General features: G+C 41.3%; 2 protein-coding genes, 2 long non-coding RNA genes and 1 other non-coding gene across 5 annotated transcripts; 4 read left to right on the forward strand and 1 right to left on the reverse strand.

The window, feature by feature from the left end:
• Positions 1 to 3,798: 3,798 nt before the first annotated feature.
• Positions 3,799 to 8,927, forward strand: LOC122668523. The gene is made up of 2 exons (XM_043865075.1): positions 3,799 to 5,060; positions 8,564 to 8,927. Exons 1-2 carry the CDS (start codon positions 3,799 to 3,801, stop codon positions 8,925 to 8,927), a joined length of 1,626 nt encoding a protein of 541 aa, XP_043721010.1.
• Positions 8,928 to 9,462: 535 nt separating this feature from the next.
• LOC122669733 lies at positions 9,463 to 9,944 on the reverse strand. The gene is made up of 3 exons (XR_006334072.1): positions 9,879 to 9,944; positions 9,758 to 9,804; positions 9,463 to 9,650 (listed from the first exon to the last, which is right to left on the reverse strand). It is a non-coding gene; the product is annotated as an uncharacterized LOC122669733 (long non-coding RNA).
• A 79-nt stretch (positions 9,945 to 10,023) lies between these two features.
• Positions 10,024 to 33,159, forward strand: LOC122667103. The gene is made up of 4 exons (XR_006333757.1): positions 10,024 to 10,126; positions 13,908 to 13,910; positions 20,394 to 20,404; positions 33,150 to 33,159. It is a non-coding gene; the product is annotated as an uncharacterized LOC122667103 (long non-coding RNA).
• A 15,081-nt stretch (positions 33,160 to 48,240) lies between these two features.
• Positions 48,241 to 52,811, forward strand: LOC122669910 (translationally-controlled tumor protein homolog). Its single transcript, XM_043866816.1, has 5 exons — positions 48,241 to 48,283; positions 51,507 to 51,580; positions 52,154 to 52,282; positions 52,369 to 52,526; positions 52,652 to 52,811. The coding sequence occupies exons 1-5, from the start codon at positions 48,256 to 48,258 to the stop codon at positions 52,767 to 52,769; spliced, it is 507 nt and encodes a 168-aa protein (XP_043722751.1). The 5' UTR covers positions 48,241 to 48,255; the 3' UTR covers positions 52,770 to 52,811.
• On the forward strand, positions 50,489 to 50,590 carry LOC122670162. The gene has a single exon (XR_006334139.1). It is a non-coding gene; the product is annotated as a small nucleolar RNA snoR99 (small nucleolar RNA).
• Positions 52,812 to 64,152: the final 11,341 nt, after the last annotated feature.

The following is a 64,152-nucleotide window of genomic DNA, read 5'->3' on the forward strand; positions in this document are numbered from 1 at the left end:
ATCTGTTGCCCTCTCTCTGATCTCTCTCGCCCTCAATTGATCTCTCTCATTGATCCCTATCACCTACAAATTCCCCTCTCATCTCTCTCACCCTCGTCCTTAATATCTCACTGATATCTCTCGCCCTCACCGTATCAATCTACTGTTGGTCAGTGTCTTGCTCTCAGTTTCTCTATTATTTCAATCTTTCTGTTATCCATCTCTCTTTGATTGTGGGTTTTCAACAACTTTTTGAGGATAATAGCTAATAGAAAACAAAGGAGGCTCTAGGAATTGCTTCATCGAGGGGGACAATCAGCTACTTAGGGTATTGCTTTTGCAGGTAAAATTGCTTTTGCATACTGTTCATTGAGCAATATACTGTCATTCTCTTTCATTATTTGGGGGCTTTTGCATGTAAAACCCCAATGTATTGCCTTGGCTGGAATAGGTAGAGGGACTCCCTGAATCCCTCTTTGTTATGTTTTACCTGAATGAAGTGCTTTAATTTTGTGAGCTTTGTCCTTTTTAGTTGTTTTTCAATGACGAGAATGATTATGTTTTAATTTCCGCCCTCACTTCCCCTGCTTTATCACATTCTAGGTTGTCTCAAGTTTTGGGTTTCTGAATCAATACTTTGAGCCTTATTTATGCGTTCATACTTTAGTAGTCTTATTTCTAAATTTCATTAGGATACATTGATTTTGATCCTGTGATTGGAAAGAAAGTGCTATGAATAAAATTTGGAATAATAGAATATGGGGTAGTAGCTACACTATGATATTACCAAAGACAATATTATTGAGGAATGTAGATGGTTCTTGGCTTATTGCCAATCTATTGGTTTTTATCTTCTTCTCAAGTCTGAGGGCCACCCAGTTCGTGATCATCTAGTCATTGCTCGCCTTGTAGAGATCAAGAGTTGTTGGAGAAGGTCCTCATATTCTTCCTAATCTATAATGTGAATAATTCTTTTTAAGTGAGAGTCAGCATCTTGTCCAAGATATTATTTATTAAGTAGCTTATCGTGTTAGGACTGAAAGTTCAGTCAACCTTATCATTCCTAATTATTGATTGTGTTTGAGAAATTGTATAAACTGTTGTCCAGTGATTCATTTTCATTTCGGAATGCATTAATGCTAAAAATATTTTAAGCAGCCATTTATTTTCCATTTAATAGCATGGGGCTTCTTATGGGATGCCAGTTTGATACCGTATTTCTAGAGAATTTTCTTGGCAGTGAATGTAGAAAGTTAAGTACAAACAAATTCATAAGAAGTGGAGTTGAATTTTGTTTTGTTTTTTTTTTTAAATTGAAGCTTTGTAGTAGTTTTAATTAAATATTTAATATGTATTGGTTAATATAAAGTGATTCAGGTGAAATCGAATGACTTACATTGATATCGGATTATCAACAAGGGGGGCTATTATCTTTTGTAAATAAAAGTGGAAGATGGAGAGGGAGGCAGGCATATCTTGGAGGTGCTTACATCTCATAACACTGCCAATGATGCTTCCCCTATGAATGATTTATTACAGTGAAAGCCTAGACAAGTGAATAAAATGGCTGATGATATTTCATTTAGGAGAAAGTCTCCCTTCACCATTTGGGAAGTGTTCAGCCACCATCCTAAGGTCTTAAAACATAGTAGGGTACCTCATACATACCAATATGGATTTTGACTTGTGTATGTGATGTATTTCCACACTGTTGATGTAGAGTGAGGTAATACTGGTTTGTTTATGTGCTTAAAGAAACAAAGCGCAAAAAGTGGGATTTTTTTAGGAGAGAGAAGCTCTGGCAATTTTGAAAGGGGGGATTTTGGAAGCTGATCTTGGTGATGGCCGGAGGTCCGGCCATTGGCCTTCTTCCTCTTCTTTGCTCGGGTGGGAAGGAAGATGGGGGAGGTATTGAAGGATCGTGTGAGGGGGGTGGCTCGGGGAGTGGGGACTGGCCAGCTCTTGGTGGTGCGGCTGGTGTTGCTGGTCTGGAGAAGGAGGCTGCTTTGGGAGGTTTGGGGCTGCAAGGAGAAAGCTCGGCTGGAGTGTTAAAGAAGGGAGGGGGGGTTCCATGGTCTGTCCTTTTTTCCTCCTCGTCTTCTTCATTGCTTGGTGATGGTTTAAAGCTTTCTTTTGTGCAGCCTGAGGAGATTAATGGAGTTTTGGCTGCTAAATGCTCGGATTCTATTATCAAGGAGGGTCTTGACAAGTGGAGGAACACTCTTATGGGGCATTTTATTGGTGGCAGGCCAAGTTTCACGTTTGCTCGAGACATGTTGCTAAAGCAGTGGAAGGTTTCAGGCCATATTGATGTAAATTTACTGGATAGTGGTTTCTTCATTTTCCGTTTTAGTCTTGAGGAAGATAAAATTAAAGTTCTTGAAGGGGGTCCTTGGTATGTGCAGAGGAGGCCTATGATTCTTCGTCCATGGAGTTCGAATGTGTGCTTGGAAAGGGTTGATCTATGTTCAGTCCCCGTTTGGGTATCTCTTCCCAATCTTCCTTTTCATTATTGGTCTTCTCAAGCCTTGAGTTCGATTGGGAGTGTTGTAGGACAACCAATTGTTACTGATAAAATGACAAGATCCATGAAAGGCTGTCTTATGCTCGGTTATGCGTAGAAGTTTCTGCTGAAAAGGAGCTTCCTTTATCAGTTCCAGTTTATGGAGATGATGGGTTTGCTTTTAACCAAAAGGTCGTTTATGATTGGAAGCCGCCTCGTTGTAAGCACTGTAAAGTGTTTGGTCATTTTTTTGATAATTGCAAGTTGGGGAGTGGTGGTCAATCTCAGAAAAACTCCAAGCTGAGGAAGGAATGGCGGGTGAAGGGAGCTGTAGGGGATGTTGAAGGTGCCTTGGCCGGTGATGGTGCTGAAGTGCAGGTGGTGAATGAAGGTGCAGCTTCTAAGTAGCCGGAGATACTTGCTGGATTTGGTGATGCAACCTTAGAGGAAGATTCCTTATTTAGAGGTAAGGATAAAGGTAGAGAAGATCTCTTTTCGGTGGGGAGGGATTCCAGATCTGGAAAGAAGGGATTCAAATCTCCTGCGTTAAAGATTGGGGAGCAGTCTAAGGCTAAGGGGCTGGCTCACTCCAATGCTTTTGCCTTGTTGGAAGATCTTACGGGGGAGGTTCACTATGACCCGGATGATATGATGCTGGATTCAGAATCGTGTGCAATCTTATTAGGCAATGAGTTATTTGAAGGAGCAGATGTGGAGGAAGATGATTTAGTTCCCCAACCTTTAGCTATGATTCCAAATGTGGATGGAGAGGATCATGGGGAGCACTCACTTTCTAAAGATGGGATTTCTTTTTTGAATATTGATGCAAAGTCTGATTTGGTGGAGAGGGATTCTAGTGCGTTAGCCTTGAATGTGAAGGCGGATGAGGTTAATGCCATATCTGTTGTTGGTGAGGTGGCAGCCATAAACTCATTAGTGGTAACTGATCCGATTCCTTTAGTGGATGTGGCAGGAGTAATTAGGGAAGGCGACAATAGAGTCGAATATCCCTTGAAGCTAGGGGAGAAAGTGGTTATTCCTTTCAAGCCCTCGGCAAACTTTGAAAGACTAAAGAAGCAAGCTGCGGAGATTCGGTCATCTCAAGGGCAATCTGGGAAAGGTATGGCTCATTCGAATTCTAGTTCTATTTCTGTTTTGGGCGGAGCCACGGGGAGGGGACCTAAGTTCCAGGCCCAGCGGGTTCTCATAAACCCGAAAGAGTCAGGTGATGCCAAGGGAGATGGACCCAGTAAAGGGGAGGCTGACGGATCTAACCTTCATTCTAAATGAAGTGCTTAGTTTGGAATGTCAGAGGCATGAATGCCTCAACTAAACGGCTGGGGATTAAGAAGGTGTGCAAAGACCATCAGGCTAAATTGGTTTGTTTACTAGAAACAAAAGTTAAGGTGGATAATTGTGGTGCTATTTTTGAAAATTTTATTTCAGATTGGAAGTATGTACACAATGGTGAGGTTGATAATACAATTCGGATTTGGTTGGGCTGGGATCCGAGCTTTTTAAATGTTGAAGAAATTCAGAAAACTAAGCAGTTTATTCATGCCAAGGTGTCGATTTTGGGAACTGCTGTCTCCTTCCTTTGCACCGTAGTGTATGCTCATAATACGGTGGCAGGCCGGAAGGATTTGTGGGAGGATGTTGGAAGACTTGCTAGTGCTATTGCCACTCCATGGGCTGTCTTAGGGGATTTCAATGTGATTCGAAATCATAATGAGAAAATTGGTGGAGACCCTGTTCGGTTTGAGGCTATTGATGATTTTAACACTTTTATTGAGGACTCTGGGCTGATTGACTTGAAGTGGAAAGGGGAAGCAATGACTTGGAATAACAGGCAAAGTGGAGATGCTAGAATTTGCTGTAAGCTAGACAGGGTGATGGTAAACTTGGCTTGGATGGATGTCTTCAGAACTTCAAAGGCTGTCTTTCACCCTCCTGGTCTCTCTGACCACTCTCCTGTAGTGGTGGCTGTGTTATATGAGGCTAATTTTGGCCCTAAACCTTTCAGGTTTTTTGAATCTTGGATTGGCAGAGATGGGTTTGATGATATGGTTCGGAAGGGCTGGGAGCAGCCTGTTAGTTTGCAACTCAACCCCATTCTTAGGTTTGCTGCCCAGTTAAGGAATGTTAAAAAAGAGCTGAAAAAGTGGAATAAAGAGTGCATTGGAGATGTTTTTGTTGCGGTAAAGGCTGCACAAGCTGAGTTGCACCAATCTCAATGCAATCTTAGGGACCACCCTGATGATCCGAATCTAGTTTCTTTGGAGACTCAAGCTAAGGTGAAATTATGGGAAGCCTTGGCCTTTGAAGAAAAGTTTTTGAAGGAGAAGTCTAGGGTGAAACATATTCAGCTGGGGGATGGTAATAATAGTTTCTTTCATAAATCCATGCTTTGTAGGCAGAATAGGAGGCATATTCTCGAGATTATAGGGGAAGGAGGTGACATTGTTAAGGATCCTAGCCGAATTAAAGATGAAGCTGTCTCTTTTTACAAGAAGTTGTTTGGATCTGATTTGGTGGATGGTGGTTGTTTTCCTAACTCAGTCCCCTTGCAGAATGGCTTGTCCCTCTCTCAACAGGGAAGTCTTATTGGTAGGGTGTCCAATAAGGAGATTATGGAGGTTGTGTTTGCTATGAAAAATTCCAAAGCTCCAGGACCGGATGGGTTTGGGGCTGCTTTCTTCAAACATTCTTGGGATGTGGTTGGGGAAGATTTGACTTTGGCAGTGAAATGGTTCTTCAGTAAGTCTTGCCTCCCTAGTTCGATTAATGCTACTTTTATTAGTCTTATTCCTAAGACGGGGGATGTCTCTTCCTTTGCTGGTTATAGGCCCATAGCCCTTTGCAATCTTTTTTATAAGATCATTACAAAAATCTTATCTAATAGATTACAAGGTGTGGTTGGGCAGGTGGGAGTGATTCCCAGTCTGCATTTATCAAAGGAAGGTCTATTGTGGACAACATCCTTGTCTGTCATGATGTGGTCCGAGGGATTGAGCAGAAAGGTACTAGCCCTACAGCAGTTTTGAAGATTGACCTTCATAAAGCTTATGACTCCCTTAGTAGGAAATTCTTGTTTGAGATGATGGAAAGAATGGGTTTCCCTCAGAAGTTCATTGGTTGGGTGAAGGCTTGTGTTGACACTCCCTGTTTTTCAATTCTTTTAAATGGGAGTCCGGCTGGCTATTTCAAATGGGGAAGGGGAATTCAGCAAGGGGACCCTATTTCTCCTTATTTGTTCACTACTGCTATGGAGGGGTTTTCAGCCTTGATGAGGAAGTTGGAGGTTGAGAGTAGAATCAGTCTTCTCCTCAGATGCAAGAGCTCCCACCTCTCTCACCTTATCTTTGCAGATGATTTGATGATCTTTGTGAAGGCTACTACGGATTCTATTTCGGCCAGCCTGGGGGCCTTGGATGAGTTTCATACCTACTTTGGGTTGAAGCTCAACAGGGCTAAGTCCTCTATTATTTTAGGGGGCCTTACCCATACGGCCAGACTGCAACTTTTGGAATTAATGAATTTTGTGGATACCAAGTTACCTATTCAGTACCTAGGTGTTCCACTCATCTCTCAGAAGCTAGCTTTTGCAGATTGCTCCTCTATTTTGGATCGGGTGCGGAGTAGGCTTGATGGTTGGAAAGCTCGTCTTTTATCTTTTGCAGGGCGGTTACAACTCTTGAGCTCTGTTCTTCAAGGTTGCTACATTTATTGGTCAGGAATTTTTGGCCTGCCTGGTGCTCTCAAGAGAAAGTTGGAATCCATCTTCTCCAATTTCCTTTGGTTTGGCCCGTCTCTTGATCGTAAGGTACATTATATTTCTTGGGACAGGATTTGCAAACCTAAGACTGAAGGGGGCCTTGGTATTAGGAGAATTTTAGATATGAATACGGCGGGTATTCTTAAGCAAATTTGGTGGATTGCCTCTAAAAAGGACAGTCTTTGGGTTAGGTGGGTTTATGCCCGCTATCTAAAAAATGACTCTATTTGGACTGTTAAGATTCCCCAAAACTGCTCTTGGGTTTGGCGAAAAGTTCTCAAGTTTAGAGATTTGGTTGAGCCTCACATCCATCATATTATTGGGAATGGCCAATCTACTAGACTTTGGTTGGATAATTGGCATCCTAAAGGGGTATTGATTAAAAGGTTTGGGGATCGGGTTTGGTATGATGCTGGTTCTACCCGGCTTGCCTTGGTATCGGACTTTATTAGAGGTGGTATGTGGCATTTGCCCCCCCAGGGCTCTTTTGATTTGATTACAATTTATAGGGATCTCCCTAGTATCCCCATTGTGAATGGGGAGGAGGATCTTATTGTTTGGAAGGAAAATCCTAATGGCCTCTTTACTACTAAGTCGGCTTGGGAATTTGTGAGAAGCAGTGCTACTAAGGTGGTTTGGCATAGCCTTGTTTAGTTTCCTAGTTTTCTACCTAGGCATTCTTGTACTACCTGGAGATGTCTTATGGGTGGGCTTCCAACTAAGGACCAACTTATTAGAAGGAATATTGGAGTTGGGCAGAATTGCGTCTTTTGTTGGGGGGGTTTGGAAAGCCATGCCCATCTATTTTTTGATTGTCCCTTTTCTAAGACCATTTGGGATAGGGTTAGTTCTAAGTGCTCTCAAAGTGCTAAAGGCCCTGCTGGCCTTTTTGATGTGGTTAATTGGCTCTCTCGTGTGGTTTGTGCTAATAACAAGTTAGATGTTATCCCCAAGTTGGCTTTCTGTGCGACGGTTTATCATGTTTGGTGGGAGAGAAATCAACGCCTCTTTAGTAATCAATCAAGGTCTTATGATAAAATCCTTCAAGATATCAACTTTGATGTGGTCACTAAAGGCTCTCATTGTCCGATTTTGGTTGACCATACCCCCAGAAATCAGTGGGGGATCCAAGTGCGGTGGGCTGTCTCGGCCCCCAAAGCTTGTTCTTGGCCGAAACCCCCCACTCACTTGGTCACGCTCCATTGTGATGGGTCCTTGAGAGGAGATAGAGCTGCTTATGGTGGTCTTATCTGTAATACCATAGGAGATCCAATCCAGGCTTATGTTGGTAAAGGTGTGGAGGCTTCGGTTCTTAGCATGGAGTTGTTAGCCATTCACAGGGGGGTGGCACTGTGTTTAGAAAGGAATCTTCGACATGTTTCTATTAGATCTGATTCAAAGTTGGCAGTGGAGATTCTCACAGGTGTGTTCAGTTGTCCTTGGAATGTTTATGTTTTGAAAAGCCAGATCATCTCTAGTCTGAACCAGTTGACTCGCTATGAAGTGAGACATGTTTGGAGGGAATTGAACCAGTCGGGAGATTTTATTGCTTCCATTATTTGTGGGGATGGGGAAACTATTTTGTACCCTCCTGAGTTTCATGACGACCTGTTGCGGCTGATCCTTGATGATGCTTATGGTAAGGTCCAGTTTAGGCCTCTGTGATTGGGTTGGGTGTCTTTTCCTTGTAGTTACAAGGGGTTTGTCCTTGGAGGTTTGGGGCCTTTTCCTCCTCCTTAGGTCTGTCTAAGGGGTGGAGAAGGCTGCCTTCTTTTGTATCTTTCTTTTCTTCTTCTATACACACACAACTTACCTATCGGAAAAAAAAAGCGCAAAAAGTGGATAACTGTGTGGTGTCTAGGGGATTGGTTTTCCATTCCCTTATTTTTGTAGTGTGTCCTTGTTGAATCAGAACTTTTATTGGTCCAGAAAGTGGATGCTTCTTAAGCATCTCTAACTCAATGTTTAAGTGAGTTAGTTTCTTTCTGCTATTTTAGGTGACCCCTTCTTCCAAAAATATATATATTTTATTGTAATATCTCCTATGTGACACTCAATCTAGGTGAAGATTGTACCTGTCCATGCATCTCCTGACTGAAGTCTATCTTCATTTATGTCCCACAAATTTTTTATGCATGGCAATGATTTTCTTCAATTTTCATTTTAGAAGACAAAGTACTAGGGAGAAATATGTCAAAAATTATGAAATCAACTCCACTTCCATTTTTCTTTTTTCCCCTGAATCTGTGAATATATAATTAGCTTTGTCACTGTGGATTAATGGTGATTAGATTATGTACTTATAGTTCTAATACAAAGGATGTGTTGTTCCATGTTAGCATAGAAGAATCAAAGGGTTTAGATTATGATCTCAACTTGATGCTGGATCTTTTTAATGGTCCAAAGCTGACACATTGGTACATTAGTCTTACTCCAGAATCTCTCTCAGTTGCTTATGAAATGGAGAGTACTTTTAACTATCAATTTTTCTCTTCAAAGAGAAAGGTCAAAGGTGTGACAAGTGACTGCAGCTTGGTGTTTCTTTTCAGTTTAGACACCAAAGAATACAATAATGCAAGATACTATGATGGGTGCTCCCTAGGAGCACCAATCAACTCCAAATCCATCAAGGTGATCCCTAAGGTGCCAACAGAACAGCAACACAGGTAAGGACATGCAATCAGTTACAGTAGCAGGGGTATAAAACAGAAAAGCAGTTTAGAAACTTAGAACAGGACTGAGTTATGTTGACACAGTTCTGAACCAAATTAGAACTCAATACTGATGAGAAGGAGACAGAACTGTACGGACTCTTGCAAGGGTGGAAACATGCTGTGAAGACTAATATTCACCTCAAAGAAGTGTGGTGCTACAACAGAAATCTTTGTTCTCCTTTTTATCCAAGTGACAAAATGTGTTGACCCTAGAACTTACTTAAACACTATTTCACTTTAGCTGAAGAAACTACAAACTTCTCTTGCGTTAGTTTCAAATGGTGTAGTAACAAAACCAAAACCTTCTATAATATGGTTTTGGGTTTGTCTAGGACTAGTTTCAATAGCAATTGTACTATTCCATATCCCAGTGATGTACATATTTCGCTTTAATTAATATAAGGTTTTATCTTCATCAAAAAACAAAAAAACATATTTTACTCATTTGCCTTCGAAAGTTAACTAACCAAAATTTATCGGAAGAAAAGATATTAAAGAGGAACAAAACCATTTAATTTCTGCAAGGGGCAAAAAAAGACCCTTCGGTAGTAAGAGATGCTTAAAACCATTACTTGTGTTTCTCATTGTTGTTGGACCGCCGATATGGCACGAAAGGATGGTCCTTCGAAGCAATTTTCCTCCTTTTTTTCTCAATAAAGGATTCAAGCTTGCCTGTCTCCTGCAAATCAAACATGGCAATTATGAGGAAACCACAGTAATGAACCAATTCCACAAAATAGTTTTCAAAATCCCCCCTCCCCAATGTTTTGAAGGATTTGAACATACTTTGAGATTGTTGTATTTCTCGACGAGTCTCCACTCCCGAATTTTCGCTGCAAAACCACAAACTCAGTCAGACTGTCCATAAGTTGTCTGTAAGAAGAGAGACTAAGTTGGCAAACATTACATTTCTTAAGATAATATGGGCGTTTTCCTTGCTTTGCTGTTTCTCTCTCTTTTTTCTTATGTTCAGTTTGTCTTATGGAAATTATTGTTTCAATTTTTGTTGTTAATTAGATGAATACTGAGTGCTGAAATTATGTGTCAACATTTTTTTTTTTGTTTTACCAGTTACGTGTGAAAACTATGTTTAGGAGTTGGATTGAAAGATCAAAGGATCCATCCTTTAGATTGTCTGCACTATACATGCAGGAGGTCGACAAATTTCTAGATTATGCATTTTCTAATGTAACATGTGGGACTCAGATCTTATGCCCATGTGTAAAGTGCCTAAATCAACTTTGGGGAAATCGGACTGAAGTGACTGAACATCTAGTCTATGATGGATTTTTAAGGAACTATACAATTTGGAATAACCATGGGGAAGCATCATCTTCCCACACCCCTCTCCATGAAACTCCAGTGGAACTTGAGGCATCAGATATCCATGATGTTACACATAACATGCTAAATGAGATGTTGGGAAGAAATGCAAATGAAAGGATTGAGGATGGTGGCATAGGTGTGCATACAGAGGGGGCAAGTATAGCAATGAAGAAATATGAACGGTTGATGGAAGATGCAAATTTACCATTGTATCCAGGAAACGAAAGGTTTACAAAACTATCTTTCATTCTTCAGCTTTATCATATTAAATGTCTCTGTAAGTTGAGTGATAAAGCATTCTCATTGTTGCTTGGCTTATTGAAAGAAGCATTTCCCGAGCCGAATTCATTACCGAAGTCTTTGTATAAAACCAAGAAGATTATTAAAGACTTAGGCTTCAATTACGAGAAGATTGATGCGTGCCGCAACGATTGCATGTTGTATTAGAATGAGGCAGAAAATGCCACGTCTTATTACAAATGTGGCATATCAAGATATACATCAGACGATAAGAAGATCCCAATCAAGATATTACGTCATTTCCCTTTGATTCCAAGATTTCAAAGGTTATATATGTCGTCTAAAATATCATCTGATATGAGATGGCATCATGAAGAGCGTGTAGACGACCAGAAGTTACGACACCCAGCTGACTCTAAAGCATGGAAGGACTTTGATAGGCTTTATCCGGATTTTAGTGAGGACCCTCGTAATATTAGGCTTGGGCTTGCAAGTGATGGATTCAATCCATTTAAGATGAATAGCTCAAAGAATAGTACATGGCCTGTTGTGGTGATCCCTTACAACTTGCCACCATGGATGTGTATGAAGGCTCCTAACATGATTCTTACATTGCTTATTCCGAGACCAAAACAACCAGGGAATATAGACATATATTTGCAGCCATTGATTGGTGAGTTAAAAACATTATGGGATACTGGCGTTAAGACTTATGATGCATATAAGAAAGAAATATTTAAGTTACATGCATGTTTGTTATGGACCATTAATGATTTTCCGGCATATGAGAATCTTTCAGGTTGGAGTACGAAAGGTGCTTTGGCTTGTCCATGTTGCAACAAGAATACAACTTCACGTTGGCTAAAATATGGAAGAAAGCACTGTTACTTGGGCCATCGTCAATTCCTTCCTCCTGATCACAAATTTCGTAGCAATAGAAGAAGTTTTGATGGTCATGAGGAACATAGAGTGCAACTAAAGACACCTTTTGGTTTTGATGTGTAAGAACAGCTGTGGGGTGCTCAGTTTCTCCCATTTGGGAAGGATAATATTGACAAGGATGGGGGGAAGAGAAAAAGGGGGTTACAAAAGCCAGAGCTCCCATTTAACTGGAAGAAGAAGTATATATTCTTTGATTTGCCATATTGAAAAAATAATGTTGTTCGTCACAATTTAGACGTGATGCATATTGAGAAGAATGTTTGTGATAGTGTCGTTGAGACATTGTTAGGTATGAAAGATAAGACGAAGGATCATGTGAATGCACGTCTAGATTTGAAAGATATGAAAATCTGTGTTGATCTTCATCCAAAGATTATTGAAGGCAGGGATAAAGTCATTTTACCTCTAGCATACTACACATTGTCCAATGAGGACAAGGAGGTGTTTTGCACAATATTAAGTGGTGTGAAGGTTCCAGACGGCTATGCTAGTAATATCTCACGTAATGTGCAAGTTAAGGAGAGGATAATATCAGGAATAAAGAGCCATGATTGTCATATTATGATGCAACAACTTCTTCCAGTTGCCTTATGTAGTGTTTTGCCCAAGAATGTTGGTAAAGTATTGATTGAGATATGTGAGTTCTTTCGAGATTTATGTAGTAAAGTTGGTTCAGAGGAGGATTTCAAGAGGCTTAATCAAAGTGTTGTTGTCTCAATGTGTAACCTTGAAAGCTATTTTCCACCTGGATTTTTTGAAAGCTATTTTCCACCTGGATTTTTTGATGTTATGGTGCATTTGATAGTTCATTTAGCCAGCGAGGCGAGCTTGGCTGGTCCTGTACATTACCGTTGGATGTATCCAATAGAAAGGTTAGAGTTTAATTATTAGGTTGTCTAATAATACACCTTATTCATGTTCTATAAAATTTGTGGCTAAATATTCGTCACAAATGTGGATTTGTGTAGGTTCCTCAAGCAACTTAAAGATTATGTTCGCAATAGTAGTCGGCCAGAGGGCTCGATAGCTAAAGGATATATTGCAGAAGAGTGTATAATAATTTGTTCTAGATACTTTGAAGGTGTTGAAACGAGGTTGAATCGGTCATCCAGAAATGATGTTTCATTGGATGTAGAAGACCCACATTCCATATTCTCAAGCATAGGTCGGCCCCTAGGAAAATGTGAATTGTTGCATCTCGAAATGAGAGAAAGGAATCAAGCACATCGGTGTGTGCTAGTCCATTACAAAGGAATAACTGAATACCAACAGTAAGTACGAAATAGAGATAAAATTCAATTTTACTCATTTCCTCAATATTGTATTTGATATATATATATATATATATATATATATATATATATATATATATATATTGAATTTTAATTTTTTGGCCTCACTCAATTATAGACTCCACCTGAAAGAAATCAAAAGGCAGTTAGGTCGTAACTCTCATCCCAAGAAGGTTATGGATTTGCATGATAGGGACTTTCCAAAATGGTTCAATGAGCACGTGAGTGTAAAAATTTCAATAATCTACTATATAAAAATTTGCAATTTTATTCTGACCCATTTTGTATCATCAGATATTGAAACTCCGGCAAAATGGGATTGAGGTTCCTGAGCACATCAAATGTCATGCTAGGGGTCCTAACTCTGAGGCAAGAAGTTATATGGGTTACATTATTAATGGGATCAGGTTTCATAGTAAGGTGCATGAGATTAATAGAAAAACTCAGAATAGTGGGGTCCTAATAACTGCATTGACTAATAGCTTTTCAAGTCAGAAGGACAAGCATCCTATTGAGGGACATGCTACATATTATGGTATTCTGAAACAAATGATAGAATTAGAATACTCAGTGGATCTCAAAGTAACATTATTTAAGTGTGATTGGGCTCATCCTGAGAGAGGAGTGGAGAAAGATGAGCTCAGGTTTACACTTGTAAATTTTAATCACTTGAAATATAGTGGTCAAAATGTGAATAACGAGCCATTTGTCATTGCTTCAAAAGTAGAGTAGGTGTTTTACGTGTCAGATCCTCAGAGGTCGGATTGGCACGTTGTCGTGACTACCAAGATTAGGGATACATATGACTTGGAAGGTGAGGCAAATGATGCTCTGAATCATGCATACACACCGACAACAATACAACGTAGGCAAAATATGCAACTTTCAGATCATGAAGGTGACACAGATTTTGTGTGGACTAGATCCGATATAGAAGGGATGATAGTTCAGACCCCCATTGAACTAAACAATGAAATTGCAAGTTCAGATGACGACAATATGTCTAATTGAATGACCAGTCTCGGTTGATGATGAGTATGTGTGCAATGTTATACTATTACTTTTTTTTATTTATTTTATAAATACAAATTTATGTATTGTGATTGCACTAACATCAATTGTTTATTTTTAAACAGCTAGTCAATAATGAGTAATGATGAGTTTTATGATGGCACGAGCTCAGAGGAAACAGGTAAGAGCACAAACATCTTTACTTATATTTATGTCGATTAAACTAAGTAGTCAATATGTGTATTTAGCTAATATCAATTGTTACAGGTCCTAAAAAGTCTGGAAGAGGACCAGCTCGGGGCAAGGAGGTTTTGTCATTGCCCAGTGGAGAAAAAATTAGCATACAAATAGATGATAATGGCCAACCTTGCAATGAGAAAACTGCACAATTGATGACTTTGATATGAGTTAAAGCTCGAGATGCACACTTGCTACCTGTATCTTATTCAGATTGGAGGAAAATTCTCCAACCTCTAAAAGATGATGCAGTGAATAAGATATATGTAATATAAAAAACAAATACCGTTTTTTTATTTCCCTAAAATGTTTGTTACTTACGTTTTAAGTAACTCTATCTTATGTTGTATGCAGGAAAAATTCAACATCCCTGAAAATCGTAGGAAATGGGTCGAAACTAAACTGAATGAAAGATGGAGGGACTTTAAGCATGGTCTAAAGGTAAATGTGTTTAAGAAGTATCCCACACATGAGGAGAGGCTAGCTCATATAGATAAACTTGTTCCACTAGAACAATGGAACGTACTCCTTGAGACATGGAGTCAAGAGAGTAGTCAGGTAGGGCACCTACAATTTAGCCAACCATAGGATAAAATAATGGAATAGTAAGTAGATTCACATTATATTGCTCATATAATTGTGTTTATTTTAAAAATGGTAGGTTGTATCGGAACGTAATACCGATCATAGGGCCAAACTGTTATCATTGCACACCACAGGAAAGACTCCTTTCGCTGTAATTCGAGAGAGGAAGGTAATATAATTTTTAATTATAAATGTTTTTTTTATAGTTCATCCGGTTTAAGATCTTACTAATACTCTCTATCACTAATTTATTATTTTTGTTTAGCGTAAAGAGTACCCAGATGAAGGACCTCCCTCTCGTATGGAATTGTTCAAGGCGACTCATACAAAGAAAGATGGATCTTATTCAGACTCCATTGCAGAAGAAATGATTGTAAGCTTAATAATCTAATAAAAGAACTACTAATGTAAATTCAATACTGTTTAACTCAGGTCTATATTGTCAAATGCAGGCTAAGATGGACCACGACCTTAACAACCAACCTGAAGAAAAATGTGGGGACCATACCGTGCAAGATGGAATCTTCAGGAGTGCTGTAGGTGAAGATATTCATGGTCGGGTACGCATGTACGGAGTTGGATCAACTCCAAAAGGGATACATGGAACGGCAACAGAGCGCGCTAAGTCATTTGCTCTTGAGAATGTAGAGTTGCGGACTGAGGTACGAACATTAAAGGAGGCAGGGTTTGAACAAAAAGAAGAAATAAGTGGATTGAAGGATATTATTGCTGAACAAAAAGAAGAGATAAATGGATTAAAGGCTGAGATGGAGATTGTTAGGCGTTTCATGCGAGGGCAACAAAAATGAGGTGGATATCTACTGTTATTGCTTAAGGTAAATTAAACTTAACACAAGAAAATTATCTATTACACTTAGGAGGCTTTTTTTTATATGGTATTGTGGTTGTTGTATATTCCATCTCTCTCTCTCTCTCTCTCTAATTAAACCTTTCATGCTTTTAGCTTTAAGGTGTTTTTTTTATTTAATTTGATGAATTCTGTTCCTTTTGCCAAGTAAACTTTCCTTATATGTCTGCTACAACTGCTGGTCATTGATAAATCCATCATTTATTTACTCTACAATATTGCAGGTTGTTATTGCAGCATTGCTTACATGGTTGGGATGGTTCATTTTGAGAAGCTGGTCTTTACTCTAAATGTTGGATTCCCTCAACTGTCACCTCTTGGAGACACTCTTTTTTTTTTTTTTTGGTGAAACTTGGAGACACTCTTCATTTACTTTGACGTTTGTCATTTGTCATTTTGTCTTTAGTTTTTTTTGTTTTTTTTTTTAGTTTTGCTACTCAGCTCTCTCGATGGATAAACAGATTTGTACATATCCATTGTGCGTTAATCCTAATCTCGGCTTTATGGATGTGTTATTTATTTATTGCCCAGTGCCTAACATTTAGCTCCATGCAGTGTCTGCTGCTCTAGTTTTTGTCTTGTCAAATTTTCTTTGGTGTGCTAACTCATTTCAGATAACTTAATTGCTGGGAGATTCTGGAGCTGAAGCAAAAGCTTTCTTCTGCTGATGGTAGCCCTTAATAATAATTCTATTTCTTATACATATTGGTGTCTTCTAGAAGCATAGGGATGGAGCAAAGAATGTCCAAGGGTCAATCTAAAGGAACACATACTGTAGGGAGAACCCTTGGAAGGTGCAAGGAGAAGGAGAAGACTGATGCAGTTGTCTAAATTGATATTGGCTCTGATTCAACGCAAGAGGCTAACCATCGCAATTGAACCCGTTGCCAACCCTTCAATTATATTCATGGATGAGCCAACCTCTCGCCTGGATGCAAGGGCAGCAGCAAAAGTGATGAGAACAGGGAGAAACATCGTGGACACTGGACGAACTGTGGTGTGTACCATCCACCAGCCCAGCATTGACATATTCGATGCTTTTGATGAGGTTAGAAATTCTTGAGATTGATGGACTAGCATTCTGTTATGGCTTAATACTAACCAAATATGGTAGACCTAATTGATTGATTAAATTTCAATCACTTGTTCTAGTTTGATTGGGGCTAACTTTTTATTGTATTGACTTACATGTCAATGTGATTCTGCAGGTCAATCTAGCACGAGAGACACTTAAAGGTTTGTTGGCTCATTGGTTAGGCAAAAGAAGGCAAAGGGTAGCATCGCAAGCTTCAGCCAATGGTGATGTTTCATCAAGGAAGGATTTTTCTACTAGAAATCATTCCCATTCAAGAGTTGAGGTTGATGGTAATGCAGAAAATGACTCGATGGTTTACCCTCCATTTGAGTTTTCAACAGTTTCTTCTCCTTCTATAATTACTGAGGGCTTCCATGGAGGCCCATGGAGAAAGAACATCACTGCGTTTGATGGTACTGAAGATGAGAAGGATTTTCCATGGTGGTGTGTTGATTGTGTTTTGAATAATCGATTGCCACCAAAAGAAAATACCAAGTAATAATCTGACCTTGATGCATGACTGCTTTTTATAGACACATTAAATGTGAAAATCAATTGATTAGGCTGCTATTTGTTTATGTTCCTTGTGTTGAGATGCTTTGCTGCTTGTCATTGATCCTGTGAAGGAAAGGTATTGTATTGTAGTCAGATAAGCTAATGATTAGGTGGGGATATTTGTTTTTACTCATGCCTTTATGCTCTTATCTGACAAACCAAAACCCTGCATGGCCAAGTTGAAAGTGATATAGCACAACCCCAAGAAAAGGGAAACAAGAAAAAGAATGAAATCCCTATTATTGGCCAGTTTGATGGGTTATTATGAACTGTACTCTCCTCTTGCAACTTTTTTGTTTGGGGGGGTGTGGAAAAGAAAAGGAGAAGAGCTAGAAAAGTATATCATGATTCTAGTTCCCTTGTGCATAGTGATGATATTTTCCTCCAATCGAAATTTTTGAGTTAGAGAAAGAGCAAATGTTCTTTCTCTTCCTCTGGAAATTTTTGAGTTAGAGAATCTGACAAAGGTGCTTTCGTATGAGGTATCAATAGTTCCAAATGTATACTTGTTATGTTTTTATGCTCTCAATATATTTATTTTATCTGTTTGGAATTTATTATCCGGTTTGGGAGACATCTCTATCAGAATTAGAGAGAAATTTTCTCACTCAGTTTCTTCCTCAAGGGACAGATCGGGAGTAAGTTGTGCACACCTTGCTTGTGGGGGGAAAACTTTCACTTTGGAAATCCTTTCCTAAAGTAGCAAGTTTCAATTTTTGTACCTTCTAATTTGTAATGCATACACAAGTTTCTGGAATACCTATTGCCCATATATCATGTGAAGTCTATTGCCTAAGATTGTAGGAGGACAAGCATGCTTTTGTTTATCAAATTCTGTTTGTTAAATTTAGGGAAGGGGAAGAATTGTAGAGATTAGTTCGATGGTATAGGCATCCTTTTTTTTTTTGGTAAGAGACAAACCAGAGTTGATAAAGTGTTGAACAAAGTTGCAAAAGCGTATTTGAGAAGATCTTTTTCTTGTGCATATTTATTTGCTGTCAAAGAAGACACAATAATAGGTACTATTTTTTGTGTGCTTTCTCTATGATTGCTGGTGTATCATTAATGCTTCTTGAATTGGGATTAATGAGTCTTTTTAATTTTTGATTGGGTCTGTTGTTCAGGGGCACAAATGTTTTTGAGGGAACAGATGGTATACTTCGAAATTACCAATCAATTGGTCTACTTTTATCATCTGATCACCCTTCTTCACTAAATCTCAAAAGAAGAAAAGGATATAAACATGGCTAGCTGTTCATCCTCTTTGCTTGATGGTATCTTCCCATGGTCCTAGTAGCTTCTACTTCTCTGCCGGCTTGGCCGGGTTAGTTGGAAGTAAACCAAAAGTTTCTGGTTATTGATCATCTCTAGGGATCAATGTAGTACACCAAGCTTTTTCTCTTGGTCTTCTAATTGTTCATTCTGGTTGGAATTTATATGGTTCTTTAGTCTCTCTATTGTCATTTTATATTTCATTTGGGAACATAGGCATCAGGTTTGCTTTTATCACAATATCTCTCCTAGCCAAATGTGTCCTTGATAAACAGCTGACTGCTCTTCTTTGAACATTCAACATTGAGGCAACTATTGAAAATGCCAATCCGGTGTTTGAATAATGCTTCATGGTGAACTTGATGAAGGCATTGTTCTAAATAGTTCTCTCTGTGCAGGTTGGTCTCATCTTGCGTGCTATAGGATTCAACAATTCCACCCGCATATACCTTGCAGCAGGTGAACTCTTTGGCAAACAACGGTTCATGAAGCCTTTCAGGGATCTATTTCCTCGCCTTGAGAACCACAGCACAGTAGGTCCTGTAGAGGAGCTGGCAGAGAATACTCGGGGTTTGCTAGAGATCTAATCAAGGTTCGAGAGAAATTCTCTAGTGGAGATGTGTTTTTTGTTGAACACCTCTTGATCTTCAAATTAATAATGATGTTTTTCTTTCATTTTGGACTCTGGATGTATATTTGTAGGAATATTTATATATTGTAAATAATTTTTTTTTTTTTAAATATCAAATCTCTTACGATGGGATTTTCTTTCCATGCCAAAAGATGCTACCCTTTTCGTGGTATATAATATAAATATCCATTGTATATAAGGTAGTTCTAAAACAACGGCAAGCATAGCAGGTCTCATATCATTTATTATATACCACAGAAATCATTTCCGTCGTATATAAGTTGCTCTTATACCACAGATTTGATAATCCGCCTTATCTAATGTGTTTTCCCACAGAAACAATTGTCTGTCGAACATAATATCTTTTACATGACGAAAAATGATCCTTCGTATATAGGTAACTTCATACGACAGTACACGTATGTCGTGGTATATACATACTAAATCGACACATAGCTATTTTTCGTCATAAAAACTTACGAAGGTAGTCCATCCGACAGTTGTGCGATAGATTTTTACCATCGTAAATAGTATATTTGTGACAGAAAAAACCTTTTGCCACAGAAAATTCCCATCACGAAAACACTGATTTCTTGTAGTGAACCCTCTACGCGTAAAAGCGCACATGGACACGTTCCCTGACGTTGTTTTGAGATTGAAGGGGACGCTGCCCTTGTCTGTGTCCCTAGGGATGAGGATGAGTCAGCCTCAGTGAGTGAGGCGTTCTCTTCTCCAGCTAAGGAAATGTGGCAAGCTGCTATAGAAGACGAGTTGACTTCTATGAGTAAGAACCAAGTTTGGGAGTTAGTTGATCTTCCACCTGGGCGCAAGGCCATCGGGAACAAGTGGGTCCTGAAGGTCAATCGAAAGGCAAACGGATCAATTGACAAGTATAAGGCACATCTTGTAGCGAAGGGATATACCCAAAGGAGGGTATAGACTATGATGAGACATTCTCCCCTGTGGTGAGAATGGCCTCAATAAGCCTCATTCTAGCCATTGTCATAAAGTTGGATTTGGAATTCTACCAAATAGACGTTAAAACTGCTTTTCTCAATGGAGAACTGGACGAAGAGATCTTTATGGCTCAGCCTTTGGGCTTTGAGAATAAGGGACATGAATGTAAAGTATGCCGTCTCAAACGTTCCATCTATGACCTTAAGCAATCGTCTAGGCAGTGATACATTAGATTTCACCATGCCATTACCACCGCGGGTTTTAACATAATTGAAGAGGACCGCTGTGTGTATGTTAAATGGTCCAAGGCAGGGTTTCTTATCCTATCCTTGTATATTGACGACATCTTGTTGGCTGGGAATGACATTGAAATGATTGTCGCCACTAAAGAGTGATTGTCCTCTACTTTTGAGATGAAGGACATGGGTGAGGCTAACTTTGTGTTGGGCATGAAGATTATGAGGGATCGCACTAGGAGACTTCTTAGTTTGTCTCAACAGACTTACATCAAGAAAAGTCCTGAAGCGGTTCCATATGAGCAACTCGAAATCCATTGACACTCCAATGGACAAGGCATGCATTTTGAGCCTAGACCAATGCCCTAAGAGTGATGGAGAGAAACCAAATGTCCAAAATACCCTATGCAGCAGCAATAGGCAATCTGATGCGATGATGTGCACACGTCCAGATATTTGCTTTGCCATTGGCATGGTGAGCCGTTACCAGAGTAACTCAGGGCCAGTTCATTGGCAGGCAATAAAGTGAATACTTCGATACCTACGTGGCACTACAGACCTCTCGCTCACCTTCAGTGGGTCAGACTTGAGACTGAGAGGCTATAGTGATGCTGATTGGGCTAGTGATAGAGATGAGCGCAAGTACACTTCAGGGTATGCGTTTGTCCTGGGAGATGGGGCTGTCACTTGGAGTAGAAAGAAACAAACCTGCATCGCCCTATCCACGATGGAGTCGGAGTACGTCGCATGTTAGGCAGCTGTACAGGAGGCCGTTTGGCTCGGGAGGTTCTTGCAGAGACTTAGTGTTTCTGCTCATTTAGACGACATTGTGTTTATACACTATGACAGTACGACAGCGCTTGCATTTGCGAAGGACCCTAAATTCCATGGAAGAGCCAAGCACATTGACATATGGTACCACTACATTCGAGACATGGTAGTGCGAGGGGAAGTTGTTCTGCAGTATATCACCACTGACAATATGTTGGCTGATCCATTGACTAAGCCTATTGCTAGAGAAGTTTTCCTAGTTCACGTTAGAAACTTGGGACTCAGGCGGATTTGATATGTATGTTCTTTGGGAACACTTTGTTTGTGATGGAAATTTATCTGTATTTCTCTTACATTTATTAATGAGCATATATTTGTTTGAGTAATCTTGTGAGTATACATCCATTGTTTGTAAAGATGTCACCAGGAATAGAATCTACCCACTCACACAGGTGATTCGCCTCGGCACTGGGGCATAACGAGCGAGATGAGCCCATGAGCATATGTGCTCTATGGCGCCTTAGTTAGAGCTAAGATGAGACCTTTACTTGGTCCAACTTGGAAGACACCACACTTCCAAGTAGCTTGTTAGAAGCCAGATGTGAGGTTCTAGACAGAAACCATGAGGGTGACTGCGCTAGAGACTCAGGTTAGGTGCTTAGAGTAGCGACTAGACTAAGATCTGTATGGCATTTATTTATTGCGAGTGACATGCCCACCCTAGTGGGAGTTACATTATAGCATGCATATCATATTGCATGTACTCATGACGATCGATAGTGAGAGTGACCGAATGGATCCCTGCTTCATCACTGTGTGAGCCATGTGGATTATATTAATCCCACAATACCCTTATTGCTTGAGACGATGTCATGAAAAAGACACCCAATGACGCTACTTTGACGTTCTCCGTAGGATCATGGATGATGTGGACCAGCGGAAAGCGATTGGGAAAGTTGTTGGGGATATTTGAATTGATATGAAGGGCTCAGGGAAAACCATCGAACATTACACCTTTGTTATGTGACTCATTGCTTGGGCGACGTGTCGTATTTGTGATTAACGTAGTCATGAGTACATTACATACCAAAGATTGACACTGCTCATCATGAGGGGTCGAGAGTGTTAGATCAGGTGTAAGTAGATCGTTTGGGGTATCCAGAGACTTTTGAGAGTGATGTACTATGTTGGCTAGTTGGAAGTTTGATATAGTACTCCTACCTTGTAACATCTCGTCAGGTCGCACGCCCCATTAGCTGTATGGAGGATAAGCGGAATGAGAGAAACTTGAATGCATAATTAGACATATGCGCCCTGTGTGGGCGAGTGGGAGATGTAAATCGGTATTAGGCTTGGGCCCAATAAGGACCACCCACAAGGGGCAGGTCGCGACTCGCGTGATGGAGGGGGGCGGTCACTTAAGTGACCAACCCCTTTCCTTGTTGATCTCTATGACTCCCAGTGGGAGTCGACATAGGGTGGGTCGCTGTTTGGCTATAAATAAGTCTTATAGCGCAAACCCTAACACATACGATATTACATCGTTCCGGATTTTCTCTCCTCCTCTTCAATTTTTGCGTTTCCTAGGGTTTCCATCGTTGCCTAGGGTTTTGTGGTGAGGAGTTCTCTCATGGAGAGAAGCCTGCAGAGATCGTGAAATGCTTGTAACTATAAGCCGTCTTCAATCGTCCCTTCCGCTGCGATTCCATTCCTTTGAGGTAAGATCTAAACCTATATTTTATGTGGATTGGAATGCTAATATGCTAACAATTTGAAAAGGATCAACCTATATACATCTCATCTAATCAACCCATGAGGCCATGACTCATGGACTATACCAATGGCTATTTCCTCAAACCAAGTACCATTTATAAAATTTATGTTTGATAACACTTTATTCATTTCCATGTTTATTTACTAGGTAATAGAATTTTCACTATTCTCAAAAAAAAAATCACTTGTACCATGCAAGGTAAGATAAGGACAAGTCTCTGTCCTATCCAAAAGGAGTAAAAGTAAAGATGTTTTGTATTCTTCGAAGGGAAATGAAAGGGCCAAATTTCCCTTCAACCACGGTCGAGGGATTTCCCCTTGACTGAGGGCTTCAAGTGGTGTCTATAGGGTATCAATAACAATGAGGGTATTTTCAACTATTCATAAAATAGAAAGTAGACATTGACAACCATTGATGACTGTCTTTTTCCTTCAGGCAACATGAAGAAAAACTTTTCCCAAAACGAGATGGAATTTTGACAATTCATAAAAAAAAATTTTGAAAATACAAACAAAAACACCAATACATTATGGATGCATATCGTTAAAGGGGAGTGCTAATTGCATGCAAGCATGCAGAGGATTAAAATCCTCTCAAATTTTGCCATAGTGTAGTGCCGTGCAATTTGGGATGGAGATGTCGACACCTGGCAGGCGTGACATCCAACGATCTGAGCTGCATCGTCCTAGTTTTTTTTTTCCTTCTCGAGCATGATACAGTTATGTGCCCACCTTTTTTCCTATAGGCTCCGTTTGTTTCGGCATAAAATTTTACTTGGAAAATTTTACTCGACATTTTTCACTTAAAAAAAAATTGGATGTAAAATTTTAAATGTTGGAAAGTGTTGCAATGTTTGTTTTTTTATGGAAACAAACATTAGAAAACTTTTCAACATGTAAAATTTTACATTTATGAAGTAAAAGTTGCTGTGAAAAATGTTTGAGATAAAATAAAACCGCAAGTGTACGGGTCAATCGTAGCTACGGGTAGAACACGAGGAGATGTACGCCACTCTATTTAACTAACTTAAAAGTAATGCAAAGTGAACCAAATTAAAGTGTTAAATTAAACTAATTAAATTAACAAAAATCAATGCATCCTAACTCATAAGCATCTAACAAAATTAAGGGATTAAATCGGCGTCCTAACACATGAGCATCTAACCTATCAAACTAAAGCGAATTGAAATGAATAAAAATACAGCCACACATACTAACCACATAAAAAGAAATAAGGGAATAAAAATGCATCCACAAACCACAACCATATAAAATTAAAATAAAGAAATAGAGGGAGAAGAAGAAGAAGAGAGAGACAGATACAGGGGATGGAGAATGAGATTGAGAGTTTAGATAGTAAAACCTGGATGTGTTTGCATGAATGTAATTGAAAAGCTTGAATACTTGCATAAACTTACCATGGCCTCCTCTTCTAAATCTTCAAATCTTGTCATCAACTTAAAAACTTAGACTAGAAGGCTTAAAACCTAAACTAGAATTAAAAAATTACAACCCAATTGAAGACTTAAATTGAAATTAAAGCATAAATTAAACCTATTATAACCATTAAATGAAAATAAAAAAAGCAAACTAGAACTTAGAAAAGCCAAAAATCACAAATTAGAAGGAGAAGAAGAGAAGAAATTTTACTAAGTGAATGAGCAATTTTTACAAGAGCGGTAGGGGGTATTTATAGGTGGAAGAGAGGAGAAGAGAGAAGATGGAAGTGTAGAAGAAATATTCCCTAAGAAAAGAGAATATTCTCTTCTCTTTTCTCTTTTACAATGCCTTGAATCCTAAGAAAAAAGAAAAAAAATAGAAAGAAGAAGAAGAGAAGATTGTTTACATAGACCTTCTATTTCTAGAAAATAAACTTCCAATTCTAACAAGTGCTTTCTTTTCTTTGTAGATATCTTCTCCAAGCTATAAAATCAAAGCATCTTTGATTTTTCAATCTTCCATAGATGAGAAAATATAAATCTATCCCAAGTAGAATTTCTGAAGTGCCCTTGAGAAGTTGGAGGAGAGAGAGAGTAAGGGTGATGACTAGGATTTCTTCAGGAATAAATAAAATACCCATTCTGTCCTTCAAAAAATGTGGAGTATGGGGTGCTTATATAGGCCTCACCATTGTGTTCCATGCGAAAAATCACCCAAAATAAACTCAAATTTCTTCCAATTCAGAGTTGGGGAGCCCAAGATATCTCAAGTTGAAGTTGGACTGTCCAGAGCCTTTCAAATGGAATCTTTTGGGTACAGTAAAGTAACTTCTGATAATTGCGTTAAGGCCCCTGAAATCTGAACTTCTGCTTCATTTTGTCCCCATCCGACTGTCAATAATTATAAATAAACCCCTACAGACCATTTTCGCGCGTCGTTACAAAAACGGCCATAATTTCTTCGTTTCAACTCGGAATCAAGTGCCGTTTGAACCATTACGAAGCTGCCTCGATGGGCTATGCATCCATACTATTAACACCTCTAAAAAGCTTAAAAACATCTCCTTAGCATCATCTCCTCTATTTTTATAATAATTCACCTAAACCTTGAAAAGCACAAGAAAGCACCGAGTAACTCTGTCCAATGTGGTAAAATGTATGCTTTATGCCCTAAGATTTCACACATAAATGTGCTCATCAGATTCCCCCACACTTGAACGTTACTTGTCCTCAAGTTAAGCAAAAGATAAACTAACTTAGAATACAAAAAAAATATTAACTCACTTTCGTAGGAATCACTGTTGCACTTAGCATGTGCAACAAGCCTTTCAACCCCTAGGTTACCCCTAGTGGACGAGTTGTGTCTCGTGGGTGTTTGCAGTGAATATACACCCAAAATTCAATCAATCAAAAAGAATGATGCAAGTTTTTCTCATGGCATAAGTAAGACAGGGCACACAATCTCAAAAAAATACTCAACTAAAGATTAAGGAGCCAAAGGTTCCCCCACACTTGAATTTTATCACCCCACATCAATTCAAATAACAAGCTTGCATCAAGGTCAAGGGATCTCCTCATATTTTCTGAACACTACTCACCTTCAAGTAAATCACTCATAACACTGATGGAACCAAAGATTTAGGCATTGAGTATTTTTTACCATACTTTCTTTTCCAAGCATTAAGGCAAAAGTTTTTTTTTTTTTCCAACAACAAACTCTTTTTCTACTCTACTACTGTTCTTTGAATGACATGGTGGAGCATACACCAGACACCCAAATACTTGGTAGCTTTACTTTTTGCATGTATCCATAAGACATTGAGACATTGATGCAAGAGTTTTTTTTTTTTTTTTTGAGTTTCCTTCCAAGGAATTTCGATCAAGTCACCCTGCTTCATGAGGCACAGTGCCCTGTCTAGTCCCAAGGAATTCCACTTTTCTTTCTGTTTCTCTCTTCTTCTTTTTTTTTTTCATTCACTTTCACTTTCATGCCTTGCCACAAACAAATTGGTCTCAACTACTAGCCAAAAGATCAAAGGGATCCATAAACACATAGAGGAATCTAACCATCACATGAAGTAGCACTCATATTTTCAAACTCAATCCCCATCACCGGATACAAACCAACTACCATCCTTGAAAAGGGATTTTTTTATTATTTCGCATGCTAGGGCACCTAATTCCTTCTCACTCTCGCTTTGCAAATCGAAGAGATTTATGCACATAACCAAAAACTATCGTCACAATCAAAATTCACAATTAAAGTCCAACACACCCCCCCACACTTAATTCATGCAGTGTCCTCAATGCATGTAGAAAATAAAGAATAAGGACAAGGGAGGGGATACATACCAAGATATCAGGGGTCAAGGTAAAGAGGCTCATGGAGATCCATGACCTCTTCTTCAACTGGAGTAGGCATCTCTATGTACGGCTTCAATCTTTGGCCATTGGCCTTGAAAGTAGCTCCAATACTTGGATTGAGGACTTCAACAGCCCCATGAGGATAAGCTTGTTGAACAATATAGGGGCTATCCCATCTAGAACGCAGCTTACCTGGAAAGATATGTAAATGAGAATTGTATAACAAAACTTTTTGGCCTACCTCAAAAGATTTTCTCAAAATGTGCCTATCATGGAAAGCCTTGGTTTTTTCCTTGTAAATCTGGGTAGTCTCATATGCCTCATTCCTAAGCTCTTCCAACTCAGATAGTTGGAGTTTCCTATGGGCACCTGCAGTGGGTAGGTCAAAGTTAAGCTTCTTGATAGCCCAAAAGGCCTTGTGCTCAATCTCTACAGGTAAGTGACATGCCTTTCCATACACCAGACGGTACGAAGATTGACCAAGATTGATCTTGAAGGGTATCCTATGGGCCCACAACGCATCTACCAACCAGTTAGACCAATCCTTGCAGTTCAGGTTGATGATTTTCTCAAGAATTTGCTTGATCTGCCTATTTGAAACCTCAACCAGGCCACTAGTCTGGGGATGGTAGGGTGTGGCCAACTTATGGACGACACCATACTTTATCATGAGGGCCTCAAACGGTCGATTACAAAAATGCTTGCCCCGATCACTAATGATAGTCCATGGAGTACCAAAACGGGAGAAGATGTTCTCCTTCAGAAATTTCACAATCACCTTGTGGTCATTGGTCTTACAAGCAACTGCCTCAATCCATTTGGACACATAGTCCACAGCAAGTAATATGTACAAGTTACCAAAAGAGTTTGGGAAAGGGCCCCATGAAATCAATACCCCATACATCAAACACCTCAACCACCAGAATTGGGTTGAGCGGCATCATATTTCTCTTAGTAAGACGCCCTAAGGATTGGCATGAAGAACATGCCTTGCAATAAGTAAAAGCGTCTTTAAACAGGCTAGGCCACTAAAATCCACACTGTAAAACCTTGGCCGCAGTCTTATTAGGCCCAAAATGGCCTCCATAAGCCTGATCATGGCAAAAAGATAAGACAGATTGTTGCTCATGATCAAGGACACATCTCCGGATTACTTGATCCGGGCAGGTCTTAAAAAGATAAGGATCATCCCAAATGAAATACTTAACTTGTCAAAAGAAACGATTCTTATCTTGGGTAGACCAATGTGCAGGTGTCACACCCGTAACCAGATAATTAACAATGTTAGCAAACCAAGGTTCACTAGACACTGCCATCAGATACTCATCAGAAAAATTCTCGTTGACTGGAGGAATCAACAGTCAAGGAATTAGGCAGCCGGGATAGATGGTCTGCAACCAAATTTTCACACCCTTTCTTATCCCTAATTTCAAGATTAAATTCTTGTAACAAAAGGACCCACCTAATGAGGCGAGCCTTGGCATCTTTCTTCTGCACAAGATATTTAATAGCTGCATAGCTGCATGGTCAGTATAAACAATCACATGTGATCCAACCAAGTAGGGCCTAAACTTCTCTAAAGCAAATACAACAGCTAAAAATTCTTTCTTAGTGGTGGTATAATTAAGTTATGCATCATTAAGAGTCCGACTTGTATAATAAATCACATGGGGCAATTTGTTGATTCTTTGCCCAAGAACAGCCCCTATAATTAGAGGCATCACATATAAGCTCAAATGAAACTGTCCAAGTTGAAGCTTGAATAATGGGGGCTGAGGTCAAAGCTCTTTTCAATTGCTCAAAACTATCATGACACTCAGAAGAGAAATCAAATGGGCAGTCCTTTGCCAAAAGAGAAGTGAGAGGTCTAGCTATCTGGCTAAAGTCCTTGATGAATCTCCTGTAAAAACCTGCATGGCCAAGAAAAGATCTAATATCCTTTACACTCTTGGGTGGTTGTAAATTGGCAATAAGGTCCACCTTAGATCTATCAACATTGATCCCTTCTTTGGACAGAATGTGACCAAGAACTATGCCTTGCTTTACCATGAAGTGGCACTTCTCCCAATTCAGGACCAAGTTCTTTTCTATGCATCTTTTAAGAACCAAAGAGAGATGATGCAAGCAATTAGAAAAAGTAGAACCGTGAATAGAAAAATCATCCATAAACACCTCTAGGAAGTACTCTACCATATCAGAAAAGATACTCATCATGCACCTTTGGAATGTAGCAGGGGCATTGCAAAACCCAAAAGGCATACGCCGATAAGCAAAGGTTCCATAAGGGCATGTGAAAGTGGTCTTGTGTTGGTCCTCTAGAGCAATAGGAATTTGGTTATAGCCTCCATCAAGAAAACAATAATATTCATGGCTAGCTAATCTCTCTAACATCTGATCAATAAAAGGCAAGGGAAAGTGGTCCTACCAAGTTGCCGCATTCAATTTTCTATAGTCAATGCACACTCTCCATCCCGTTTGGATACGGGTTGAAATCAACTCATTATTGGCATTCTCAACAACAGTGACTCCTCCTTTCTTAGGCACAACCTGCATAGGACTCACCCATTAGCTATCAGAAATAGGATAAATGATGCCATGATCCAAGCATTTTAGGATCTCTTTCTTGATTGCCTCTTTCATCACAGGATTAGCCCTCCTTTGGGGTTCCTTAGAAGGTTTGGAACTCTCCATCAGATGTATATGATGTTGAACAATGGAGGGACTAATACCTTTGATGTTAGACATGGTCCAACTTATGGCTTCCTTATGGTCCTTTAGAAGCTTAATCAACTCTTCTTCCTGAATAGAAGTCAAATCAGAAGCAATAATAACAGGAAGAGTATGATCATGTCCTAAGAAGGCATACTTGAGGTTGGAGGACAATGCCTTCAACTCTAATGTGGGGGGCTCAATAATAGAGGATTTGGGAATGGAAGTGGATAGGGGTCTGTAGACACTGAATGTTGTCATCCCCCGATGATGATGACAACAGGACACGGACAGACATCGGTATCTCTCTCAAGAAGGACTCTTGTCCCTACATCTAAACCAAATCACCCTAACATCCCTAAAATGATTTATAAGACCCTTTTACCAAATGCTGAAGGAGGTACTGCTCACCCTCCCCCACCACGGCGGTCCTGCTAGTCGGTTAGCGGGCTGTGGGCTAGGCGGTACTGCGCCCCCGCGGCGCCATGGACTCCTTCCCACGGCGACGTGGGCTCCTTCCATGGCATCGTAGGCTCCTTCCCATGGCACCGTGGGGATGTGTACCAGATTTCCACGGCGCCACAGGGGGTGTGACATCAGCTTGCTGATGTCATCCATGACGCTGTGGAAAAGTCCCCCACGACGCCGTGGAGGACTTATCTAGCCAGGAGAGAGAGGGGACCCCTCCCTATAAATAGGAGAGTCCCCCTACCCCAAAAGACAAGCTTTTCTCGGGTAAGGAGACCCTCCAGGGCTTGTTTTGCCCCCTTTTCGCCATCTTTTCCTCCATCTTTTTCGCTTGAGTATGTGAGTGAGTGGAGTTCTTTGACCTGGGTAGATCCTTCGGTTACCCATCCAAGCATAGAGCAATTTTGCTCTTGGGTATTGTTATCCCGTCAGTGTACGAATAATGAAAAATCCCCTTTACAAGCCGTTATTCTGTCTGTATACAGATAACGAGAATCTCTTATATAGCCGTTACTCTACCCAAAGTCTGAGGGACAAAACTCATCTCATATAGCCACATTTTGTCCGACAAGAGAGAGACAAGCCGATCGTCCGTCTCCACCTGAGCCGTGGGATATCAGATATTTCACCCTCAGTGCGTTTTCATTTATTTCTTGCATTTCTAGACAGGTATCTGTCTCTTTCCCTCTCATTATTTTTGGCATAATGTAGACAATTAAAGTAACTCGTTTTAGTGTACATAGTCAATGATTTTTCTTTCTTTGTCATGATTAGTGCATCATAACTTAGCCTTACATGTTAGTATAGGATATATTATTAAGGGAGAATATTTGAAAATCAGCATCTAGTAGAAAGACCAGTTTATCTGGGCGAGGTGGGTGCCTAACACCTTCCCACCCTCGTAACCTGACTACTTACCCTGAATCTCTAACCAGACCATATGGAATCACGTAGCCCTTTCCGCTAACCCCAGATGGGTCTACACCCATTGGGTTCTAGGCCCTAATCCTAGGTGGCGACTCCATTCCTTTATAAAACATGATCCCAATCCCCATGATGATATATCGGAACGATACGCCGTTATTCATCGAAGCCAATCTTTGTCGCCATAAGGCTAAGGAACCCTCGTCCCGAGGACCACGGTACTTACAGGGTCCAAGGGGCTCCAAAGGTGGTTGGATGCTCCAGACCTCAGATAAGGGGGTATCATCAACATCCTCCAATTCCTGCATACATTCTTGAAATCCTAAATCAAAATCAATCTCAAAGAACGTATCAATATCATCAAAAATCCTTGAAGCATATACACCTCGTCATCCATATCAGGCTGCTTGCCCAACCTAAACACATTGAAGTCAATAGAAGTATTGTCAAAAGATAATTTTATGAGACCATTCCTGCAATTGATTAAAGTATTATTGGCAGCTAGGAATGGCCTACCCAAGATGATAGGGATGTGGTCCTTGAAGTTGGCAGTAGGTTGGGTATCTAAAATAATAAAGTCCACAGGAAAAATAAATTCCCCAACCTTCAATAGGACATCCTCAATCATTCCCTTAGGAACTTTAACCGATCGATCTACAAGCTGAAGAGTGACTTTGGTGGATTTCAGTTCTCCCAATCCCAGTTGTTGGTAGACATGAAAGGGTAAGAGGTTCACACTTGCACCAAGGTTCAATAAGGCATAATCAATAGTAGTACTACCTATAGTGCAAGAGATGGTGGGGCTGCCAGAATCCTTATGCTTGGCTGCTACTGGCTGCGAGATGAGAGAACTGATGTCAGCAGCCAAGAATGCCTTTTTGAGCACATTGATGGTCCGCTTTTGGGTGCATAAGTCTTTGAGGACTTTAGCATAAACGGGGATTTGGGCAATGACATCCAACAAAGGGATATTCATCTGAACCTGTTTGAACACATCCAATATTTTCTCCACAGAAGGAGATTTCTTGCTAACCAACCTATTTGGGAAAGGGGCAGGTGAGGTATAAATTCTTTAAGGGTTGGGATTTTTAACTTTCTCAACAGAATCCTCTTTGGTTTCCTCAACCGAATCATCTGGAATATTTTCAGGTTCATCAGACGAACCTGGAACAGTAGGCACTTCAATGGCCTCTTCAGAAGGGGGAGAGTCAACAGGAGTATGAGATGGTAAAGAGTGAGGTGCACTAGCCTGTTGATACTCACGGCCACTCCTTAAAGCATAAATAGTATTTACCTGTCTGGAGGGCTCTTGGTGCTGTTGGCCTTGTGCAACATTGGTTGGAGGAGCTTGGGTACCTTGCTGAATATGAACCTGATGCCTAGGATTTGGCTCAGGTTGGCTAGGTAACTTTCCTATTTCCCTCTCATGCAGGATTGTGACAAGCTGGGTGAGTTGTTTCTCCATGTTATTGTGGCTTGTCATGAGAAGAGCTATCTTGTTGTCCATCTCATTCAGTCTTGTTGCCTCTCCTGTATTGGTAAACCCTGGGGGTTGCTGATAAGGTGCAAGGAGAGGAGGCCTAGCAGAATTAATAGAAGGTCCTGGATGAGGATGAGGGGAGAAAGGATTAGGAGACAGCCCTTGGCTTTGTGGTGCATAGTTGGGCCATTGGGCACCAAGCTGGCCTTGATGGTTAAAGTTGGATGGGCCTGCTTGGTTCCCTTGATTCTAGGAGAAATTGGGGTGATTTCTCCATCCTGGATTGTAAGTATTGCTATATGGATTATTTTGGTAGAGAGCACTTATATTCTCAGTGCTGAAATTACCCACCAAGGTGTTGGAACATTCCTCAGAAAGGTGTCCAGGGGTTTGGCACCAACTGCATACCGACACATGGTTGACCTGATTAACTGGTATAGACTCTTTAAGAACTATGAACTCCAACCGTCTTATGAGGCTATCAAGTTTGGCCTCCTTGGCTGGCATACCCTCAATGAGATACCCCTTAGTGGTCCTTTCAGCCTCTTGGGAAGATTCTCATTCCCTAGTCTTATCAGTCAAGTTGGCTAAGAATGTCCCTGCATCATTCTCCTCAGAAAAAGAAGTAAAGCCTGTTGGACACATGGACTCTACAAGTTGCTTGGTCTAATAATCAATACCCTCATAAATAATTTGGCATAGCTGCCACAAGTCAAAACCATGGTGAGGGCATTCTAAGAGGAGGTCTTTAAGTCTTTCCATGAATTTAGAAAATGACTCATGTGGTTTCTGCCTGAACTGGAGGATGTCACTTTTAAGCTTATTGGTCTTGTGAAGAGGGAAGAATTTTCTCAAAATGACAATGGTGAACTCATCCCATGTATTAATGGAGTTTGTTGGCAGTCCATAGAGCCACTTCTTGGCCTGATCTTTCAGGGCAAAGGGTATAAACCTAAGCCTAATTGCATCATCAATCAAATTCTGGACCTTAATTAGAACACAGACCTCCTCAAATTCCCTAAGGAAGAGATATGCATCCTCATTAGCCATCCCATAGAAATGGGGTAGCATGCTGATGAAGTTAGTCTTGAGTTCATAGTTATTCCCAGTAACAATAGGCAGACTAATACATGAGGGTTGTGCAGCCCTGGTGGGGTAAAACCTATTTTTAAGAGTCTTGGGTTGTTGGTCACCCATGGTCAAAGGTGGTAGAGAAGGTGGTCTTCTAATAAGACGATTACTTGAATCATGAGTCCACACCTTAGCCACTTAAACAGATATGAGGTCTCCTTTAAAAAAATTAAAGAAAAATAAAACACTTAAAAAAAAAAAAAAAGAAACAAGAGGGAGCCCAAGGTAAATAGTGCATCTCTATTCCTCAAAAAGCGAAACAATGGTTCAAAAGCTATAAGGATGCCATATAGGTTGACAGCAAGGGAACCTGTATAGTCTTCTATAGCCACCTACGTGCGACTCCAATATGGATTCTGATGTAGAATGGAGGTCTACTATACATTTATGTTTCCAACACTCTCACTATGTCGTTTTCCTATTATCAAGAGTGGTCACCTCCAAAGATAAGTCACATGTCAATCCACCCAACCAAGTCAAGATGTAGCATCATAGGTAACTTAATCCTATGAGGGACACCAAAAGATGGAGGGTTGAAGCATATGATGGACTTTAGATTGGGCGCACACTATTTGAAACAGAAGAGAAACAAGAAGAGGTTTTCAAAAACTGATTTATTTTTTTTTTTCAAAAAAAGAAGAGAAAATAATAAACTAAAACACTTCGAACTACTTAAAAATCAGATAAATAAAATGGACAATAATCTCCCCGGCAACGGCGCCAAAAACTTGTTTGAGTTAAAATAAAACTACAAGCGTACGGGTCAATCGTAGCTACAAGTCGAACACGAGGAGATATACGCCATTCTATTTAACTAACTTAAAAGTAATGCAAAGTGAACAAAATTAAAGTGTTAAATTAAACTGATTAAACTAACAAAAATCAATGCATCCCAACTCATAAGCATCTAACAAAATTAAGGGATTAAATCGGCGTCCTAACACATGAGCATTTAACCTATCAAACTAAAGCGAATTGATAGGAATAAAAATACAGCCACACATACTAACCACATAAAATGAAATAAGGGAATAAAAATGCATCCACAAACCACAATCATATAAAATTAAAATAAAGAAATAGAGGGAGAAGAAAAAGAAGAGAGAGAGAGATAGAGGAGATGGAGAATGAGATTGAGAGTTTAGATAGTAAAACTTAGATGTGCTTGCACAAATGTAATTGAAAAGCTTGAATACTTGCATAAACTTACCATGGCCTCCTCTTCTAAATCTTCAAATCTTGTCATCAACTTAAGAACTTAGACTAGAAGGCTTAAAATCTAAACTAGAATTAAGAAATTACAACCCAATTGAAGACTTAAATTGAAATTAAAGCATAAACTAAACCTATTATAACCATTAAATGAAAATCACAAAAACAAACTAGAACTTAGAAAAGCCAAAAATCACAAATTAGAAGGAGAAGAAGAGAAGAAATTTTACTAAGTGAATGAGCAATTTTTACAAGAGAGGTAGGGGGTATTTATAGGTGGAAGAGAGGAGAAGAGAGAAGATGGAAGTGTAGGAGAAATATTTCCTAAGAAAAGAGAATATTCTCTTCTCTTTCCTCTTTTACAATGCCTTGAATCCTAAGAAAAAAGAAAAAAAATAGAAAGAAGAAGAAGAGAAGATTGTTTACATAGACCTTCTATTTCCAGAAAAATAAACTTCCAATTCTAAAAAGTGCTTTCTTTTCTTTGTAGATATCTTCTCCAAGCAATAAAATCAAAGCATCTTTGATTTTTCAACCTTCCATAGATGAGAAAATATAAATCTATCCCAAGTAGAATTCTAGAAGTGCCCTTGAGAAGTTGGAGGAGAGAGAGAGTAAGGGTGATGACTAGGATTCCTTTAAGAATAAATAAAATATCCATTCTGTTCTTCAGAAAATGTGGAGCATGGGGTGCTTATATAGGCCTTACCATTGTGTTCCTTGCGAAAAATCACCCAAAATAGACCCAAATTTCGTCCAATTCGGAGTTGGGGAGCCCAAGATATCTCAAGTTGAAATTGGACTGTCCAGAGCCTTCCAAATGGAATCTTTCAGGTTCAGTAAAGCAATTTCTGATCATTGCGTTAAGACCCCTGAAATTTGAACTTCCACTTCACTTTGTCCCCGTTCGACTGTCAATAATTATAAATAAACCTCTGCAGACCATTTTCGCGCGTTGTTACGAAAACGGTCGTAATTTCTTCGTTTCAACTCGGAATCAAGTGCCGTTTGAACTGTTGTGAAGCTGACTCGATGGGCTATGCATCCATACTATTAACACCTCTAAAAAACTTAAAAACATCTCCTTAGCATCATCTCCTCTATTTTCATAATAATTCACCTAAACCCTGAAAAGCATAAGAAAGCACCGAGTAACTCTGTCCAATGTGGTAAATGTATGCTTTATGCCCTAAGATTTCACACATAAATGTGCTCATCAGAAAATTAAGATCAAATTGTTAGGTTTTTTGAGCTAAGGGGTCAATTCTACGGTTTGTAGGACAGATTTGACATCTGATTCAAGGTTTAAAATCATTGGTTTGCCCAGCAAAAAATATGTAAAATTGTGGGAATACGAAATGCTCACCGACACTAAGATTTTTAGGAACCAAACTTAAAATTGTGGGTGGTGATTACTCAGATGCTTATTATATACCGATTTTGAGGTTTGTAGGTAGGGGTGTCAATACCAGAACTGAATCGGTTAAACCGGTCTGACCCAACCCGAATTACATCGAACCACACCTAAGGGTGTTAAACGGTCCAGTTTCGGTCAAACGGTTCGGTTCGGTTTTGACTGCTTAAGGGTAAAAACCGTAACTATACCGTTTAACGAAATGGTCTCATAATCAAAACCTGGACCGTTTGGTAAACGGTTTCTGTTAAATGGCTTTTAAACGGTTTCACATGGTTTCGGTTAGACGGTTACTAGATGGTTTCCTAAACTATTTCCTAAGTCTAATTTACACTGGTTACCTGCGGCATTTTTTAATAGAAAATGGGGCTCTTTGGCAGTGCACATAACCATTAAGAAAGACGCATAAAGCCATGGTTAGAGCTTCAAAATAACAGTCTGAATCAATAGCTCCAATGAAACTGGGGTTTTTAAATGGTTAGACGGTTTGGTTATAATCGATTTTGATTGGATTACATGGTTTGAAACCGTTGGATTAATCGATCTAAATCGAACCGAACTAATTAAATAAACGGTGTCATTTCTAAAACCATAACCGGACCATTTAACTAAACGGCCTGCCGATTTTTGTTTAAACGGTTCGATTCGATTTCAATAAACGATTTTGGTTTGGTTTTGACACCCTTAACCACACCGGACCAATCTCTTATTGCATCGGTTTCAGTGTGGGAGTTTAGAGGGTATTCGATTTTGCTTCGGTTCGGTCTAACCCGACGGTGCACCGTTGAGCCCGACTGTTAGACCCCAACCCAAACCGAGCCAACCTGACCCGGTCAAACCCTACTAACTTAAATGGGTAAAATAGTAAATGCACTAAATGCCTAATGCCCTAAAGCCTAAATCCCCTTATCACTTTCACTCTCTCGTCTCGACTCTCACTCTCTCAGTGCCTCAATGGCACTCTACACTTAGCGGTGGCAGCGGGGGTAGCAGCCTCAGCCACTCAACGCCACTCACTCAAGCTTCAAGCCTCAAGGGCTCAAGGTTACTCGGTATTCTGCACTTAATAGCACCGGCAGTCAGGCAACCGGCATAAAGCCTAAATCTCCTAATCTCTTGTTTCGACTCTCACTCTCTCAGCGCCTCAGCGGTACTCTGCACTAAGTGCCAGCAGCGGTGCCACTCAACGGCCAGCCAGGCAACTGCCCTAAAGCCTAAATCCCCTAATCACTTTCACTCTCTCGTCTCGACTCTCACTCTCTCAACGCCTTAGCGGCACTCTGCACTCAACGGCAGCAGCAGCCTCAGCCACTCAATGGCACTCACTCAAGCTTCAAGCCTCAAGGGCTCAAGGTCCAACGGGCCTCTGTGGCATATTTTTTTTGTTTGTTCCGTATTTTTTCGTGACCACTTTGGATTGACAGTCAAAACTGTCGTTAGTTACCAATATGAGATAATCTACAACATGCATACTTGTAGTTTGATTTGCAATATTGTTAAGGTTTCCGATGTTATTGATGTCTTCAAGTTCAATTGTCAGTACTATAGTCATCACAAGCATGCAAATCTTGTACCCATCTATCAATGCTTTTTCAAATTTGAAATGGGTTTGGCCTAGAGAACAATTTGGTTTAGCCAACCCCAATTAATTGGGATAAGCTGTTGCTGTTGTTGTTGTTGTTGTGGTGGTTGTTGTGAGGGGTCTGTGACTTTGTTATAGCATCTCATAGTACTATGTCCTATGCATCACATTCTCTATGTAATGGGATAGAATAAGTTTTAATTTCAATTGATAAATAAAGGGTAAAGTACGCGTACTCCCTATAATGCACCCAATATTCCTCGTACCCCCTTAAGCGGCTCAATATTCCACGTACCACCCCTGCTTTACATCCCAAATGCCAAATAGGTCCACACCAGGTATTAAATGCTAAAAAATGATCAATCTACCCTTTCTTCTGTCTTTTCTAAAATTTGAAAAGATCTAATTGCCCTGACCTATTTACTAAAATTTGAAAGACTAAAATGCCCTCATCTTCCCCAAATCATCATCTTCTTTTACATACTCACCACCACCACCACCACCACCGCTGCCGCCATCACCACCACCCACCATTAACACCATCACCATCCCACCGTGAAGCCCCACCTCACTGTCTCTCCTCCCCTTCTCTACTTCCTCCACCTCTCGTTGAGTTCGGAGCCGGAGCCGCAGCCACAGCATCGCTGAACATGGATCCAAGCCATAGACAGAATAAGAGATGTTCTTCGTCCCATCAGCTGTGCCAAGATCATGGATGTCCCAGATCTTCCCACTGATCAGTGGGAATCGACGACTAAAGAAATACCTAATAAATTAACCACATTAATATCTGTTAAAAAAATTAAACAAAAAAATGGATCTGATTTTTCAGACCCTGGCAAGAACCCCTCCCAGCTGTATCCTATTGGGCCCGTAGCAGCAAAATTGAAACTCTGCGCTTTCTCTTTATTAATCTTTGTACTGGAATGGATCGGGCCTCGTCTCAATGAGAGGCTTTCGGCCTGGAGGAGTTGCCCCCTTCCTTATTCCATTTTTAAGGAAATAAATTCTTCATTATTGTTTGTTTATTTTAAAAAAAAAATAAATAAAAGATATCTTCCGTCGATGGAGATAAGTCTCGAACAATCCTTCCGTGGAATGCGATTTCAATCTTGAAATTCAAGGGCAATTCCTCGAGTCCCAATCTGGAGCATTTTCGATGGAGGTAAGTACTGATATACCTTCTGTCCATGTATTTATTGGATTCGAGATCTATCCACCCTTTTAGTTGCTTTTGGTCAATTTTAGTTTTATTTTTACACATTTTATTCTTTCATCTCTGGTGATGGTGATAATGGTGGGTGGTGGTGGTGGGTATGTAAAAGAAGATGATTTGGGAAAGATGAGGGCATTTTGGTCTTTCAAATTTTAACAAATAGGTCAGGGCAATTAGGTCTTTTCAAATTTTAGAAAAGATAGAATAAAAGGTAGTTTGGTCATTTTTTTGCATTTAATACCTGATGTGAACCTATCTGGCATTTGGGGTGTAAAACAGGGGTGGTACGTGGAATATTGAGGGGTAGTACGTGGAATATTAAGCCGCTTAAGAGGGTATGAGGAATATTGGGTGCATTATAGGGGGGTACGTGTTACTTTACCCATAAATAAACTATGAATTAATCATCATGGATAAGTTGCAGAGAAAAGCCCTAATCAAGTAGGACCAACTAATCATAAATTAAAGTTGATAACACCACTCTATCAATGAGACCTAATAATTACAAATTAGTATCATCGTGAAGCATGCCCTTTCGGCATTTCACCATGTATGCTAAGAGAATGAGACTCAATTTCTGCAGCATTAGTTATTAGTAGGTTGCAACTTGGGCTATACAAACCTGACTGCCTTTCAAAGGCAAAATTTGCAGTGACCCAGTTTTAAATGTTTCTTAACTCGTAAGGATAGGTTAGCACCGAATCCGAAACCGATATCAAACCGTTATTATAAATTGAAAACTTACGAAATCAAACCGCATCGAAATCGAAACCGAGTTGAAACCGAACAATTCTTATTGGTTTGGTTTCGATTTCTCTGAAAACCACACCGAAACTGAAAAACCCAAATCAAAACCGAGCCGAACCGATCCATTGACACCCCTAATTGTAGGAGTCATTCAATGACACCGATTGTCAGTTTTAAACCGTTTGTTGGCCCGGCAAGAAAAATATAAAATTGCGTGGTGATCACGTAGTTTACAATTAAAAATTAAAAAAAAGAGCCAGCTTACTACTTACCGCACACGAGTTGGGCGGATTTACAGATAGAAGTGTATCTCTGATGCCACCTCCTCTGTGACAGTGATACAGATATTTTTATTTATTTTTTGGATGAAAAGCAAAAAACATAAGAATAATCAGAGGGTACAGAACTCAGAATACAAGCATTCTTAGCCAAGTTCTTAGCTATTGCCATACAAAGGCAACCCGGAGTAAACTTAAACTGTATATTTTGAGATCTATCAGATATATACATAAAGTGGAGGAACAAGGTCCCAGGCCATTGGCATTTGGTAGGAGAAGGAATGGCTTGGGTGACTCATTCCTCATCACACCAAACTTCTTTGATCTCCAACCCAATACAGGCAGCATGGTCCAACCCCTTGCGCAAAGCAAAACAGTAATTAGCCAAGTCAGCAGTAAGTTGTGTTTTTCCTACATCAAAAAACCTAAACGTGCCATGCACCCAAATGAGATAGGACCAGCCAGCCTCAAATAGTCCGAAATTAGTGAACCCTACACATATTAAGATAGGAAAATCATAAGATGGTAAAGAAAAAGTGGGAGAAGCAATAGAAATTTCTATATCATGTGTTTTATCCCCTTGTGAAGTAATAGGGAAAGGTGATAACTGTAGATCCACTATCCATGTCGACACAGCCTTTAATATCCATAAAGGGTTAGGTTGTTCAGAATCCATGACTGCCTTGTTCCCACTCAGCCAAATATAATAGCAAGTAATTATAAAAATACTAAAAAACCAAGTTAGCAAAGCTTTGTTTGACTGAAACTGGAGATAAAAAATTCGACAAATAGTATTGAAGTCCTCAAAATCCAAAGAGTCGGGCCTTAGTCCCAATGGTCCCGCCGCCCAGACATGTTTGACCCAATCACAAGGAAGGAAAAGGTGCCATAGAGTCTCAACACCATTTCCACAGAGAGCACAAGTAGAGTCAAGCTGGATCCATTTTGATAGAATATCCTTGAGAGGGAGTCCTGCATTGAGCAAACGCTAGAAAAAAAGCTTAAATTTTGGATGAATTTGAAATTTCCAAAAAAATTTCCACCAGCTAAAGAAATTTGCAGAAGTATGCTTAGACAAAGATTGTAATGCTCTAGCTGCAATTTTTGTGGTAAATTGACCAGTTTTGGATTTGATACAACACCACTTGTCCTCAGAAGAAGAAAAATTAGTGGCTTGTATTACAGGTAAAATAGTTGGTGGAATGAATTGTTTTAGAAGATCAATATTCCAACCTGAATCAGATTTGAAGTGACTAACAGGTAGAAGTTTGAGATCTTTGTTTAACTACACCATGGTCATGTTAGAAAGATTACCTGAGAGAGAAGGTACCCATTTATCATACCATAAAGAAGTTGTGGTGCCAGTTCCTATCTTACGTATAACCAACTTCTCCAGATAAGGAATCACATGAGTAATGCTATTCCAAATCCAAGAACCTTTCTTAGTCCTAGAGCTTGGGTCGAACAGGCTAACCTTAGGAAAATATTTAGCTTTTAAAGTTCTGGCCCACAAAGAGGTTGTCATTTAGCAAACACCAACCCAGCTTAAGAAGCATTGCTTTATTATGGTGCTCAGCTTTCCTAAAACCCAAGCCCCCACTAGTCTTTGGTTGCATCCTATTCCAAGAAATAAGAGGGTGCTTCTTTTTGGAGCTATCACCATTTCCAAGCCAAAAATTGAGGCATAAAGAGTCAATCTTATGGCAAACTTTCAGAGGGAACTTGAAACAGTCCATTAGGAAAGCCGGAGTAGAGGCCAAAACCGATTTTATCAGGACATTTCATCCAGCAAACGAGAGGAATTTGGTTTTCCATAAAGCTAGCTGACGTTCCATTCTCGTGATCACCCCCTCCAGATTCCGAACTTTAGATTTGCCAGGAAACAGATTAGTCCCCAGATACATAGAATCCTTAGCCATTTCCTTAATCCCCAGACAAGAAGTGAGAGAGATTTTAAGGTCATGAGCAACAATTCTACTAAAATAAATACCACTTTTAGAAAAATTGATTTGCTGTCCAGAGATATCAGAAAACAGATCTAAAACACCCTTGATAGTAAAAAGATCCTCATGAGAAGCATGACAGAAGATAAGTATATCATCAGCGAAGAAAAGGTGGGAAATCTCAGGGGCATACCTTGATATTTTGACCCCCTGAAACATGTTAAGTTCACTGTAGATAGAAAACAACCGAGAAAGGACTTCCATGGCCAAGATAAACAAGTATGGACTGAGGGGGCATCCTTGGCGTAGCCCTCTAGAGGTGTGAAAAAAATCAAAAGGGCTACCATTCAGTTTGATAGAAAAGGAAGTAGAAGCCATTAAATTAGAAATTAATCGTGTCCAATGGTCCCCAAATCCTAAAAATTTGAAAAGAGAAGTCAGAAGACCCCATTCCACTCTATCATATGCCGCAGACATATCAATCTTAATAGCAACATAACCTTGTTTGCCCTGAGTGTGTTTAAAAAAATGAAAATTTTCTTGTGCAATAACAATGTTATCAGTAATTTGCCTACCCGGAACAAAAGCAGCCTGAAAAGGCGAAACAATAGCACGGAGATGAGGTTTGAGCCTATTAGCAATTAGCTTAGATAGAAGCTTGTAAGAGACATTACACAAACTAATAGGTCTAAACTCATTCACATGGGATGCATTCTCAACTTTGGGAATCAGGCAAATAAGTGTATGGCTCATACCTGGAGGGATGAAACTAGACAGAAAAAAGTCTAAGGCCAAACGAAGAAGATCAGGATGCACCAGTTCCCAGAAATGTTGAAAAAACCTAGCATTGAATCCATCCATACCTGGCGCCTTTAAAGCACCAAAAGAAAAAACCACCTGCCTTACCTCCTCCAGTGTAGGAGGAGAACACAGCAAAGTAGAATCCTCAGGCTGGAGAATTGCAGGAAATAGGCATTCTACAAATTCAGCCTCCAGGGGATTAGACGAACTAAACAGGTCCTTAAGATGGGTGGCAAAAACATGAGCCATGGCTTTCGGATCCTCAACTTTATTACCATGATCATCCCATAAAAACTCAATTCTTCTTCGTCGTAAGTTCGTCCTGGTAACCGAGTGGTAGTACTTTGTATTTCTATCTCCGTCCTTGATGTACATTTGTCTAGATTTCTGCAGCCAGAACATCTCTTATGCATCAAAAATCCATTGCAACTTTTGAGAGATATGGTGGAAGGACTCCCCATTAGGGGTGGGGCACTCGGAGGAAGCCAAAAAAGAGGAAATGAGTTGGTCCTTTAGGGTAGAGACGTGACCAAAAACATTTTTATTCCACTTCTTCAAGATATTCGAGAACGAAGAGAGCTTACAGGCCAAATTGTCGTGAGACAAAGAGTTCCAGGCTGAATTACAGAAAGATGGAAATTCAGGGTGGTGCATCAAGGCATCATGGAAATGAAATTGTTTTTTATAAGACGGGCAAGCACCAGTAGTTCTCATTAAAATTGGGTTATGGTCAAATCCTATAGGTGCCAGTTTGGTCAGGGAAGCATGAGGAAATAGTTCAAACCAGGCTGGTGAAGCAAAGGCTCGATCTAAACATTCTTTAATCAGGTGGGGTGGTTTTTGTTTATTCGACCATGTAAAACGAGAACCTCTCAGAGAAATCTCCTCAAGTGCAAGATCATTAATAACGGAAAGGAGTGCCGATCCCGAACAAGATAAAAGAAAGGGCGTGCCCCCCAACTTATCTGAGGCAGAAAGAACCTCATTAAAATCCCCAATTACACAGAAAGGCTGTTCCAGAGACATAAGGAAGGTCTTCAAGCTGAACCAAAAATTTTTCCGATCAATGGCATGGGGAGGGGCGTAGATACACGCAATCCAGATAGAACTAGCATTGGGTAGAAAAATATGAAGAGAAATAACATTCTCAAAATCAACACATTCCATCAACCATTTTATCGTTCTCTCTTTCAAATTTTTTTTTGGGAAAATTACAAGATTAGTTAATATTGAGTTTTGATTTACAAAATTAATCAATTAATGTTTATATTAACGGAATTAGTCAGATTGAGTTTGGGTATTACAAAAATAACCAAAACAGTGGTTGTTGCCTCGTCATGTTTTTTTTTACATTTTTGCCCCCAACTTCATCCCTGTTCTCTCTCTCTCCCAATCCCAACAAAGCTTATCCTGCCTCCACCAACAGCGGCTGGCTTTGGTTCAGGTAGCGGTGATGGGGAGATTTTGGTGGATCGGATTCAGGTGAAGGAATCTCAAGCACAACCTCCTTGTGAGGATCGACAGTAGCCCTGCTCCTGCTCTTTGTAAACATATATTGTGAATGATAAAGCATAGCGGGAGATAAATATACCGCCAGTAAATTCGTCTTCTGCTGGAAAGGTTATACGTTGCAGAGGTACTGATAATCGAGTGCTACTAGCTTTTTCTTGCTTATCATTGTACATTTGCTTGTGGGTCGATTTTGGGTTTTATTGAGGAGTTTCAGATTATGGTTTGAGTTTTCTGGGATCTTTACGGTTTATTAATGAATCACTGAACTGGATTTTTAGTTATCTCTGATTTGGAATATATTTTGAATGAAGAAGAGTTTGATACTGTTACCCAGTTTTATTTGCTTTGATGATTTGTTTGTTTTCCCTTGCTTTATGGTTTTCTCTTTCCGTGTTTGTCTCCCTGTGGGAATAGCTACGGTGGCATGGGAAGCAGGGAAGCCACTAGTGATCGAATAAGTGGAGGTAGCGCCACCACAGGCAATGGAGGTTTGTTTTGAAAATCCTCTACACCTCACTTTGTCATATTGATCTCTACTTCTGGGAGGCTAAGGTAATAATTTTTACATACCATTTATTCCCGTTGAATAATCTGGATTTAAAGGGTGAGAAAAGGATTTAAAGCCTCTCTCCAACTTCTCAGAAGAAGGGGCTTTAAAATCGATCGGCTACTACTCAAATTGGGTGCTCTCTGTGAAAAGTTCTCTTTTGTCAAATCTTTTATTTTTTAATGGATCCTTTTGTCAAATCTTTGGGATGTAATTTTTTCGGCGGAAAAAAATTGCTAATTGGTTTATACAGTATCTCTCGTCCTCCAGTCCTCCCTGCTTCATGCCGATTTGACAGAGCACCGCCTTGAACTCCGACGGTTCCTTTCTCTTTAATGGCCAATCATGGGGTTGGAGGCGATGATAGGAGAGGGTTGGTCTGGATGGGAGAGGTTTCTTCTTACTTCCTCTGTTTCAATCCGTTTTCGTTTTCGTTTTCGTTTTCATTTTCATTTACTTAAGCCCTATCCTTCCAGTGTGTTCTTCTCGGTCGTTGGAGTGTGGTGGTCGATGGTGGGCTTCGAGAGTTGGATCGGTGGATGATGATGATGTGATGGTGTCTTTGATTTTGCTTCTCCCACTTTGGGGTGGTGGTGGTGGGATTGGGGGTTAATTCCATGGTTAGAACAAAGAGGTCAAGGGGCCTCGGTGGAGGTTCAGGTGCTGGCGAGCGGTGGGTTTGTAGGGTGGAGGTGCTTGAACGAAGGCAGGAGATGGGTCATGCGAAGGGAAGGGAGAACAATTTGGATCCTCTATTGCCGAGCTGCCCGGCAGGACCATGCTGCCAAGAAACGGTGTGGCATGCAATGACCGCCTTACCCCTACTTGGGCAAGGCACTTGGACAGGGGTAAGCCAGTCATAGCGCGCCTAGCCGTGTCTTGGCAGCACGGTCCTGCCGAGCAGCTTGGCAGTAGAGGATCTGGATCGAGGTTAGAAAGTAGGGGGTAGGATCAGGGGTAAATATGTCAAACAAAGTAGGTAACTAAGGTAAGAGAGGGAGATACACTCTAGTGGCTAATTTTGTAAGCCTAAACTCAATGTTGAACAATTTTGTTAAGTAAAAGATACAATGGATAGTTTTGTAAGAAGAAACTCAAAAGTGACTAATCAAGTAATTTTCCCTTACTTCTTTCCCCACCCCCATGGGCCCCACCCCACAAACAAATCTAGAGAGAAACCCAAATAAATACCCATTGGGACCTCATAATTTTGGTATCAGATCGGATAGATGTATTGGGTCGGTCTCGGCCCAAATAAGACGCATTTGCCCATATTTTTTCATAAAAAAATTAATATTTATTACGTTCTTACCTTTGTTTGTATTGATGTATTGTATCGGTCTTGGCCAACACCAACCATCCAATATCGACCGATCCAGTCTGAGATTAAGAACCATGATTGGGATCGACCAAATGCAGTTCAGGTTCAGGCGGCCTGGATCCAATTCCAATCCAAATGGATTAATTACTTTGTAAATTCAAGGATTTATAATCCTAAAGATATAAAATCCAAATTTCACGATCCAAAAATAAATCTAAAGGTCATTGAAAATATTAAAAGCCTCTTAGCCAGTGTGTCCTACATGATTCAAAATTGAGTCCTTCATAAAATAATTTCTAAGTTAAATCATTTTAAAATACTCGGAAATAAACCCTTATATTATAAAAATTGACTCGATTCTGAGGTTACCTTACTAGTTTTGACTTCGTCAACCTTGTAAGGGCATTTTGGTTATTTTATATCTTGACATACTGTTTGTCCTCCCACCCTCTCCTTTGGAGACAACCCCTAGCTTACCCGGAGCTGGGGTGTGCCCAACCCTTGCCCCTTGCCCTACAAAATTTATATTTTTTTATTTGACATTTTTTTATTATAATTATGCATGACTAGTGAGCATAAAGGACAATCGAAAGAATGAGGGGAAATGATCCAAGCATATGATGGGACTTGAGAGTCTCCAAGGGACCAAGACAAGGAAGGGTGTCAATCCGTTTGGTTTCGATTTGGTTCCATGACTTGAGGGTGTGGCCCAAAATCGAATAAAAAATCGAGTTAGTTTTGAGACCACCAATCGAATCCGAACTTGCTTGGTTTGGTTCGGTTACAATTCTAATTCAATTTTCAAATAAGGTTTCAATTTGGGCTTCGGTTTCGGATTACAATTCTGATTCAATTGCACACTTGAAGAGTTGACGTTGAAAAAGGAAACCAAGAAACTAAGAAAGAGAAATTGAGAAAACCTGAAAAGTGAAATATGAAAAGTCATTCTGTTAGATGGTTACTAAAATACAAAGAAAATTTATAGGGTTTTTTATTTTGCCCCATGAAAAGTAGAATATGAAAAAGAAAACATAGGAAAGTGGAATATTTAAAGTCATTCGGTTAGATATGGTTACCAAAAATTTTAAAAGATATATAGTTTTTAATTAAGTGGTTTATTCGATTCGGTTTCAGTTCAAACCGATGGGTCTTGGCATGAAATCGAAATCAAACCGAATTAGAATACCATATACCAGAATCGAAACCAAACCGAATTAATTCGATTCGATTTGGTTCGATTAATTCGGCTCGATTTTAGGTTCGGTTTTCGGTTTCGATTTTGGTTTGGGAAAAAGAACTTTGTTGGAGTGTGGCGTTCGCTATCACTCCCATGAGTCTTTATCTCTCCCCCCATATGAAAAGACACCTTTGCCTCCTTATATTGAGGAGAAGAGAGCTAGACACATGGGAGTGCTGGCACAGACGACACTCCCAAATAGAAAACTACTTCATTTTTTCCTTTTTGGTAGAAAAAAGATGTACTGATTAGGATAACCATGTGTACAACCTATAGCTTCAGACTCACAAAGCCTTTCCAATGAATGGAATGCGGCTAGTCTGTCCTACACATGATGAACATGGTTTTCCTTGCCAAGAGTCCAATAATTACGATACCATCACTATTTTGCTAAAACAATATCCTAAATTTTGATAGAATTTTTTTTTTTTTTTGTATTACACTTCTATAACATATTTCCTATTTTTTAATATTTATATAAATTTATATTAATTTTTAGGGGCCATGTTCTCTGCCCCAGGAGCACACGGGGGACATAGGCTGTGCCTAGACACATGGGATAGGATGGGACGATCATTTCGATCATTCAGGGGGGCGGATGCGATCATTTCACCTACCCCATGTGTCTGAGCGCATCCTGCACTACTTGAGCTACACGGGTCCACTATGGACATGAATTTTTTATAAAAATTGTTTTGATATGAAATCAAACCAATACAAGTGATCTATATATCACATTCTCCTTTTGTTTAACTATTTTTTTGGTCAAAATATATATCACATCATCACTATAGGTGTTGTTAGTTTTAGAGAGAGAGAGGTTGCTAGGCTTAACATTCATCTCTGATCCTCTTTTGGAAAAGACCCCCTTACCCTCCTGTATCCAACCTTGGAGCATACCATTAGATTTCCAAAAGCTGGCGGCATATCAAACCCTCTCGCATATAGAATGGAATCAATGGATAATAGAATAAAATAGTCTTCGGGTTTGATTGAAATTTCAATGCAAAAGGACTCCACGCGACCAGATAGCCTTCTTTACGTAATTGTGACTTCTCTCGTCAAATCCTCGCCTATAAATACTTGGCTTCCCTTCCTCTGCAAACCCTCTAGCTCCCTAGCCAGCACCGCTTTCCTCTCAATCCTTATTCTTAGTTGTAGTAGGCGCCACCAAGCAATTTTACAAATATGATCGTCTACCAGGATCTCATCACAGGTAATTTGCTCTTTGATTTGTTCAGTTTTTAATCTTGAGTTCCTTTCTATGACGATTTCATAGATCAGTGAGGTTTTTTTTTTTCTTTCCCAAAGGAATTTGTTTCTTTCGTTTACCATGTATCTGTTTCTAGGGTTCTAGGTGGGTGATTTTCTATGACGCAAGAAAGAATCTTAACAAACCATTCCCTTCGATTCCGTTTCTACGGAAACATAAAAAAGCTCATTATGTTTTACTGTTTTTTATGCTTTGTAGCTTTACTCATCAGATCTGATATGAAATATTGTTCCATGCATCAATCAGATCTGGCAGGCTTGAGCTCGTTTTCTAGGTCCTAAAATTTGTATTATCTATTATCATGTTCTCGCAATAGTTTATCTATTAGATCTTGTTAGAAATCATTGTCTTTCGTAGTCCTTTGGTTGTTTCTACTTTCAATCAATTGTCTTTATTCCCTTGTTATTGCATCTTTACGAGTGCTGCAAGAGTTGTGTTTTTCTAAATTAACTATCTTAAAGATAAAGAGAAGGTGGAGAGTGTTGTAAGGAGGAAATTATACCTCTTTACTGAGAAAGTACTCTCTAATAAAGAGGCATCTTTTCCTCTTATCACAACTCGAGCCTTCGCTCTTTATCTTTTCAAAGAGTTAATTTAAACAATCCCAACGGGATCTAACATTTTTCCTGGTTATCTTTCCAATGTTTGCGTCTTTACATGAAATTAATGTTCTGGGGAACTTTGTTATTTTTTTTCCAGTGTTTGTCATACGGTTCTCCTATCATGGGGGCAGGAAATCGGTGATATATATCATAACTTCAGTGATGACCCTTAACAGGTTGTGGGTCCAATGTGATTCTGGGATGTGATCAATTTTTTATCTAGGCTTTGGACCTCTATCCCTCTGGCTTTTATTTGTGCCTCAAGCTGAATTGGTTCCAGATTTAGGGTACCCATCTTATCTGTCATCTATCTCCATAATCTCTGTTTATAGGTGATCATTCTAGGTGGGACATTTGTTGAATCTATGATTGTCAAGGCGTCGCCTAGGCGTCCAGGCACCTTTCCCTCGCCTTGTTTTTTAGTGTCTCCTTGGTTTTTTACCCCCTCGCCTTGGTTTGCCTAGGCCCTTTAACAACTATGGTAGAATCACAGGAATCTAAGAGTTAACAATTGTGGGAGATATAGTGTATATATTGCTTATGAACAGTATTAGACATGTAATCTGACCATTGTTACGTTATAATGGTTCATTTGGGGGTATAGGATTCAGTTTTCCTGACCTGCAATCTGTCAAAGAAATCGGTTTGCTTAGTGTAGACTTCTGTGCTAAAATATGGTTTCTTATTCTATCAATTGACTATTGAAACGTGACTTTTTTTTTTTTTTTTGAAAATCTTATTCAGTACTTATAGTGGTTTTTGGGAATGTTTCCCAAGTGGGGACTATTCCATTAATTAAGGTTTTTCTTTTGTATACTGGTGTAGTACGCCTTCAAAATAATATTATCTTAGAGACTGTCTACATGCTAAGATTTCAATAGAAATAGCATTTTAATAATTAGTTGTAAACAATCCCAGCATCGTGTTTGTGCTTATTACTGGGTTCAAGTATCTTCTGGAATGTTCCTTGATCTATAAGGGCTGATTGTATGGTTGTCTGAATGAAAAATATGTTATGGTTCTTACTGTACATGATGAGATGTTAGCTGGTGAATTTTGCATTTTTCATCCCCTATACCTTGTATTATAGGCTGTTTTTTATTTATGCGTAGAATATTGCATGCCTGCTGCATTTCTTCATTGAAATCCCTTACATAATAAAAAATTGTTTTTCCTGTTTATATCCACGTCTTTGAATGTAAACAGAAGTTCTAGAGAGCTACATTCTTCTCATCAAGTCATCCCTTTTTGTGATTTTTTGTGAGGCATGACATGTATAATTGGATGGTATATATGAGGCCGTTATTCTTTAGTGTGGGATAGCTTTATTAAAGTTTCTTATCTCCTTTTGTAATAATAGTCTTCTAGTTCCCATTGTCAGTTTCTTGGACAAACTATCTTAGTTTACTTCTTTCGTGCGTCATTTAATTTATAGTCATAGTTATATATGTTATGCCATGTGTGCTCTTGGTGATTCTGCAACTTCTCTGGGCATAATCAGATCTGTATCTTTGGATTGGACGTCTGCCCCCGCTGGCTGTTGTATGTGCCTAAGAGTTGAACTGGTCCCTGATATGGAACCCCCATCTACTCTGTCAGCTATCTCCATTATTTCTGTTTTTTGCTGATCATTTAGGATGGGACATCTGCACAGTCGTCAATGTAACAGTTAGGTGGGTTTAGGCTCCATGGTCCTGATTTAGGAAACCTAGGTACTAGGTAAGCCATTTTGTTTCACTTCTGTTATATTAAGATCTTTAAAACCTGATGATGGAGGGCTGGTTTGGAGGAGGAAGATTCCTGAGAAGACGCAATTGCATCACCTGATTTAGGGAACTTTTATGGGGTGATTTTGAGTGTTCATTTCCATTGGAAATGTTTTATCAATTTGTGGAGAAGATGGTTGTAAGGGAGATAGGGGACCATTGAAGCGTGTATCCTTAGTTTTATCCCCCTTTCTTGCTTTGCATTGATTTATTTGCTCTACATATTGCTCGGAATGTATCCTAATGTACATTTGCTTGAGTTAACATGAGATACTGGTTGTATATGCTAAGATTTTATGAGATATTGAGCTTATATTCTAAGATTTTTCAGTAGGTTAAGTGTACAAAAAATAATATACTAGATGATCTGGATTTTTGGACACCACTTCTAGAGTCCATTAGCTTCTTGACCTTTTAAATAGCTAAGTGGTATGGTTTTCCTTTCCACTCATTGAATGAAAAATATCTGTTAGATTTTCTTGAATGTATGCCTGAATTCCCCATCATGTGGAAAAGCTTATGTTGAGTTGGTCTGTATTGTTTAGCAATTTCATTTTCAATTTGTTTATGGTTCTTTGTAGCTTTTGAGATGTCACCAAATAAGTGATATATGACTTTCTCTTGGCTTGCATTTTTCATATAATATTTCCTTTTCTTTGTTTGTTCTACTTTGCTTTTCAGAATGCAAATACCTGTTTAGTAATTTGAGTGGTGTTGGCTTTTCTTATTGCTGAACTTGATGTTATCTAGTTGTCTCGTTTAAATTTATGCTAAAAATGTGAATCCATGAATTTCCAGGTGATGAACTACTCTCGGATTCATTTCCGTACAAGGAGATCCATAATGGAATCTTGTGGGAAGTTGAAGGAAAGGTGACCTTTTTTGCCGCCTTAAATTCATTTTGGGTTATAGTCTGTTTGACTGTCACATTCTGGTGTAGCTGCTACCAAACCTTATGACTTTGTATTATACTATTATGAAAGTACTTTGATTCAAGGAAAAACAGAGGGTTTATGTGAATTGTTGTCAATGTTTTGCTGTGCACTTATTGGCGTAAATTTGATCCCAATTTGTTGGCTAGAACTCTTCATGAAAATCAGGAAAAGAAAACATCCATAAGGATAGAATTCCCAACTTGGACTATCCTAGAAAAAGAGAAGGATGGGTAGAGGAGATTTTCATAAGGGGCGCTGTTCTCTGTGCCGCACCGCAGCCTGCGCCAAGGCGCATGGGGGTGGGTGCAATGACCATCCTACCCCCCTGCACTGGCTGCCCATGTGCTTGGGTGCAGGCTGTGCTGCGGCACAGAGAACATTCGCCCTTTTCATAATTATTGAAGCTTGGGGTCTTTATATATGTTGACATTAGACTGTTGTAAGATTTTGAAGTTGTTATTATAATGTGGTGGACAGGGAAACTAATCTATTTCATGTGTGATTTTTTAGTGGGTAGTTCAAGGTGCAGTTGATGTAAATATTGGTGCCAACCCTTCTGCAGAAGGTGGCGAAGATGATGAGGGTGTGGATGACCAGGCTGTCAAGGTTGTCGATATTGTTGACACATTCCGTCTCCAGGTTAATGATCACCTCCAACCTTAAGCGTCCACATATATTTGTTTTTGTTCATTAGGTGGATCTTATGGAACTTCTTTTTATTACAGGAACAACCTTCTTTTGACAAGAAGCAGTTTGTTACTTACATGAAGAGGTACATCAAGTTGCTAACACCAAAGCTGGAAGGGGAGAAGCAAGAGGAGTTCAAGAAGAACATCGAGGGTGCGACTAAGTTCCTGCTTTCGAAACTGAGGGACCTCCAATTGTATGTCTCCATTTCTTCTATCGAAATTTCAAAACAACATTTTCTCTTGGAATTTGTTCCATTTTATTGTGTTTTCCATTCGTGTTGTGGTATTTTGGATTTCTAATACCGTCATTTGTTTCCAGTTTTGTAGGAGAGAGTATGAATGACGATGCCAGTGTGGTCTTTGCATACTACAAGGAAGGTGCTGCTGACCCAACGTTTTTGTACTTTGCCCACGGGTTGAAGGAGGTTAAGTGTTAAGCAAGAGGATAAGGGAGAATGTTTAGTTTGATTTTGTTTTTACGTGCATATTAGTTTGGATTTAGAACAGCTTCTTTGTGAAAACAGGGGTAAGGCTGTTGCGTACATTATGACCCTCCCACAGACCTATTGGTGGGAGCCTTTTTTTATTAGTTTGGGTTTAGAAATTGTGTGCTTGTTGCTTATTATGTCAGTTGGCTTATATCAAATCTTTATCACCTATTGTGTACCTTAACTTGCTTAATTTTTTATATCTTGCATTTTTCCCTGGGTTTCTGTTATTTCATGTCATGGCTTTGTTTTTTTAATTCCAGTATATGCATTGGTGACACCGTGACTCCATTGTATGTCAGCACTATTCGTTTGGTAGAATATTGCTTCTCCCTTTGAGATTATTGGAACCTAATGCGTTAGAGCTACGTTCTTGAAGTACCATATGCAAAGGTATCTAGAATCTAGAGTTCCGATCGGCCGAATCATCTAATTTGGATTGGAATTGGTTGAGGCTGAGTTCGATTCCTGCCCAACCATGGTGAAATTCCATCTGAGTTTTAATCTGAATTGTACAGAAGTTAACAACCTTGATTGTGTGTGAACATATGAGCACCGGCTTCTTTCCTGATCAGATATAAAGAATCTAGGAGAAATATGGTTCTCATGAGTCTCATGACCCTCGAACATTTGGTGGTTTCACTATGCTATACTGTCATGGCTTTTGTACATTTTGATGGTTCCACTCTGTCATAATGGATTCATATATATTATGATCAACAGGTATGGCTTCAAGTTTCACCAGAACTTGAATCTGGGCAGTTTAGTATCTTCAATTGTGGTGTCTATTAGATCGTTTCTATAGATTTTTGGGACTGACATATGGGTCAATACCTATTAGTTAGTGGTTTTGACAGTGGATTGAAACAATTTAAATCTGATGGCGTGTGGAAACGTTGCTTTTAAGTCCTATGAAACAACCCCCTGCCTAGAGAGTGACACAGCTGGGATAACCACACACAACTCCATCAAAAGCTCATCAAAATCAATTCAACCATTGATTTAGTTCACAGCATTGACAGTAGGGATGTAAATGGATAACCGAAATCCGAATTCGAATTCGCATCCGTATTCGTTTAGAGGCATCCGTATTCGTTTAGAGATATCCGGAAAATAATCCGAATACTCCGATTAAAATCCGTCCGAAAAAAAATCCGAATACTTAATAATAAAAAATTAAGTAAATAATGATTTTTAGGGTTTTTGAAGATTAAACAAGTTCTAGAATATGATGAAAAGAGAATCATGATCTAAGAGATATGGATTGAGAGAGAATTGTATCCGCTAGGGGGAGGAAGGTCCGGGTTACACAAGGCAGATATGTAAACGGATGGTCGAAAATCCGAATCCGATCCGCATCCGAATCCGTTTAGAGGTATCCGTATTCGGCCAGGGAATATCTGGCTCCGATCACATCCGATCCGTATCCGATCCGAATCCAATCCGTTTACATCCCTAATTGACAGTGGCATTAGCGATATGGTTAGTTCACAGCATTTTCTTTTATTAAAGAAATTGTTTGTATTGTATCCGTCGCTGTTTTTTTTTTTTTAATATGAGGTATTAGTAACTTCGGCTAATATGGCCGATCTGATACTGATTCCAAAGAAATTTGCTCTCATTTAATGGGAGTTAAGGTCTTTGTTTCTGTCTCTTCTTCATTGAATTTCACGTGTAACTTGGATTGCGAAATGATAAATCAATCAACAGTCAGTGGACCTGAATTAATATATATGACTATATAAGCTATGCTGATTGATATATTTCTATTAATGTAACCAACTCAAGTTCAAACTCAAATATAAATTTGATTTGAACAACTCAAATTTGAATTTGAGTTTGAATTTGATTGAGTTGGTTACGCTAATAATTTCCTTGACCTACACAAGAATTTGTCGTCCAGTTGAATCTGGTAGTGCATGACCAGTTGTAGCGTAGCAAGAGAAGGCTGCACTTAAAGCATGAATCTAGAGGGTGGGCCTTGGCGCATGTTGCTCCATTGCAAATCTAGCGGTGAAGGATTTGTGCTTTTCTGTGAAACGGGAGTAAGACTCAGTCCATTATGACCTTTCCTAGACCCCGTAGTGGTAGGAGCCTTATGCATTTTATGTGCCCTTTGATAAACTCAAATTCACACCAACCAATCGGAGGCTGCCACGTGTCCTGGTCCAAGGAGATGGGCCATGATAGGACCAGTGAAGGACCAACCACGGGCGTGGACCACCCTCCACGGGCGTCGATCTGAATGACCACCCTCCGTGGGCGCTGATCCGAAGGACCACCCTCTGCGGGCGCGGACAGCCTACAAGCGTGACCTCGGACAAGCACGGGTGAAGACCGACCTGGGGTACAGATCAGACCCCTGACGAAGACCCTGATCTAAGATCAAGGTACCACCGCCGCCATTAACAAGACATGTACCATCTCCACGACTCTAGAACACTGCCTATCAGCTGTACAGTCCTAGACGGACACAAGCACCAGGCACCTTATTTGACAACGTATCAGCGTCTATCCGCTAGGTAAATCAGCCTTACAAGGACACTGCCTCCTGTAGGGGACAACCAATCAAGGAAGAACCCTGCTACCCAGGGACTCTATCAACTACGAGGATCACTTGCCATCGACTGGGACTCTCCACACCGCCACACTCCACTATAAAAGGGAAGGTACTCAACCCCCAACAACCCATCTAAACTCATTTTGAATTCTAACTATTCGTTTGTTTGCTCAGAGAGATCTAACTTAGGCATCGGAGAGTCCTAGGCCGAAACCACACCGATTCTCCTTTGTCACCCTAGTCCTTTTGCAGGTTACGACACTCGAGGGACTACCGACGATTTCCTGACGCAACAGATTGGCGCCGTCTGTGGGAACAACGCTAGCCATTGTACCTACTAGCTTGATTTCGTACTTACTTAATGGCATCACGAGGTAAGAAGACTACTCCCTCCACCAACAATGCTGTGAGGGAGGGGAATGGACCTCCTCCAGAGAGCTCACGTCACAGAGCTAATGACCATGCCTCTTAGGAGAGGGAGGTCCCAGAGAACCAACAGGTTGAGGTAGTCGACCTCAACCCCAAAGCAGCCGTGGAGCCAGCAACAGACCCTAAAGCACCAGCGACTGTGGGTCAGATTAATGACTTGCAGCGACAGATCCTCTATGACCAACGACTCTTCCGTGACTACCTGAGGCAGCGCGCAACATCCCACCGCCGTAGAATAGATCCTGTCCCTCGACAAGAGCAGAGCCCTAGGAGGTCACCTCCCAGGGGTGATAGGTCAGAGAGGTACACCAGGCAGCGGGGGGATCCCTCCCAACCTCCCAAGAGAACTGCGGACCTTCCAGTACGGTCAGACCGTGGGAGAACACCATCACACCGATCTGTGGTACCTAACCCAGAAGGGTCTATCAGGAGGTTGGTGTTCCAAGGTCGACTAGGGGGAAGTCACGCACTAGGGCGTTGCTAGCACCAAGGACAGATCCTGTCCCTCGACAGGAGCAGAGCCCTAGGAGGTCACCTCCCAGGGGTGATAGGCCAGAGAGGTACACCAGGCAGTGGGGGGATCCCTCCCAGCATCCCAGGAGAATAGCGGACCTCCCAGTATGGTCAGACCGTGGGAGAACACCATCACACCGGTCCGTGGTACCCAGTCCAGAAGGCTCAATTAGGAGATCGGTGTTCCAAGGTTGACTAGGGGGAAGTTACACACTAGGGCGGAGCCAATCCTACCGATAAGAAAGCCCCTCACGTTCACGCTAGGGCTCATCGCGACGTGACCATTCACCATCCCACCAACACTCAAGGCGGGAGGGGACTTCAAGAAGAGGACGAGAACGAGGTCGCAATGAACGTCCGACCAGACGTGAGGGATAGTCGCGGGATGAAGAGCTAGACAAGAGACTTCGAGATTTGGACGAGAAGCTGGAAGGACTGAAGAAGCAGACCAAGGGCGAGACACACTCGATCCCCTGACAGCATCCATTCTCAGAAGAGATCATGTCAGCCTCACTCCCCTCCAGATTCAGGTTAACCACCTTTAAACTCTACAGTGGTACCACAAACCCTAATGACCATATTAATTACTTCAACAGTATGATGACCCTATATGGGGGATCAGATGTGGTTTCCTGCCGAGCGTTCCCTCCATCCCTCAAGGGTGCCGCTATTTCGTGGTTCTCCAAACTAAGACTGAGGTCAATAGGTTCGTTCGTAGAATTATGTGAACAGTTCGTCACCCGCTTCCAGAGCAGTGTCAAGCAGAAGAAGACCACGGTCAATCTACTGAACATGATACAGAACCCTGGGGAGTTCCTCAAGGAGTATGTCAGCAGGTTCACTAAGGAGTCCCTGGAGGTCCGAGACTTAGACGACTAGACCCAGCATGCAGCCTTGGCTGGGGGCATCAGGGACCTGGACTTGATCAAAGACCTGGCACGTCATGAGACTAGGACCATGAAGGAGCTTCTGGAATGGTGTAACGAGTTCGCCAACATGGTCGAGGTACTACAGGCTCGGAAGAAGGGGTTCGAAGCCAAGCCACAAGATAACAAGAGTTCGGCGCCGGATGACCGCTAAGAAAGCAAGAGGTTGAGGACCGAGTGTTGACAGGAGAAGGGTGGCCGCCCATCAGGAAGGAGCGACCATCGCCCAGAAAGGGGCGAGTGAGCAAGCAGCCCAGAGTTCACACCCCTGAACACCACCAAGTCCCAAATCCTTATGCAAATTCAAGACTGTGACCTACTCTGTTGGCCACGATCCATGCTAGTAGGACCTGAGAAGCGTAACCCCAACAAGTACTGTCTCTTCCACAAGGATAATGGGCATGACACAGAAGATTGCTACCAACTGAAGAGGGAGATAGAGCAACTTGTAAGGGCAGGGAGTTTGAACAAGTATGTGAAAGGAAGACGTGACGGCAGTTTGGACCAAGGAGACCATGGTCGTGATCGAGAAAGAGAAGAACCAAGAAGGGAAGAAAGGAAGACAGATCGAGATAGGGAGAGAGACCGCACAAAAGAGAGGAGAGATGTACCAGAGCCAAGCGGCACCAAGGGAGCCCCCATCCTCACCATACTTGGAGGACCAGGGCAAGAGTCTACCAGAAAGGCCAAAGCCCACGCCAGGTTCGTGGGAGTAGCAGAGAAGCCAAGCAAAGTAGCAAAGACCGAGATGGTAATCTCCTTCTCGGATGCAGATTTGGAAGGTGTGAGCTTTCCACATGAAGACGCCCTAGTAGTGCAGGTGGAGATAGCCAACCGACCAGTGCACAGGGTGCTGATAGATATAGGGGCATCCGTGGACGTGCTCTCATTAGAAGCCTACCGCCAATTCGGGTTCGGGGACGATCAACTCAAACTAGAGCCAACCTACCTCCATGGGTTTTCGGGGGCCACCGTCTCCATCAGAGGTACTATAGAGATGGCCGTCACCTTTGGAGAGCATCCACGACAAGTGACCATCATGGTGAACTTCATGATCTTCAGGTCCGTGGTGTCATTCAATGGCCTCTTAGGGCGACCGTCTCTGATAGCCCTTAGAGGAATTGTATCGCCACTCCACTTGAAGATGAAGTTCTCCACAGAGAATGGGGTAGGGGAAGTCCGAGGAGATCAGAAGAAGGCCAGAGAGTGCTATGCCACCTTTGTCAAGAAGACCAATGGTAACACCCGAGGAATGGCACTGTGCATGGAGAACCTGATCAGCGACCAGAGAGATGAACTGACAGAGAAGAGTGGAAGGCCAGTGGAGGACCTCATCCCATGACCACTCAGCAAAGACGACCCTTCTAAGGTCATGCAGGTGGGCTCGTTATTGAGCAATGAACAGAAGGAAGAGCTGGGACACCTCCTCCAAGCAAACATGGATGTCTTCGCATGGTCGACCTCCGACATGCCAGGTATACCCAGATCCATAGCAGAGCATTGACTACACATAAACCAAACCAGGAAGCCAGTCCAACAGAAGTGGCAAAACTTTACCTTCGATCGACAGGCAGCCATCAAGGAAGAGGTCGAGGTTCATCAGAGAAGAAAAGTTCCCTACCTGGCTTGCGAATGTACTCATGGTACCGAAGCCCAACGAGAAATGGAGAATGTGTGTCGATTACACCAACTTGAACAAGGCATGTCCGAAAGATGAGTACCCACTCCCCAGGATCGACCTACTGATCGATGCAACTATCGGACATAAGATGCTGAGCTTCATGGACGCCTACTCTGGGTATAATCAGATCCTCATGCATGAGGATGACGAGTCTTACACCGCATGTCGGACGGACAAGAAGAATTACTGCTATCGCGTCATGCCGTTCGGATTGAAGAACGCAGGGGCTACCTATCAGAGGATGGTCAATAAGATGTTCGAGGAATAGATTGGGCGCAACATGGAGGTGTACGTGGATGACATGCTCGTGAAAAGCATCCAAGCGCACCAACACTTGACCGACCTAGAAGAAGCGTTCACGGTGCTGAGAAGGAACCAAATGAGGCTAAACCCTGCAAAGTCCAACCCATCCAAGATCAAGGCCATCCAAGAGATGACACCACCTCGGACGGTCAGAGAAGTACAGAGGTTGAATGGAAGGGTCGCAACCCTTTCAAGGTTCGTGTCGCGATCAGGAGACAAGTGCTTACCGTTCTTCAAGACCTTGAAGAACCTCTGAATTCCAACAGATTTTGCATGGACGGAGGAGTGCCAGAAAGCATTTGAGGAGCTAAAAGAGTACCTAGAGAATCCACCACTGCTTGGGTGACCAGAACCCAATGAAGAGCTGCAGATCTACCTGGCCGCCACCCCGGTCGCGGTGAGCGCAGTACTGTTAAGGGAAGAGGGTAAGATACAGAGACCCATCTATTATGTCAATCATGTCCTGATTGATGCAGAGACTAGGTACACAAGGATTGAGAAGGTAGCCTACGGGCTGGTGATTGCGGCTAGGAAGCTACGACCATACTTCCAAGCCTATACTATTATAGTACTCACCGACCTACCACTGAAGAAGGTACTGCACAAGCCTGACATCTCCGGACGTTTGATTGCCTGGGCGGTAGAGTTGAGTGAGCACGACATTAGGTTCCAACCAGGAACGACCATCAAAGGCCAAGCTCTGGCGGACTTCGTCGCCTAATGCACCCTATCTGAGATCAAGCCAGAAGCAGAAGAACCAGAGGAGCATGATCGAGGATCGTGGGAGATGTACGTGGATGGTTCGAGTAACGCAGCAGGAAGCGGGGCTGGCTTCATACTCACTAGCCCCGAAGGATTTTGTATCCAGTATGCTCTCCGATTCACCTTCCCAGCATCCAATAATGAAGCAGAGTACGAAGCATTACTGGCCGGACTTCGGGTGGCCAAGACTATTCAAGTCACACACCTATCCGTCCAGAGTGATTCCCAGCTTGTAGTGAACCAGGTGAATGGAGAGTATGAGGCGAAGGTCGAGCGAATGATGTCATATCTAGCACATGCTCGAGCATTGATCGGGGAGTTCGTGAAGTTCGAGATGGTTCGGGATCCCAGGATCGAGAATGTCATCACCGATGTCCTGTCCAGGCTAGCCAATGACGAGCTCCGAAACCTGGCCAGTGTCATCTACGTTGAAGTATTACATGAGCCAACATATGAGAGAAGCAGGTCAATGAGATCGAGGAGGGGCCTAGCTAGATGGACCCTATACTCAACTACCTACAGAATGACGTCTTACCAGAAGAAAAGGTCGAAGCTAGGAAGATAAGGATGAGAGCTGCAAAGTACACCGTCTTGGATGGAGTACTATACAAGAGGGGGGTCACAATACCACTACTCCGGTGCCTAGGACCCAAGGGAGCCCAGTATGCCCTGGCAGAGGTTCACGAGGGGATATGCAGAAGCCATATGGGAGGACGAGCTCTAGCCTACAAAGTCCTTCGTCAGGGGTTCTACTGGCCACTGATGCAAGAGAAAGCAATACAATATGCCAAGACTTGCGAGCAATGTCAATTGTTCGCCCCAGTATCCCATCTACCCGCCACCAAATTGACATCAATCCTCAACCCCATTCCCTTTGCAATGTGGGGGGTAGACATCCTAGGAGACTTCACAGCAGCATCGGGGAACCGCAAGTACTTGGTGGTCGCCATAGACTACTTCACCAAATGGGTCGAGGCTAAACCATTAGCCAAAATAATAGAGAATGAAATGGAGAAGTTCGTTCATGACGATGTCATCTACAGGTTCGGGGTACCAAGGATACTAATCTCAGACAATGGGAAACAGTTCAACAACCCCAAGTTCAGAGCATTCTGTCAGAGCTAGAACATTGACTATCGGCCTGTCCCGGTAACCTACCCACAGGCCAATGGTCAGGTGGAGGTGACAAACAGAACATTGTTAGACGGAATCAAGAAAAGGCTAGAAGGAGCCAAAGGGAAGTGGGTCAAGGAACTACCAAGTGTCCTATAGGCATACCGAACCACAATAAGGACGCCCACAGGAGAAAGCCCATTCTGACTAGCATATGGCATAGAAGCACTGGCACCAGTAGAGGTCCTCGCCATGTCCCACAGAGTACTGCACTTCAATGAATGCACCTACGACGATGGACTACAAGCAAACCTGGACTTCTTAGATGAGATCCGTGAAAAGGCACTCCTAAGGAACGTGGCATATTAGCAGCGAATGGCCAAGTACTATAACGCCAGGGTAAGAGAAAGGCTATTCCACCAGGGAAACCTAGTCTTGAGGAGGGCAAGCGCATCGCAGCCACGGAAGGAAGGGAAGCTATCAGCCAACTGGGAAGGACCTTACATAGTTTCACTGTAGATACGTCCAGGCACATACCGCTTGAAAACTCCGGGGGGCAAGAAGATAGATCGTACCTGAAACTCATAACACCTGAAGAAGTACTACCAATAAGAGTAGCAGTAGCATAGTCGACCGTCAGCCATGGTACACAGTAAGACACATTATAGTTTTCAAGGATAATTTGAAATTTTATTTGAGATTTGAAGATTTGATTTTGGGATACATTCGTCTACTCCTACCCGTTGGCCGAACACCTCCAAAGCACCGTGGTCTACGGACCACCTCCAAAGCACCGTGGTCTACAGACCACCAAGGCATGAATGCAACCAAGGTCTCTGAACCACCAAGGCAAGAATGCCACCAAGGTCTCCAGACCACCAAGGCGTAAGGTTACCAAGGACTCCGGACCACCAAGGCACGAATGCCACCTAGGTCTCCGGACCACCAAGGCGTAATGCCACCAAGGTCTCTGGACCACCAAGGCGCAAAGCCACCAAGGTCCGCAGACCACCAAGGCACGATGCCACCAAGGTCCGCAAACCACCGAGGTGCAATGCCACTAAGGTCCACGCACCACCAACGTCCACAGACCACCAAAGTCCGAGAACTATCAAGGCTCAAAGCCACCAAGGTTGAACGATTACCAAGGCCTATCGGCCATATACGAGTGACGAAGAACAATACACAAAGGAGCGCGGATCCAACCACAGAAATCCAGAAAGAAGGTTGTAGGAGAAGGAAACCTCATAAAGGCAGACCTCATCCGCTCAGTGGGAGAAGGCACGATCGACTCCCCAGGGGTTCGAAGGACAATCTCAGAAGGTATGTGGTAGCGATGAAAAGACACAAAGTCTGATGCGGTTAAGATGCTCAAGAACCGTCCCATCCTACTACTGGGGTCCTTCACCGGGGGTGCCACCCCAACATCAGCTCTAGGAGGACTACCATCTGGACCAAGACTATCAACGGTATCCTCCTCGTCACTAGAAGTAGGTCTAGGAGGATGTAATGGGGGGAGAGTGTCTACAGAAGAAGACGACCTTGAAGAGGGCCCATCCGTGGACCCAACCACAACAATGGCGGAGTCAGATTCGTTAGACGTCATGGACAATGGCAAGGAAGGCTACTTACTTGAGTAGTAGTCTCCCAACGTCAAGCCATCGACCCAGGAGAGTGGAAAGCAAGCTGCAACGACCAACAAGCAAACTCATGGGAAAATGTACCCAAAAAAAAAAAAAAAAAATTGCCACAGCCAAGGGCCGTAGATGACAAGCCATGGACATGGGTGAGGTTCGAGGTTCGAGGTCGAGGTTCAAGGACGAGGTTCGAGGTCTGAGGTCTGAGGTCGAGGTCAAGGTTTGAGTAAAGACATGTCTATGGCCAAAGACCAATTCGACTGAAAAAAAAAAATTCAATACCAAGAGACGGGCGCAGACCGAGAGGGGCGCGAACCTAGACGGGCGCTGACTGCCAATAGGTGCAGACCACGGTAAGATCGAGGCACAAGCGATGAGCGTGGAACTCGGATGGGCGCAACGACCGCCAATGGCTACGAACAACAGACGATTGGCCACAGGCGGCGACCGAGGAGTCACGGCCAAAGAGCCATAGCCTTGGGCGAGAAGACAAGGAGAGAAGAAGAGTGAAAAAAAAAAAAGGCCAAGAGGCCACGGCCAAAGGGCCATGGTTTTGGGCCAGAAGACAAGAAGAGAGAGAGGAAAGAGAGTGATGAAAAAAAAAAAAAAAGAGCCAAGGGTCCACGCCCAAAAGGCATGGGCATAGACTCTTGGAGTGAGAAGGGAGAGAAGAAAGAGAGTGATGAAAAAAAAAAAAAGAGCGCCAAGGGTCCATGCCCAAAAGGCATGGGCGTCAACTCTTGGAGAGAGAAGGGAGAGAAGAAAGAGAGTGATGAAAAAAAAAAAAGGGAGCCAAAGGTCCACGCCCAAAAGGCATGGGCGTCGACTCTTGGAGAGAGAAGGGAGAGAAGAAAGAGAGTGACAAAAAAAAAATTCAAAATCCATCAAGGGGCGCCGCCCAAAGCAAAGGAGAAGAGAGAGAAGAAGAGAGAGAAGAGAGAAAAAGTAGGAGAGAGAAAAGAAGAAAAAGAAGAAGAGAGAGATGAGAGAAAAAGTAAAAGAGAAGAAAGAAAAATAAAAAGGGGGTCTTTGGCCACGGCCAAGGACAACGGTAGAGTGGCGCCAACGGGCGCGGACGAACACGAACGGGTGTGGATAGTGGAGCGGCGTCAACGGGTGTAGACAGTCGAGCGGCGCCAACGAGCGCGGACGAGCTTAAACAGGCCGAGGTACAAGCAAAGAACGTGAGATCAAGACACGGGCGACCGCGGATGTGGTGATCAAGATCAAGAGTAAGCAACACTAAGTAGGCCAAGGCTGGGCAAGCCACCAGGAAGGCCAAGGGCTAATAGCCAAGAAAGGAAGAAACTAGAAGAGAGCAAGGGAGACAAAGCTTCAAAACAAAAATGCAAAGTCTACTCTCTTGGACATTCTGATCCAAGAGAGTGGGGGGCAAATGATAAACCCA

This window comes from Telopea speciosissima, chromosome 7 (assembly GCF_018873765.1).
Source record: "Telopea speciosissima isolate NSW1024214 ecotype Mountain lineage chromosome 7, Tspe_v1, whole genome shotgun sequence".
NCBI classification, from domain to species: domain Eukaryota; kingdom Viridiplantae; phylum Streptophyta; class Magnoliopsida; order Proteales; family Proteaceae; genus Telopea; species Telopea speciosissima.

Bases quoted from the DNA above. Each gene is read 5' to 3' on its own strand.
- LOC122669910 (XM_043866816.1), top strand. From the start codon at position 48,256: ATGATCGTCTACCAGGATCTCATCACAG. The intron at 48,284-51,506 runs GTAATTTGCTCT...ATGAATTTCCAG, and splicing joins CTACCAGGATCTCATCACAG to GTGATGAACTACTCTCGGAT. The intron at 52,527-52,651 runs GTATGTCTCCAT...ATTTGTTTCCAG, and splicing joins AAACTGAGGGACCTCCAATT to TTTTGTAGGAGAGAGTATGA.
- LOC122668523 (XM_043865075.1), top strand. From the start codon at position 3,799: ATGAATGCCTCAACTAAACGGCTGGGGATTAAGAAGGTGTGCAAAGAC. The intron at 5,061-8,563 runs GTCCCTCTCTCA...ATGTACTTATAG, and splicing joins GTCCCCTTGCAGAATGGCTT to TTCTAATACAAAGGATGTGT.